This window comes from Rhinoderma darwinii, chromosome 6, assembly GCF_050947455.1.
Source record: "Rhinoderma darwinii isolate aRhiDar2 chromosome 6, aRhiDar2.hap1, whole genome shotgun sequence".
Lineage (NCBI taxonomy): Eukaryota > Metazoa > Chordata > Amphibia > Anura > Rhinodermatidae > Rhinoderma > Rhinoderma darwinii.
In genome coordinates this window covers 105795103-105857785 of record NC_134692.1, presented here as the reverse complement: position 1 = coordinate 105857785, position 62683 = coordinate 105795103, and the positions used below count along the sequence as shown (strand labels likewise).

The window sequence follows — 62683 nt, the reverse complement described above, 5'->3', positions numbered from 1 at the left end:
GGGATCTCTGCTTCAAGAGCAGATATTTTGGAAGTGTTATAGAAACTCTGTTGAGTTTTGTAAAACCAGCTTTGAAAAAAAGCGATTTGTGAAATAATCTTCTTCTATCGTCCGCCCTCCTACATCTCTATGTGATAAATAAGGCCACATATTTGGTATCCCCATGCACGGGAGAAGTGGCAGAATGTGAACGGAGATTAATTTTGACCGTGGTCTATACCGTGTGTGAAAAATGCTGGTATAAACTGACGCATTTGCTAAAAAATTGCTAATTTTATTTTGATCCATCTTATTCAAGAAACTTTCAGAAGAAAACGGGACTGTCTAAAAATATGATAAACCCCTTGAAGGAAACCTTGTGGGGTCTACTTGTGTGAATGAAGTCATTTATGGGGTGTTTCTAATGTTTCAGCAGCATTAGGCCCCCCAGAAAACAGTATGCTGCTATAAAATCAAGTGCAGAATTCCTGGACCGAAAAGGCCAAAAAGCCTCCTTTTATGCCAAGCCCTGGCACATGCCCGTGAATAAAGCACACATATTTGGTATCCCCATGCACGGGAGAAGTGGAAGAATGTGAAATGCGATGAATTTTGTCCGTGGTCCATTTTGTGTGTGAAAAAGCTAGCATAAACTGGCGCAATTGTTAAAAAAAAAAGGTAATTTTATTTTGTTCCATCTTATTCAAGAAACTTTCAGAAGAAAACTGGACTGTCTAAAAATATGATAAACCCCTTGAAGGAAACCTTGTGGGGTCTACTTGTGTGAATTAAGTCATTTATGGGGTGTTTCTAATGTTTCAGCAGCATTACACCCCCCAGAAAACAGTATGCTGCTATAAAATCAAATGCAAAATTCCTGGACCAAAAAGCCTCCTTTTATGCCAAGCCCTGGCACATGCCCGCACAGCGAATAAGGCACACATATTTGGTATCCCCATGCACGGGAGAAGTGGAAGAATGTGAAAGGAGATGAATTTTGGCCGTGGTCTATACCGTGTGTGAAAAATACTAGCCTAAACTGACGCATTTGCTAAAAAAGTGCTGATTTTATTTTGTTCCATCTTATTCAAGAAACTTTCAGAAGAAAACTGGACTTGCTAAAAATATGATAAACCCCTTGAAGGAAACCTTGTGGGGTCTACTTGTGCGAATGAAGTCATTTATGGGGTGATTCTAATGTTTCAGCAGCATTAGGCCCCCCAGAAAACAGTATGCGGCTCTAAAATCAAATGCAAAATTCCTAGACCGAAAAGGCCAAAAAGCCTCCTTTTATGCCAAGCCCTGGCACATGCCCCCCCATTGAATAAGGCACACATATTTGGTATCCCCATGCACGGGAGAAGTGGAAGAACGTGAAAGGAGATGAATTTTGGCCGTGGTCTATACCGTGTGTGAAAAATACTAGCCTAAACTGACGCATTTGCTAAAAAAGTGCTGATTTTATTTTGTTCCATCTTATTCAAGAAACTTTCAGAAGAAAACTGGACTTGCTAAAAATATGATAAACCCCTTGAAGGAAACCTTGTGGGGTCTACTTGTGCGAATGAAGTCATTTATGGGGTGATTCTAATGTTTCAGCAGCATTAGGCCCCCCAGAAAACAGTATGCGGCTCTAAAATCAAATGCAAAATTCCTGGACCGAAAAGGCCAAAAAGCCTCCTTTTATGCCAAGCCCTGGCACATGCCCGCACAGTGAATAAGGCACACATATTTGGTATCCCCATGCACGGGAGAAGTGGAAGAACGTGAAAGGAGATGAATTTTGTCCGTGGTCTATACCGTGTGTGAAAAATACTAGCCTAAACTGACGCATTTGCTAAAAAAGTGCTGATTTTATTTTGTTCCATCTTATTCAAGAAACTTTCAGAAGATAACTGGACTTGCTAAAAATATGATAAACCCCTTGAAGGAAACCTTGTGGGGTCTACTTGTGTGAATGAAGTCATTTATGGGGTGTTTCTAATGTTTCAGCAGCATTAGGCCCCCCAGAAAACAGTATGCGGCTCTAAAATCAAATGCAAAATTCCTGGACCGAAAATGCCAAAAAGCCTCCTTTTATGCCAAGCCCTGGCACATGCCCGCACAGCGAATAAGGCACACATATTTGGTATCCCCATGCACGGGAGAAGTGGAAGAACGTGAAAGGAGATGAATTTTGGCCGTGGTCTATACCGTGTGTGAAAAATACTAGCCTAAACTGACGCATTTGCTAAAAAAGTGCTGATTTTATTTTGTTCCATCTTATTCAAGAAACTTTCAGAAGAAAACTGGACTTGCTAAAAATATGATAAACCCCTTGAAGGAAACCTTGTGGGGTCTACTTGTGCGAATGAAGTCATTTATGGGGTGATTCTAATGTTTCAGCAGCATTACACCCCCCAGAAAACAGTATGCGGCTCTAAAATCAAATGCAAAATTCCTGGACCGAAAAGGCCAAAAAGCCTCCTTTTATGCCAAGCCCTGGCACATGCCCGCACAGTGAATAAGGCACACATATTTGGTATCCCCATGCACGGGAGAAGTGGAAGAACGTGAAAGGAGATGAATTTTGTCCGTGGTCTATACCGTGTGTGAAAAATACTAGCCTAAACTGACGCATTTGCTAAAAAAGTGCTGATTTTATTTTGTTCCATCTTATTCAAGAAACTTTCAGAAGAAAACTGGACTTGCTAAAAATATGATAAACCCCTTGAAGGAAACCTTGTGGGGTCTACTTGTGTGAATGAAGTCATTTATGGGGTGTTTCTAATGTTTCAGCAGCATTAGGCCCCCCAGAAAACAGTATGCGGCTATAAAATCAAATGCAAAATTCCTGGACCGAAAAGGCCAAAAAGCCTCCTTTTATGCCAAGCCCTGGCACATGCCCGCACAGTGAATAAGGCTCACATATTTGGTATCCCCATGCACGGGAGAAGTGGAAGAATGTGAAAGGAGATTAATTTTGGCCGTGGTTCATACCGTGTGTGAAAAATGCTAGCATAAACCGACGCAATTGTTAAATTCTTGCATTTTTTTCCAATTTTGCCCACTTTAGTGAAAAAAAAAAAAATGATATATACTGACAAATGCCACTAAAACAAAGCCCTATCTGTCCTTTAAAAAGAGTGTAAAATTCAAAGATGAACTTTATTCACCTGCTGAGTTATAGTCATGTAAAGAAGCGCATAGCAAAATTGTGAAATTTGCTCTGGTCATTTAGCTGTAAAACAGCCTAGTCCTTAACCGGTTAATATGTTTGAGCCTGCGTGCTCTTATTTGTTGTATGGTTTTGTATAAATTGCAGAAAATAAAAAACTTTTAAAAAAGAAAAAGAAAGCCGTGCGAGGACTTGTTTTTTGCGTAACGAACTGTAGTTTCGATCTGTACTATTTTTAGGTACATCCGACTTTTTGATCTCCTTTTATTCCATTTTTTGGGAGGTGAAGTAACCAAACAATTGTGATTCTGGTATGGTTTATTAATTTCTTTTATGGCGTTCATGCGGGATAAATAACAAAATAATTTTGTAGTTCAGGCCGTTACGGACGCGGCGATACCAATTATGTATAGTTTATTTGTTTATATTAATAATAAAAAAGGACTGATCAGGGGAAAATGGGTATTTTTACGTTTTATTTATTTTTTTCTTAATTTTTACTTTACTACTTTGTCCCACTAGGGGACTTGAGGGCAGGAGGCCCTGATCGCAATTCTAATACACTGCTCTACATGCGTAGTGCAGTGTATTAGAGCTGTCAGCTACTCACTGACAGCAAGAATAGTGGGTCCTGACTTTGGCATAGCAGGACGCCATTGTTAGCCGTCCGGTTGCCACAGCAACCATCGCTGCCCGCTAGTCATGTAGCGAGCCATCGATGGTGGTTTAACCCCCAAGAAGCCGCGATCGCTATTGAACGCGGCTTTTAATGGGTTAATCAGTGGGGACACAGCGATTGGTCCCCGCTATAGGAGCTGCGGCAACTGATGTACGAGACAACAGCTGTCACAGCTCCTGCATGTGTTGGGAAGATGGCTGAAATGGCCGTTCCTCCTGTGACGTACTAGGTCATGGAGCGCGAACGATAGTTACCATGACCTAATAGTACGTCCAGGAGCAGGAAGGGGTTAACGACCAAGCTGAGCAGTATTTAAACAAGGGTCGGGGGCGTGCCAAAGTCACATGTCCTACAGTGTTGCTATGGGTCTTTAACCCCTTAGCGCACCAGGACGCACCGGTACGTCCTGCATTGAAGTGCTTTAAGGCACAGGGACGTACCGGTGTGTCCTGGCTAATTTCGGTCACCCTGTCAAAAGACAGCGTTACAGAACTGTGCCGTCAACTGTTTATGACAGTTGATCGACACACTAACACGGCAGGGGACCAATAATAGCGGTCCCCTTATGACGATCGCTGTAATTGGTCAGTCTTCTGTGACTGACCAATTACAGCGCATGACAACAGTAACTGGGCTGTCAGCGTCTGATCTCTTCAGTCCGAGAGTGAAGATTATAGAGATCAGACGTGCCAGACGTGTTCACCTGTCAGACCAGCGATAACCCCACTTTAACCCCTCCACTGCCGCTGTTTACCTGCTCCTGCTTCTACTTGTGGGAGCTTCTCTTTTAAAAAAAAAAAATAATAATAATAATAATGATATTGAATCCGCTAGTGACGGATCTGAATTTATTCTTTCATCTTCCAGCGATGATGAGGAAATTCCTCAGAGTCACGAAGTGGGCCGCCATCAAGTCTACCCTGATAATAGCGAACATTTCTGGGCTCCGCCCGTTAATTATACCCCCCAAGTTCTAGAATTTAACGCTACTTCAGGGATTCATGTAGACACAGTGGGTCTTGATGATATAAGTTTTTTTCAAACTCTTATTTCAAATGAGTTTGTTAATTTTATTGTTATGCAAAATAACTTATGCGGAGCAATTTATTGCCGCTAATCCACAGTCATTTTATGCCAAGCCAAACAGGTGGCATCCTGTTAATGCATTGGAAATGCATAAATTCTGGGGGTTGCTGTTAAATATAGGCATCACAAAAAAACCCTCTGTGAGATCATATTGGTCAACAGACGTGTTGCATCATACTCCCATGTACCGCAATACAATGTACAGGGGAAGGTTTGACGCAATAATAAAATTTCTGCACTATAATGATAACCTGCAGTGCCCACCCCCAAGTGACCCCAATTCTGACCGCCTTTATAAAATCCGGCCTGTGATCACACATTTTACTAACAAATTCAGTGAAATATACACCCCTGGAAAAGAGATCGCAATTGATGAATCACTCGTTCATTTTAAGGGCCGGCTAAAATTCAAGCAGTACCTCCCCAATAAAAGAGCCAGATACGGCATCAAAATTTACAAATTATGTGAGTCTGAAACTGGCTACACATACACATTCAGGATTTATGAGGGCAAAGGCACAAAGATTCAGCCCCCAGACTGCCCTCTTGTCCTAGGTACAAGTGGTAAAATTGTCTGGGATCTCTTGCACCCCCTGCTAGACCACGGCTACCACTTGTACCTAGACAATTTTTACACCAGCGTTTCACTACTTAAATGCCTGATTGTAAAAAAAAAAAACGTAGCCTGTGGAACAGTACGGAAAAATCAGAGAGGCCTCCCAAAGGCCCTCCTAGGCCAAAGACTACAAATTGGCGAAAGCAGGGCAATGTGCAGTGATGGGGTGCTCTTCTTAAAATATAGGGACAAGAAAGACGTCCATATGCTCACAAGTATACATAATGACGCAAGCACTCTCGTCCCTGTGCGAGGCAGATCTGATGAGACCCCAAAGCCAGTTTGTATACAGGCGTATAATAAATATATGGGGGGGGGGGGGGGGTCGATCTCGCCGACCAAATTATTAAGCCATATGATGCTATGAGGAAATCCAGGACCTGGTATAAAAAAATTGTCATGCATCTTGTCCAGGTAGCGATGTACAACTCGTACATTTTGTACAGATCTGCCGGCCATCGCGAAAAATACCTGGAATACCAGGAAAACATCATCCGAAAGTGAATTTTTGAAGGCAGTGAGGAGGAAGGAGAACCTTCAACATCAGCCAGTGAAGCCTCAAGAGTAGTTCGAGGGCAACATTTTCCTTCAGAGGTGCCTCCCACAGAAAAAAAGTTACGGGCACAAAAAAAATGTCGTGTGTGCTACAAACGAGGAATCCGAAAAGATTCTCGCTATCAATTCGAAACATGCCCCTCCAAACCTGGCCTTTGTATAATAGATTGCTTTAAAACCTTCCACTCTTTAGATTATTAATTTTGTTAATTTTATTTCCATCTTTCACATTTATTCACTGCCACTTTTGCCCCTTTTAATTTTATAAATTTATCCTTATTCCACTTGCTTTAGTGCCCATTACAAACTTGAACACAAAATAACTAAACAAAACTAAAAATTCTCATTACACCCCTAGATGAATAAAACATACGGAATATTTCTGTACTACAGAAAAAAGCAGAACAGACATTTGTTTCTCTATTGTTACCAACTGCAAAAAAATGTAACTAACTGACACATCTGAAAAAAATAACAATTGTTACTCTCTACAACCTCAAACATTTCTGACAACCCCTTGTGCTTTAAAAATTCTTATTACACCACTAGATGAACACCTTAAGAAGTGAATAATTATCATCTCTTTTGAAAAACCTGAGGTTTTTATATTTTTGCTGGTCTTTGCCTGTTATTATGATCATATTCTGCCAAATTCAGCTGTTATATTTATTCTCATAACTGGTGATATGGGCATCTTGCATTTTTTTTGGGGAGGATATCAAGCTGTTCATGATCAATACAGTATGGACTCTAGATAGTTCTATTCTGTTTCTTCACTGACCTCTTAAAACCGACAAAACTTCTAGTAAAGCTTACAATACTTTGGGGACTGGTGGTCCATTACTATCCATATAGGGGGTAAAGTTTTCAAAATTGAGTAACTTCTGGGGATGATGTATATTTTGGGGCGCTGTCGTGTGGCTAGGCAGCAGACTATGGCCAAAGTAGAGATATTACTGAACACAGAAGAAACGGTGCAATAAATATTGGGGTTAATTCCTTCAGTATCATAAATTTTGCATGACAAAAATACCCTTAAAATGAAACTTTGTATAAGTTCTGGACCAAAATGTGGGCTCAAAATGCGCACTACACCCCCTAGATGAATACCTTAGGGGGTTTAATTTTGAAAATGGTCCCTCCAGGACTTTGCAAACACGACATGGCACTGAAAACCATTCCAGCAAAATTTGCATTCCAAAATCCAAATGGCGCTCGTTCCCTTCTGAGCCCTGCCGTGGGTCCAAACAGCAGTTTATTGCCACATATGGGGTATTGCTGTAATCGGGAGACATTGCTTTACAAATGTTGGGGTGCTTTTTTCTCCTTTATTCCTTGTAAAAACTAAAACATTGTATGTTATTTCAGAAAAAAAGTAGATTTTCATATTCACAGACCAGTTCCAATAAATTTAGCAAAAAACCTGTGGGCTCAAAATGCTAACTATACCCCTAGAAAAATTCCTTGAGGGGTGTAGTTTCCAAAATGGGGTCACTTTTGGGAAGTTTCCACTGTTTTGGCAGCACAAGACCTCTTCAAACCCCACTAGGTGCTCCTTTGCTTCTGAGGCCGGTGCTGCAGTCCATTACCACTCTAGGGCCACATGTGGGATATTTCTAAAAACTGCAGAATCTGGGCAATAAGTATTGAGTTGCATTTCTCTGGTAAAACCTTTGTTGTTAAAGAAAAAACTGTATTACAAATGAATTTCGTAAAAAAAAAAAAAAAAAAAAATTGGTAAATTTCACCTCTACTTTGCTTTATTTCCTGTGAAACGCCTAAAGGGTTCAAATAATTTCTGAATGCTGTTTTGAATACTTTGAGGGGTGCAGTTTTTAAAATGGGATGATTTATGGGGACTTTCTAATATATAAGGCCCTCAAAGCCACTTCAGAACTGAACTGGTCCCTGAAAAATAGCCTTTTGAAATTTTCTTGAAAATGTGAGAAATTGATGCTAAAGTTCTAAGCCTTGTAACGTCCTAGAAAAATAAAAGGACGTTCAAAAAAGTAGACTTATGGGAAATGTAAACTAGTAACTATTTTGTGTGGTACTACTATCTGTTTTACAAGCAGACACATTAAAATTTTGAAAAATGCAGATTTTTCCAAATTTTGGTGTTTTTTACAAATAAATATTGAATTTAACGACAATTTTTTTTCAGTATCATAAAGTACAACATGTCACGAGAAAACAATCTCAGAATCGCTTGGATAGGCAAAAGCTTTCTGGAGTTATTACCACATAAAGTAACACGTCAGATTTGCAAAAATCGGCTGTGTCCACAAGGCCAAAATAGGCTGTGTCCTTAAGGGGTTAAGAGGCTTCCCTCTACCACAGTCTGCCCTGCCAATACTCAAAGTGTGGGGTTGTAGTAGTGCGCTAATTGCTCTGCACCTATGTGGGTTACGGTGGCCACTACTTTTCATGGATCTCGACTTCCCCCAATGTGCACGTTGCGTATTTCTCTGCGCAGCAACAAAAAAAAAACCTCCTAGGCAAAACACAGTACCAGTCCAAGTTCTTAGTAATGGGGTACTGTCTCTTTAAAGGTTCGCTTAATAAATGCCAGCATTGTGAGAAAATAGACATGGACCGCACAATCCACAGTATATACGTTGATCTGAGCCGCTAGGCATAATTTATAAACATGAACATGAGGTTCTTTGTTAACATTTTGATCAAACTGTATAAACCCACTTGCCACTTCACGGCGACCTCTTAATAATAAATGCAGTATAACAGAAACTTCCAATAACAAGGTGAATATTTGAAGAATAAAATGTTAACTCCTCATAAACTTGTCACAGTTATTCAGGGGGAGAAAAGGGGTTTGGATAACCAAACAGTAGGCCTAACGCCACTTATATATCAGGACCCAGGAGGAAGGGGAAGACGAGCCAAACTAAATTCAAACAGGGAGGCAGGGTTAGCCCTCTTACACTATATAACCGAAAAAGATGTACAAAAAATTGCTCAGTCATGTAAAAAAAAATAATGTGGCTTCTTTCTTGTTCTTGCCCCGCAGAAACTCTGCATACGGCTCCTCCAATGAGTCTTTTATTACATGGATGTGGACTAATGCTCTGTACAAAAGATTATGAATATACTATATATGCTCAAGACACACCATATATTAGATTTTACATTTATTATGATCTTGGTAAAATTTATGTTGCACGGATAATTTAGCCTGAACCATCAAATCTAAATCTACAATAAGGAAAGCCCTGGGTAAAGTCACTACAATATAGTTCTAATATAAATGGTGAAGTCTCCCTGGTCCTCCCACAATAGCGCAAGAATGTACAGAATCGCCGTGGTCCAATGATATTATTCATGTGACTGAGCACGGGCCGCTGCTTTGTCTTATTGCCACTACACACCAGCGGAATGTGCAAAGGCTGAAGAACATCTAGTTTAGACCATTAGAAATATCAACCACCGTATCAGGGTGCATTCACGTTACGGTCATAGCGTTTTTGATCATGACGTGGCAAAAACAAATGACCGCAATGTGTAGATACACCCAATCGGTACAATATGCTATCGAGGGCAGCTTTCTAATCTGTTTTGTATGTGCTCAGACTAATATATACCGTATACACAAACATTTGGCTTTCTTCTAGGATGGGAAAATGTTTGGAAATAATACCTCACTATGTAAAAATAACTGGATCTAGTGAAAATCTAAAATTTGTTATGAAGTCATCTTTGAACTAACGTTCTCTTGGTTCCTTTTTAGATAAATATGACTTTAAACAAATATTCAGAATAAATTGTTACTAAACATCAAAAACACTTGTAAAATGAGAAGGCAATCCCTTACAAAATATTTTATTCACATTATTTGACCTTTCCTGAAAAGGAATATGTATCCACCTTTTATCACAGATTATATATAAATACAATCTATCTAGAATATTGAGTAACCCTGTATACTGCATTACTTATCGTGTACTCATCCGGAGTTACATCCTCTATTAGCGGTACTTTTACACAGCGTACCAGACCCATGGAATTTATATATATATATATATATCTTATAATAGAGAGCTGCATTTCAAGTTTTGTTGAATTCTGCTGGAAACTGTCAACATGCTTGGCTACGGCCACAGCTTAGCTGTATAATGTGGTTAGACCGGTTTTATACTATGTCCGATTACAGTAAAGTGCATGGTGTAAAGACTACGCTTCCCAGAAAGTACATCACCATGTTAAACCAGCAAGGAATGCAGTTCTGGACTATAAAGTCATGTTCACACAGGGTGGATACGCTGCGTAAAAGTACACCGCATATCCATCCTGGAACGTGCAGGCAATTCAGTCTGAAAAACCGCACCAAATTGCGGTGCAGTTTTGAGTGGAATGTCTGCAGTGGCAGAAAAAGTTTATACTTACCCTGGTCTCCGTTGTCATGGCGACACATTCCTCTGTCTGTGCTGTCCGGCCTCCTGGGATGATGCTGCAGCCCATGTGACTGCTGCAATAGTCACATGGGAGGAAACCTCATCCCAGGAGGCCGGCCTGCATGGAGAACAGAAGCGTCGCTATGACAACACCCGGGTGGTAAATGTAAACTTTACTCATTTTTTTTTTCCTTCTCTTAGTTGCGATTTTTGCAGCGGAGTCGCAGCTTTTCCGCTGCAAAAATCGCAACTAAGAAGGGAAAAAAAAAAGCGCTTTTTTTCTGATTAAATTGAGTAAAGTTTACACGCTCATGTAAATCCGCCCTAAGGGTATTTGCACACGCTGCAGTAATGGTGCTACAGCGAAACTCACCATTACGGCAGCAGTTTTGCCTTCAACAGTCGTGACTAGGAAGCTTTCTAGGAAAGCGTTTCTAGAACAGTCTCTGGAAAACCACAGTTCTGGTTTTTACATTAAATTTTAACGCTGTGGAGTTCCCCATTAAGGTCAATGGTGAAACCACTGGCATAACCACAACCAATAGAGTACGTTGCAGCTGGTCCTCAAAAAACAAGGTATTTCTAGCTGTATGATGTAAAAGATTACACAAAATCCATTCACTACAATAGAACATCTGGTCTATGCAGTAAATTACCACAATGTGAGCAGGTACATATATTTCCAGTTATAGGTCCGAAATGTCTAGTAGAAATGTGGCTTTAACATTTTACAGCTATTTAATCACCGGCTTAATAAATATTAAGCGTAAGATGAGGACCTGATCTCCCTCTCACTGCAGACGTTCCACCCGAAAAACTGCACCGTAATTTGGTGCGTTTTTTCAGACTGAAATCCCTGTGCGTTCCAGGATGGATATGCGGTGTACTTTTACGCAGCGTATCCACCCTGTGTGAACATGACTTTATAGTCCAGTACTGCGTTCCTTGCTGGTTTAACATGGTGATGTACTTTCTGGGAAGCGTAGTCTTTACACCAGGCACTTTACTGTAATCGGACATTGCTATAATGTGGTTAGACCGTGAATTGTTGTGGCCTTTCCTACTTCAGAGTAGGAGTGTCGGACCCCTTTAAGATTTTTAGAAGACACATGGTTGCAGCTATAGGAGTATAGAACACAAACACAGAGAAGAGATCAGGAAGAACTCGGAATACCAGACCAGATACACACATGGCTGACTAGGACTAACTCCCTGTCTCCAATTATATTAGGAAAAACAAAAAAGTGTGCAGACTAAAATAACTGGAAAATTTGTTTTTCCATTTGGGGGGGGGGGTGCGCTTTTAGGGAGTGGTGTGCTAGTGGTGTATTAAAATGTATTAAGTGGAGTAAAATTTGTATCGGTACCTTGGATGTGTTCAGTCATTTGTGTATGGTACCATCAGATACTCAATTCTTTGGCACAGACGTATGAATGGAAGGAAGGCAGTAAAATACACATTTGTAATAACTTAGATTTAGACAACTGGCTCAAAAAATATAGAAGCCTTTCCCGAATTCCAGTAATCATGAGTATCAGTCACTAAAATACATAGATGATCCATATTACCTAGTGAATATTGACTCCATCACCCTTCATATTAAACCCATTAAGGGACAATTTCCACTCAAAATTCCCAGTATAGTATTACGAGACATTGACTGAAATCCATTCAAGTAGAAGAGTTTACTGCAGGAATAATTCTATGCAAATTGTCTGTGTGTCTTCAGGCGACGTTACAGAATGACCAATTGTTCTTGGATCGGTGTAGATTTCATAGTCATTACCGCCCTGAGGAGAAAGCCAGAGAGAGAAGATAAGCGCGACCACAAGTCACGGCATGGATCAGGTTTCCTGCCACCGGCTAATCATTGTATTGTATTTGGAAGAAATATTTCATAACAGGCTCATAAACAGAATAATCATTGCTATACAATAATTGATTATTTTACTGTAATGATTATGCATAATTACAAGCAAGAGGCTGCAGGGAAGGAAATTACAAATATTTATAGAATTAATATCAATAGAATTATTTTAAAATCTAGTTCACTCAAATATTACGCAACCCGCACCTATGAATAAATATCACATCAAGGACAAGATTTAGGATTTAGTTCATACGGGGCGTCTTTTTACGCCTCTGTTTTAAAAAACGGAGTGTAAAAAGACGCTCCGTAAAAAGAAGTAGCATGTCACTTCTTGAGGTGTTTTTTGGAGCGGATTTTCCATTGAACACTATGAAAAACGCCTCACAAAATGCCTGAAAAGAAGCTCCAAATTAAAAGAAGCTTCATTTTCAGCTTCAAAATGCCTGAAAATCAGAGGCGGTTTTCCCTTGAAAAAGAGCTCCGTATTTTCAGACGTTTTTGAGTTTGCGTGTGAACACACCCTCACAGCGCAGAGTGCATGTGAGGAGGAGGAGTTGATGCCATTCGGACGAATGGCTACGCTGGTGATACTGTGTGGCAGGGCCAGTGTGTACAGCAGGTGGAAGGGAGCGCTGCGCTGGCTCCCTTCCCCTGCTTGTTACGGTTCCCGACCGCTGGCTGTGTTTTTACGGCCAGCGGTCAAGGTCCTTAAAACCCGAGCCATAGACTTTTTACGGCTCGGGTTTTAACTTGCTGCCCGCGCGATCGGGCAGCTGAATGTCGGGTCTCCGGCTGTCAGAGACCGCCGGGGATCCTGAGGAGAGGATAGAAGCAGCTTTCGCTGCTTCTGTCTTCTCCGATGTCTTTTTACACCGCGCTCAATGAGCCTTGTGTATATGAATAGAGGCAGCGGCGCGGTCTCTATTCCTCCCGGTGATCATGTGACTGGTCACATGATCGCCGGGTGCCGTTAGTGACAGACTGCTGCTGGGTCTAACAAGACCCAGCACAGCCCAGTTAGTGACAATCGTCACTGTCAGAGGGCTGATTTCCCCTGTAACAGGGGAAAAGCCTGGTGTAAAAGAAAGAAAAAAAATATTAAAAGTTCCAAAAAGGTCTTTTTTGACCTTTGAGGGACAGACCATAATAATAAAAAAATAATTAAAGTGCAAAAAATTAATCCGATTAAAAAACGGTCAGGGAAAAAACCGGATGCAAATCGGCCGGTAAAAACGGCAACAGGGCCCGGAACGGAATCGGAACGGATGCAAACCGGATGCACACCGGCCGTTTTTGGCAGATTTTCCCGGCCGACAGGACCCTGTCGTGTGAATGAGGCCTAATGGAGCTGTGGGAGTGCAAGCTTCTACTCTACTCATTTTAAGTTTGTTGTTAGAAATGGTTACATGATAACATTAGTATAATATTTAACTGTTATTTCTTTCGAATAAGATGATCTATGGATCAAGTTTATAAAAGCACCCAAAGGAAAACCCCACAATGAAATGCTGCGCAGAACTAGTGCGACACGTACAGAACAGAGCGTATTCCTGTCTCCATCTGGTGGCCATTATCATAATTTACTTTAAGCAGAATGTTAACCTGACAGACAACATGTTCTTAATTTAGCATTACCACTTATACAATAATATTTAGCCATATTTCTAGAGCTCCAACATATTGCAGCTGCTTCTCAAGATAACAAAAACTGCAAGTCCACGGAAGTTCACATCTCACCAGATCTTTTTGTCTTCAAGCGTATATAGTGTATGACTTTCATGCATAGTGAACCTAATGGGGTTCCTGAATGGGGACCCCCCTCTATGACATCCATATACTCTGATAAGACATATGGACAGGGGGTTGTCTGGGTGAGGCAACCTCTTAAAGCATTATCATGTAACTGTACGTGATAAGGGTTAAGGGGAAGTATAGAGCGAGCTTGCGGGCTGAGCTGGCTCCATACACAGCGGGTGACGGCTGTGTTACACAGCAGAAACCTCCCTGCAATGGGCGTTTAACACCTTAAAGAGGCTCTGTCACCACATTATAAGTGTCCTATCTCCTACATAGTCTGATCTTCTTAACCCCTTAACGCTCCATGACCTACTATTAGATCATGCTAACTGTAGCGTTCGCGCTCAGTGACCTAATAGTAGGTCATGGAGTAAACACGGCGCCGTTCGCGCGGGGTGCGTTCATGAGCTGTGATAGCTGCTGTTTCCGACAGCAGACTATCACTGCTCAATGTGCCGGGACCGATCGCGGAGCTCCCACGTCGATTAACCCCTCAGAAGCCGCGTTCAATAGCGATCGCGGCTTCTTAGGGGTTAATCCGCCATCGCCGGCCTGCTACGCGATAGCGGCCGGCGATGGTGACTATGGCAACCGGACACCAAACAATGGCGTCCGGCTATGCCATAGACGGAAGCCTAGTGGGTCCTGACAACGTCAGGACCCACTATGCTTGCTGTCAGTGAGTAGCTGACAGTTCTAATACACTGCACTACGCATGTAGTGCAGTGTATTAGAATAGCGATCAGGGCCTCCTGCCCTCAAGTCCCCTAGTGGGACAAAGTAATAAAGTAAAAAAAAAGATGTGTAAAAATAAGAAAATAAAAGTTTTAAAAGTAATAAAAGTAAAAATCCCCCTTTTCCCTTATCAGTCCTTTATTATTAATAAAAATATATAAACAAACAAATAAACTGTACATAATTGGTATCGCCGCGTCCGTAACGGCCTGAACTACAAAATTATTTTGTTATTTATCCCGCACGGTGAACGCCGTAAAAAAAAAATATTAATAAACCGAACCAGAATCACAATTGTTTAGTCACTTCACCTCGCAAAAAATGGAATAAAAAGAGATCAAAAAGTCGCATGTACCGAAAAATGGTACTGATTGAAACTACAGTTCGTTACGCAAAAAATAAGTCCTCGCACGGCTTTATTGATTGAAAAATAAAAACGTTATGGCTATTAGAATAAGGTAACACAAAAAGTGAATGATTGTTTACAAAACGTATTTTATTGTGCAAACACCATAAGACATAAAAAAAACTATAAACATCTGGTATCGCCGTAATCGTATCGCCCCGCAGAATAAAGTGAATATGTCATTTATAGCGCACGGTGCACGCTGTAAAAAAAAAAGTATACAAAAACAATAGTAGAATTGCTGTTTATTAGTCACCACGCCACCTAAAAATGGAATAAAAACTGATCAAAAAGCCGCATGCACCCCAAGAAAACTACAATGGATTCCTCAAGGGGTCTAGTTTCCAAATTGGGGTCACTTTTGGGCGGTTTCCAATGTTTTGGCACCACAAGACCTCTTCAAACCGGACATGGTGCCTAATAAAAAAAGAGGGCTCAAAATCCGCTAGGTGCTCCTTTGCTTCGGAGGCCGGTGCTTCAGTAAATTACCGCACTAGGGCCACATGTGGGATATTTCTTTAAACTGCAGAATCTGGGCAATAAGTATTAATTTGTGTTTCTCTGATAAATCCTTTTGTGTTATAAAAAAAATGGTATAAAAAGAGTAAATTTCACCTCTACTTTGCTCTAAATTTCTGTGAAACACCTAAAGGGTTCATAAACTTTCTAAATGCTGTTGTGAATACTTTGAGGGGTCTAGTTTCTAAAATGGGGTGTTTGATAGGGGTTTCTAATATATGGGCCCCTCAAAGCAACTTCAGAAATGAACTGGAACCTAAAAAAATAAATAAATGAGGCAATACTTCGCTTCTTACATTATACTGATAATGAGCCGTGCCCACCCCGAGATTACCCCAGTTTTGACCGTTTGTATAAACGGAGACCCCTATTAGACCGTTTCAGTGTCCGGTTTTCCCAGCATACACCCCCGAGAAGTGTTTTTCTATTGATGAGTCCCTGGTACATTTTAAAGGGAGGGTTCAATTCCGCCAGTACCTGCCAGGTAAGAGGGCAAGGTATGGCGTGAAGATGTATAAGCTGTGAGAGTGCATCAGGGTATACCTACAGGTTTAGGATATATGAAGGAAAGGCCAGCCCCAAACCAGACTGCATCCTGGACTACAATAGGTACATGGGAGGGATGGACTTGTCAAATCAAGTTCTGAAGCCCTACAGCGCCATGCGGTGTGGTATAAGAAGCTGGCCGGGCACATCATACAGATGGCTTTGTACAATGCGTACCTGCTACGTCGATGTGCAGGCCAGAGGGGAACTATCCTGGAATTTCAAGATCTAATCTTTAGGGACCAGGAAGGGGGGGCACCCAGTACTTCTGGAAGCGAGGCCACACGCATCGTACCAGGGCAACACTTTCCAGGAGAAGTTCCCCAAACCAGTGGAAAGGGAAAGAGTCAAAAGAGGTGCAGAGTCTGCTATAAGAGGGGGATAAGGAAGAACACAATATATCAATGTGACACGTGTCCCGAAAAACCAGGGCTCTGTATAAAAGATTGTTTTAAAATGTATCATACATCCCTTGATTTTTAATTTACCCTGATGCACTCCGCACAGCTTACCCCCCTCATCTTTCCCTTCTGAGCCCTGCCGTATGCCCAGGCAGCTGATAACAGCCACATGTAGGGTATTGCCGTACCCAGGAGAACCCACATTACAATTTAAGGGGTGTATATCTCCGGTGGCGCATGCTGGGCACACTATATTGGACACTGAAATGGCATATATATATATAAAATTGCAAATCTCACACTGCACCATCTGCTGCGCATTATCTTTTACACAGTACCTGTGGGGTCAAAATTCTCACTACACCTCTAGATGAATGTCTTAAGGGGTGTAGTTTTTAAAATGGGGTCACTTCTCGGGGGTTTCAACTGTACTGGTACCTCAGGGGCTTCTGCATACATGACTTAGCACCAGAAAAGCTCCAGTAGGCAAATGGTGGTCCTTTTCTTCTGAGCCCTCCCATGGGCCCAAACGGCAGTTTATCACCACAAATGGGGTATTGCCGCACTAAGGACAAATTGGGCAACAAAATGGGGTATGTTGTTCCTTGTGAAAATAAGAAATTTTGATCAAAAATGACATCTTATTGGAAAAAATATCATTTTTTTTCATTTCACAGCCCAATTCAAATAGGTGCTGTGAAAAAACTGTGCGGTCAAAATGATAACAAAAACCATAAATGAATTCCTTGAGGGGTGTAGTTTCCAAAATGGGGTCACTTCTGGTGGGTTTCCATTGCTTTGATACCTCTGGGCCTCTGCAAATGCGACATGGCACCCGAAAACCAATCCAGCAAAATCTGGACTCCAACAAACACATAGCGCTCCTTTCCGTCTGAGCCCTCCCATGGGCCCAAACGGCAGTTTATCACCACAAATGGGGTATTGCCGCACTAAGGACAAATTGGGCAACAAAATGTGGTATGTTGTTCCCTGTGAAAATAAGAAATTTTGATCAAAAATGACATCTTATTGGAAAAAATATCATTTTTTTCATTTCACAGCCCAATTCAAATAGGTGCTGTGAAAAAACTGTGTGGTCAAAATGATAACAAAAACCATAAATGAATTCCTTGAGGGGTGTAATTTCCAAAATAGGGTCACTTCTGGTGGGTTTCCATTGTTTTGATACCTCAACACCTCTTCAAACCTGGCATGCTGCCTAAAATATATTCTAATAAAAAAGAGGCCTCAAAATGCACTAGGTGCTTCTTTGCTTCTAGGGATTGTGTTTTAGTCCACGAGCGCAGTAGAGGCACATGTGGGACATTTCTAAAAACTGCAGAATCTGGACAATACATATTTAGTAGTATTTCTCTGGTAAAACCTTCTCTGTTACTAAAAATAAATTGAATAAAATTGAAATTCAGCAGAAAAAATGAAATTTGCAAATTTCATTTCCACTTTGCTTTAATTCCTGTGAAATGCCTGAAGGGTTAAAAAACTTTCTATATGCTGTTTTGAATACTTTGAGGGGTCTAGTTTTTAAAATGGGGTGTTTTATGGGGGTTTCTAATACATAGGCCCCTCAAATCCACTTCAGAACTGAACTGGCACCTTCAAAAAAAGGCTTTTGAAATTTTCTTAAGAATTTGAGAAATTGCTGTTTATGTTCTAAGCCTTGTAACGTCCAAGAAAAATAAAATAATGTTCAAAAAACGATGCCAATCTAAAGTAGACATATGGGAAATGTGAACTAGTAACTATTTTGGGTGGTATAACCGTCTGTTTTTCAAGCAGATGCATTTAAATTCTGAAAAATGCTATTTTTTGTAAATTTTCTCTAAATTTTGCAATTTTTCACAAATAAAGACTGAATATATCGACCAAATTTTACCACGAACATGAAGCCCAAAGTGTCACGAGAAAACAATCTCAGAATCGCTTGGATAGGTTTAAGCATTCCGACGTTATTACCACATAAAGTGAAATATGTCAGATTTGAAAAATGGGCTCTGAGCCTTAAGGCCCAAACTAGGCTGCGTCCTTAAGGGGTTAAAGACCAACTGGGCATGTTTTTACTTTTGACCAAGTGGGTGTTGTAAAGAAGTGTATGAGGCTGACCAATCAGCGTCATACACTTCTCATTGTTCCAGCCCAGCTTCTTTTACTGCACAATCACACTGTGCTGTGGATCACGCTGGGCTGGAACAATGAGAAGTGTATGACGCTGATTGGTCAGCCTCATACACTCCTCTGTACTTTTGACCAACTGGGTGTTGTACAAACATGCCCAGTTGGTCTTTAAAGGAACAGTGTCATCACAATTTTTTTTTTAATATGTCAAAGATGTTAGTGCTTTATTAAAAACGTTTGGATTAATTTGTGTGTTTGTGTGTTACTTTTTCTTATTTTTACACTTTTTCTTCCCTATGGGGGCTGCCATTTTTTTTTCCATTTCTGTATGTGTTGATTAACGACACATACAGACATGGAATACGGCAGCCACAGTCCCATAGGGACTGCGAACGGGTCCCGTCCCATCCACTTCTGTGTACGCCGTCTGTGTGGGAACGGCGCATGCGCCGCTCCCACACAGTCCAATTTGAAATGCGCGCCGTCCGGCGCCATTTTCCTGTGGACCGGAAGTCGCGGCCGGACAGTAAGATTACTACTTCCGGTCGCGGCTTCCGGACTTGTGCACTTGGACCAGCGGCAGCAGACGGAGCGGACGGGCTGGAGGGAGCCGCGGCGGCAGGAGCAGGTAAGAGATTTCTATGTATGTTCGTGTCTGTGTGTGTTTACTACTGTATGTAAACCTACTACACTGTGTGTTAGCTCAAAAAGTGGCGACACACAGTGTAGGAGGTTAGACCGTTCAATCCCCTCATTTATCCCGGCACTAGCCAGGATAAAGGAGGGGGGGATTCTCAGAGCTCACTAGAGCGAGTGCTTTTTTCCAAATTTTGCAGCAAAAAGCAATGTGGTTGCTTTACCACATGCAATGCTGCAATTTTGGGAATAGCTCCATCTAGTGACCAGCACTGGGAAATATTATAAATTAGAATCTAATTTATAATATTTCCTGACTCGTGAAAAAAATAAAAAAAAATGTGAACAATGTTTAATCACCTACACACTAAATGTTTAACTAAAAAAAAAAAAAATACAGGTTTTGCTGGCAACACATTCCCTTTAAAGGACGAGTGTCGCGAAAATATATTTTTTTTATATGTTATTGGTTTTAGTTTGATATTTAAATAAATGTTATTTATTTCTGTTGCTGTGTTGTACTTTTTACGTTTTTATTTATTTTACTTCTCTATGGGGGCTGCCATTTTTTTTTTCCATCTCTGTGTGTGTCGATTAACGACACATACAGTGATGGAATACGGCACACACATCCCCATAGAGAATGCGAACGGGAGCCGTTCCATCCACTATAGCGTACGCGATCTGTGTGGGAACGGCTCATGCGCCGCTCCCACACAGTCCAAATGTAAGGTCTTCGGCCAAGCGACGTCCGGCGCCATTTTGTTGTGGACCGGAAGCCGCGGCCGGACAGAGATTACTACTGTCGGTCGCGACTTCTGGACATGTGTTCTGAAGCAAGCACTAGGAGCGGAGGGAACAGACGGACCGGAGGGAGCGGCGACAGGAGCAGGTAAGTTATGTCTGTTTTTGTTTGTGTTTTACTGTGCGATTACTACTGTATGTAAACCTACTACACTGTGTGTTAGCTCAAAAAATGGCGACACACAGTGTAGGAGGTTTGACCGTTCAATCCCCTCCTTTCTCCCGGCACTAGCCAGGATAAGGAAGGGGGGATTCTGTGAGCTCACTAGAGCGAGTGTGTATTCTCAAATTTTGCAGCATAAAGCAATGTGGCTGCTTTACCACATGCCAATGCTGCAATTTTGGGAATTGCTCCATCTAGTGACCAGCGCTGGGAAATGTTATAAATTAGAATTTAATTTATAATATTTCCTGACTTCAGAAAAAATTAAAACAATGTGCAATCAATCACGTATACACTAACTGCTTAACAAAAACAAAAAAAATTCTAGCGACACATTCCCTTTAATTGCTCATAACTTGCTCAAAAATTATAGTTTTTCAAAATAAAAACCACTGTTAGCTACACTGTTATGTAGGAAACAGGGCACTTATAATCTGCTGACAGAGCCTCTTTAAATGCCACAGTCAATCGCGACCGTGGCATCTAAAGTGTTACAAATTAGGGGGGCGCCCCCTCATACAAGCTATCGCGCCCCCCCCCCCCGCGGCACGATCGGCCGGTAACAACAGTTGTTATGGCAGCCTGGGGGCCTAACAAAGGCCCCCAGGTCTTCCATCTTTGTACTCCTTTGAAGCTCTGCCTCCGACAGAGCTTCAAGCAGACTGTCAGAATCTGTCATTAGTATTGCAGTATATCATGCAAGCGATCCAACGATCGCTGCTTTAAGTCCCCTAGGGGGACGAATAAAAAAAAAAAGTAAAAAACAGTTAAAGTTTTTTTTTATGTTCCAAAAAAATAAAAGTAAAAAAAAACCCTTTTCAAATTTTTTCCCTAAATCAATGTTCAAAAAAAAAAAAAAAAAAAAAAAGTTAACATACCTGGTATCCCCGCATACGTAAAAGTCCGAACTATCACAATATAGCGTTGTTAACCTGCTTGTTGAATGCCGTAAAAGAAATATATATGTGTAAAACACTGTTGCTGTTTTTTGGTCACCTTGGTGCTCCAAAAAAAAAATGAAATAAAAAGTAATCAAAAAGTCGCATAAAAATGAAAATTTTGAAAAGTTATGGCTCAGAATATGGCGACACAAAAGATTTTTTTTAATTCAAATAGGTTTTTTTTTTTGTTTTTTTTTTAAAAGTAGTAAAACATAAAATCAAAACATATAAATTTTGTATCGCCGTAATCGTATCAACCTGTAGAATAAGGTGAATATGTAGTTTTTACCGCCTGATGGATGCCGTAAAAACAAGACCTCCCAAATTAATGACGTAATCACTGTTTTTTGCCCATTTCACCCAACAAATAATTTTGTTTCAGCTTCCCAGTACATTATGGGGTACAATAAATTTTGCCATGAAAAACTACAACTTGTCCTGCAAAAAACAAGCCCTCATATGGCGATATAGACGGAAAAAATAATATATATATATATATATATATATATATATATATATATATCTCATTTGGAAGGTGGGGAGGAAAAAACAAAAGTGAAAATCCAAAAAATTGCTGATGAGGGAAGGGGTTAAGGAAGTTAGTGATAAGCAGATGTACCTGACTTATCTATGGAGGGAGGTGAAATGCATGAAAATCTAACTGAATAGGTGAAGTTAACCTGAAATAACTCAATGCAGACCATGAGAAACATATACGGAATACTCACCGGCATGGTTTTATCTCCAAAGAAGTAGATTTGGGAGAACGTCTCCTTTTCAAGAATTCCTAGGCAGTACGTCTTATCCCAGCCATTGGGAAACACATCAAAGCTGATCTGACCACCTATCGATAGGGAACAACTGGTTTTATTAAAGTTGTCAAAATCTAAACTCCAGGGCTGGAAAGAACTTCAATGTATTACCTATTGAAAATGTAAGGCCTTTGCCATCAAACTCCTTCCGCAAGTCTGCAACAAACTTGTCTCGAAAATGTTCTTTCTAAGAGAAAAAATAAAAATAAAAGAACTTGATAAGATTTATAAATATTTAATATAGAAATTAAATTTCTACCTTCTGAGGCCTCATGCACACGACCGTAAAAACTCCCGTTATTACGGGTCGTAATTACGACCCGTAATAACGGGCTCATAGACTTCTATTGGCCACGGGTACCTCCCCGTATGCTTACGGGAAGGTGCCCGTGCCGTTGAAAAAGATAGAACATGTCCTATTTCAGGCCGTAATAACGGCACGGACAGTCCATAGAAGTCTATGGAGCTCTCGTAATGACGGGTGGCTACATGTGTGCACCCGTCATTACGGCAGCGTTGCTAAGCGACGTCAGTAAATAGTCACTGTCCAGGGAGCTGAAAGAGTTAACTGATCGGCAGTAACTCTTTCAGCACCCTGGACAGTGACTACCGATCAGTATAAACCTGTAAAAAATAAAAATAAAAGACGTTCATACTTACCGACAACTTCCTGCTTCCTCCAGTCCGGTCTCCCGCCCGTTGCCTTGGTGACGCGTCCCTCTCGACATCCGGCCCGACGTCCTGGATGACGTTTCAGGCCATGTGACCGCTGCAGCCAATCACAGGTCAATCACAGGCTGCAGCGGTCACATGGACTGCCGCGTCATCCAGGGATGTCGGGCTGGATGTGAAGAGAGGGACGCGTCACCAAGACAACGGCCGGGTAAGTATGAATTTCTTTAACTTTTATTACAGAAAAGGCTGTCCCTTCTCTCTATCCTGCACTGATAGAGAGAAGGGGCTGCCGATTAGTGCAGTGCTATTTTGCCGCCAAAAACGTGCTCGTAAATACGGGTGGAATACGTGTGACACCGGACCCATATTTACGGGCACGGGTTCGTAAATACTGGTGCAAAACGGGTGGAATACGTGTGACACCGGACCCGTATTTACGGCTGGGAAAAAATACGGTCGTGTGCATGAGGCCTGACAGATGAACCGATTGATCAGCCAACTGTATTTTTGACAAACACAACATTTATGACTATGTACAGACAAAGCTCACTAGATGCAGCAAGATTGAACAAAACAAAATCTGATCAGCCAATCAGCATCAACTTCAGGTTATGGTATACTTGCCTACTCTCCCAAACTCCCAGCACAGCCACCACCACTAGGGGGAGTTTGAAGTAGATGTACTTATATTTCCAACATTGATTTCAAGGCAGCTGTATGAATATGTATACAGTGAGCACTATGGGGGGGGGGGGGGGGGCACTCTGCTGGCACTATGGATGGGGGGGGGGGCACTCTGCTGGCACAGTTTTTCAGGCAATGACTGATGTTTTGGGAGCTTGGAATGTACTTATGAAAGTAGAAAAAAATTCTACTCAAGCCTCCCTGAAAATGATTATTGAAAGTAGAAAAGTATGGGATTATGGACAACTACCAGATACAGTGGGCCTCATTTATCAAAATTGGTCTGGTCTTACAAAAAAAAAAAAAAAAAAAAAAAGACCTTTTTGCCAACAGTGACCGATCACAATGCAGTTGGTATTCCAGAGTAGTTAAAAAAATTAAAGCAGAAAAAAATCTCTGGCAGACTGGACATGCTGTGGATTTTATCAAATCCGCTCAGATTTTTTCCACAGCGTGTGCATAGGATTTTCTTAAAACATATGAATTGTACTGTACTTTACTTGTGAATGCTGCACTGAAAAACCACAGCTAATCCGCTGCATGTGAACGGATCGGCTGATCACCAACTTTTATCCTATTCATAGGGCTAGCTTTCTAACTTAGGCTGGGTTCACACGACGTATTTTCAGACGTAATGGAGGCGTTTTACACCTCGAATTACGTCTGAAAAAACGGCTCCAATACGTCGGCAAATATCTGCCCATTACTTTCAATGGGTCTTACGATGTTCTGTGCAGACGACCTGTCATTTTACGCCTCGCTGTCAAAAGATGGCTCGTAAAATTACAGCCTCCAAAAGAAGTGCAGGACACTTCTTGGGACGTTTTTTGGAGCTGTTTTCTCATAGATTTCAATGAAAACAGCTCCAAAAACGGCCGTAAAAAACACTGTGAAAACGCCGCGAAAAACGCGAGTTGCTCAAAAAAACGTCTGAAAATCAGGGGCTGTTTTCCCTTGAAAACAGCTCCGTATTTTGAGAAGTTTTTGACTCTACGTGTGCACATACCCTTATAGTCGTAAACAAGATCTGGAATGCATCTTATAGTCTGGACATAAGGGGGTTTTACACTGGGCGATTATCGGGCTGACGAGCGTTCATAGAACCTAATTGCCCTGTGTAAACAGGGCAGCGATCAGAAGATGAACGAGCAAACGCGCGATCATCTGCTGGTCGTATCGTTTTTAAAAAGGAAAATATTATCGTCCTCGGCAGCACATCTCCCTGTGTAAACGGAGATGCGCTGCCGACATGATCATAATGTATGGGGTCGTTACTCCGATCACTCGTCCCCATCCATAGCTCCTTGTGACAGCAGAAAACGAGTGCCAATCAACGATGTCTGGTTGATCAGCGCTCGCTGCACCGATGGGTTTAAAAGGGCCTTTAGCTCTCTGCCAGATCATAGGGAGAGCTGTGCGGCTCTATGATGAGGGAAGCAGCGCTGAACGTGCACATGGCTGAAGCCTGCACACCACATAATACCCTACCTTCCATCTTAGACCACCAGGAATGAAGACATTAACCCCCCCACTCCCATTTCCCTAAATGACCATGGAAGCAAACATTAACCCCTTCACTGCCTTAGACCGCCAAGGCAGTAGGCATTAACCCCTGCAGTATCCTAATCCATCAGAAAAACTAGTATTAAGTCCACTACTACCCTGGACAATCAAGGAAACTGGCATTAACCCTCCACTACACTAGACTAGACTAGACTACCAGTTAAGTCTGGTGCATCTTAAAATAAATATCCCATATTTTTCAGACTATTTGGAATGTTTCACCTACTTTATCCAATTCATAGAACTCAATACGTTCCTCTTGGGTGCAGTTCCTTCCAATAGGGGAGACATTAAGCATTCCATTACGAAATTCAACAAATGTTCCCCTGAAATTACAAAACAGGCAGATTTGAGGCATTTGTTACAAATATTTTGAATTCATATATTTTTATTTGTCCTATTTGGGAATATGGACATCATAGAGGAGGTTCTCCTGCTTGGGACTTCCAGAGTTGGAACTATTCTGGCTAATAGAAGGAAGACTTGGCACAGCCATGGATTAAATGTCACCCATTTAATCTGTCCCTAATATTTTAATTCTTAGGCCAAGTTCACATTTGCATTGTACAATCCGTTACTCTGACCTGTTTTTAGAGCAGAATAAAAAAACGGATCCGTTAAAAATCCCATTAAAATCAATGGAATTTTAATTGCATCAGTTAGCATCCGTTCTGTGAGTCATCAGTTTTTTAGAGGAGATAAAAGCGCAGAGTACAGGACTTTTTATCCGTTCCAAAAAACTGATGGATGGGTTATTTTTATCATTGGTGTCAACGTAAAACGGATACAAAATTATTGTAATCCGTTTGCATCTGTTATTTTGATTGCAATGGGATTTTCAACAGATCCATTTTTATCCTTATTGTGATCTAAAAAGGGATCAGAGTAACGGATTATACAACGCAACCGTGAAATTTATACTTTTAAAGAAGAATTCTGCCAAAGACTACCACTCTTTTTCATTAAAGTTTCCTTGCTCATTCACAAATAAAAAAAATAATTTAACGGTCCTAACTGAACAATCGCTTTTTACCAAGTAAAACATGGAAATGGTATTTTTAAAAAACAAAAACATGTGACATCTTGCAGTGCCTTTCTTCCTAATAGACCACAAGTATAGCAGGTCTTCACAGAAGGGGAGCGGCATGAAGCGGAGCATCACTAATGCAGTAATCCCGCTACATGTATTGGGGTGATCCAATTCTACAAGGATTAAAATACAAAACAAATATTTCCTTTTACAAACCTTTTCTTTGGTAGTTTGAGTTTGGCAATATATGCCAGGCAGTAATTGATTATTTCTTGTAATAAGTCCTCTCCCAAGTGGGCATGGATGCTCTGTAACAGTAAAAGCATACGGTATCCATATAATAACATGCAGAACGTTGCCAAATGATACAATATTGCTATTGTTGCCAAGAAAGGACTGTAAAATGTAGCAGATTTGGACGCATCATGTACTGCAGGGGTCTCCAACCTGTGGCTGACCGGCATGCTCGGAATTGTAGTATTGCAACAGCTGTGGAGCCATAGGTTGGAGACCACTGAGGTAATGGTATATCCAGTAAGAATTAATTAGTTTAGAAGAATAGAAAAACAATCATAACAATACTTGAAATAAAGTAACTTTGTGATGAGAACACGGATAGAATTTATATTTGGAGATATAAAATCCATTCCGGCATTCTACTTGATAGTTACATTCATGACGGCTAGCAGAGATACTGCCAGGAAAAATATTTGCCTGTACTTGACTCATCAGAATAAAATGGGATCCCCCCCAACGAAAGATGTAGCGTTTATGTTATGCAGTTATGTTAGTAAAATCTCATGAAATACCATGAATTTCGCATTAATCAGGGTAAAAAAAAACAACACGATTTTACCGCACCGTGTTAACATACCCTTAAAGTTATAACATCAAGGGATTCATGAGAAACATATTGTGCCTAATTAACACGCTCGGTTTCTATGAGGAGGTGCAAATCTGGATGTTGGTCATGCGGCTCATGTGATTTATTTGGATTTTGCAAAAGCATTTAATACTGTTCCAAACAACAGTCTTGTTCTGAAGCTACAGACACAAGGACTGGGGCATCGTGTATGCAAGTGGGTAAAGAATTGGTTAAGGGACAGAAAACAAAGAGTCGTTATAAATGGAATTTACTCAAAATGGGCTGAAGTCAGCAGCGGGGTACCACAAGGATCGGTGTTAGGCCCAATTCTTTTAAATCTCTTTATTGAATGATCTTGTGGATGGGATTGCTAGTAAAGTGTCAGTTTTTGCTGATGATAAACTTTGTAGGATAATTTACCAGTTCTCGTTACCGGGCGTACTATTACATCCTAACGGTGGTCGATTAACCGCAATAGGACATAATTGTACGCCCAGTGGATGCTCCCTCTTTCACACCATCGGTGCCCCACAACATTATCCAGGGGTGCCAAGTGGTTGTTCTCACTTGGCCTTGCTATGGCTATATGCCTCGATTGCATGTCAGTCTTACACGGACAGGTAATAATGCTTTAATATACTAAAGCATTATATGAGCTATTAGAAGATCGCATTTTGAAATCCCCTAGTGGGACTAAAAGAAAATTTAGTTTAAAGTAATTAAAGCTTATTATAGGGATGGGGTGTTCACAGTAACACTAAAAAAAATAGTTTTATTTAGCAGAAGTATTAAAAAAATTAAATACATACGATATTGCCACGATCGTATTTTCCCATGTAATAAAGTTAACACATTGTTTAACCCCCTTCCCGCTCCTGCACGTCCTATTAGGTCAAGATAAGCGTATTGTTCGCGCTCCATGACCTAATAGCACATCACGGGTCTAAAGGCCATTCCGGCCCCCCCCTCCCCTCACATACAGGAGCTGTGACAACTGCGGTCTCATACAGTAGCTTCTTCAGCAGGGACCGATCGTGGTGGTCCACGCTGATTAACCGCTTAGAAGCCGAGTTCAATAGCCATCACAGCTTCTTAGGGGTTAAAACACCATCGACGTCCCGCAACATCACGGGCGCCGATGGTTGCTATGGCAACCAGAGGCCTAACAATGGCCTCCGGCTATGCCATCTATGGAAGCCTAGTGGGTCCTGACAAAGTCAGGATCCACTATGCTTGCTGTCAGCGAATAGCTGACAGCTCTCATACACTGCACTACGCACGTTAGAATTGTGATAAGGGCCTCCTGCCTTCAAGTCCCCTAATGGGACCAAAAAAACTAATAAAATGTAAAATTTGTATACAAAAAATAAAAAAAAATAAAAAAGTAATAAAAGTAAAAATCCCCCTTTTTCCCTCATCAGTCCTTTATTATTAAAGAAAAATTAAAATGAATAAATTAATGCATAATTGGTATTGCCGCGTCCGTAACGGCCTGAACTACAATAGTATTTATTTATTCCAAGCGGTGAACGCCGTAAAAGAAAATAATAACAAACCATACCAGAATCACATTTTTTGGTTGCTTCACCTCCCAAAAATTTTGAATAAAAATAGATCAAAAAAGTCGCATGTACCCAAAAATGGTACGGATTGAAGCCCTCACACGGCTTTCTTGATGGAAAAAAAAAACGAAAAAAAACCAGTTATGGCTCTTAGAATAAGGCAACACAAAAAGTAAATTATTTTTTATAATAAGTATTTTAAGTGTGCAACCGTCATAAGACAGAAAAAAAGCTATAAACATAGGGTATCGCCGTAATCGTATCACCTCGCAGAATAAAGTGAATATGTCATTTATAGTGCATGGTGAACGCTGTAAAAAAAAATTACTAAATAAATAAAAAAACGGAATAAAAAAACAATAGTAGTACTGTTGTTTTTTACGCCTCGTAAAAATTGTATAAGAACTTATCAAAAATTTGCATGCATCCCATGAAAACTACAAGGAATTCCTAAAGGGGGTCTAGCTTACAAAATGGGGGAAATTTTAAGGGGTTTCCCCTGTACTGATACCTCAGAAGCTCCTCAAATGTGACATGGCGCCCAGAAACAAATCCAGCAAACTCGACATGCCAAATAGCGCTCCTGCCTTTCTGAGCCCTGCCGTTTGTCCAACCAGCAGTTTATTACCACATATGGGATATTGCCGTAATCGGGAGAAATTGATTTTCAAATATTGGGGTGCTTTTTCTCCTTTATTCCTATGTAAAAATGTGCACGTTTTATCAGAAATATACGTGATTTTTAATTTCACAGCCTAATTCCACAAAATGCAGCTAACCACCAGATAGGTCATTAGTATATCATTGGTGAAATTCATGAATGTTCACTTGGTGGTACTTTAACCATGTGTCTACTTTTAGAAAGTATATGGATATGGCGGTATTATATGATTTTTTTCTGTCAAAAGTGTGAAAACGGTCCCGGCAGTAGAAGAGTGAAGTTAGGCAATAGTGGAACAGGGAAGGGAAAAGAGCGTTTTCCAGCATTCATCCCACAACTCCAGCAATGTCAATAGAGAGAAGGTATCAGACAACACAGACCTCGTGAGAGTTATATTGTCTTATAATAGTCAGTACTATCGCTACCAATGTAAACTAGACTTTATAGTTTCCTTTTCTACATGATACTTTATACATTTGTTTCTAAATATCGCATCATGGAAAATAATGTCCAGCCTTAAGGTGTAACACGAACCTGTTTGCAAAGAAACTTTCCATCCTTATACGCCACCATGCCATTCTCAGCAAACACGTAGTCAAACTTTTCAACCACTGAAATTACAGCATGGATTACAGAATAAATTACTATGGACAGAGGGCAAGGAAAAAAGCCTGTTTTATACATTCATACATAAACACTATGTGGCCAAAAGTATGTGGACACATGAACATCACACCTATATGAGCTTGTTGGATATACCATGCAGTCCAAACTCATTGACTTTGAAATGGAGTTGGTCCCCCCCTTTTGTGGCTACGATCGCCTCCACTCTTCTGAAAAGGCTGTGCACTAGATTTTGGAGTGTGTCCATGAGAATTTGTGCCCATTTACCCAAAAGAGAATTTGTGAGGTTGGATGAGAGGGCTTGGCTCAATATCAGTGGTTCAATCATCTTAAAGGTGTTGTTCAGCAAATAACCCAAGCACTCAAACGTATGAATGAATAAGATTTGTTTAATTCTTGTATTATTTAATTTTCAGTTTGTTCTTCACTGAAATAAATCTTCACAAAATTTCAGTAATTGCTAACAAGCGATTGTAAATCTCAGTGATTGCAGACAAGCGATTGTAAATGACGTTTCGGCCAACTCTGGCCTTTTTCAAAATCGCTTAAACTGAATGCATGTGTGTCTGCTCGTGTGAAGATTTATTTCAGTGAAGAACAAACTGAAAATTTAATAATACAAGAATTAAACGAATCTTATTCATTCATACGTTTGAGGCCCCATGCACAGGACCGTAAAAAACTGACCCATTCTCTTTCATTGAACGCGGAGACCTTTCCGTAGCACTACGGAAGGGTGTCCGTGCCGTGGAAATGTTCCCGGAATTATGGAACATGTCCGTTCTTTTGCATTTTGCGGGCCGCGCTCCCATACTTTGTATGGGAGCACGGCCCGAAAATGCTACTGTCAGTCGGCGGCCGGCCGTGCCCGCAATCACGGGCCGTGATTGCGGGCACGGTCGTGTGCATGGGGCCTGAGTGCTTGGGTTATTTGCTGAATGACTATTGTGGGTTTGCCAAACCCGAACCCTCACAGCACCTCAACATCTTTACCAGGAGTGCTATCCAATTTTTTTATATATTTTAAAGGTGTTGGATGGGGTTGAGGTCAGCACTCTGTGCGGGCCAACAGAGTTCCTCTACACCAAACTCGTCCCACACGGTCTTTATGGAGTCTTGCTGGAACAGGAAAGGACCTTCCTCAAACTGTTCCCACAAAGCTGGAAGCTACAATTGTGTACGTTTATTTACATGCTTTAGTATAAAAGGGGTTATGTGGGGACCAAAAAGTATTAGCAACGTACTTACTGCAGTATGCGAGTACACTCGCTAATATACAGTCCGGTCCCCTGTCGCGCTGATTCCGAGATTTTCATAGCGCTGCCAGGGGACCGGAAGTCTAGTTACACAGCCTTCTTTTAGGAGGATGATACGACCCTTCGTCGCGTGACCGACCCCGCTGTACTGTATGTGCTCCATACGTTCAGTAACAGATAGAAACACCAGGTGACTGAATGCATGAAGGGCAGGAGGCAAAACTCAGTAGGCAGTACCTATTCTCTAGTCACCATGGCAACCAGGTATTCTCAAGCCTTGAGATATAGAGATATGTGTATGTATGTATACATACATACATACATACATACATAGTATATATGGGATATACGCCACCCAACCATAACTTTAACACCACTGACTGGTAAGGGTACTTTTACACGGCCTGATATGGGCTGTGAAAACGGGCGCCGTTTAACAAGACAGCTCTTTGATCGGCGCACGTTTACTTCTTTCTCAAGGAGCGGACATGCATGGGGATAATCAACCGTTACTACATCAGCTGATCGATGTATATTAGAAAGATATCGGGAGTACAAGTCCACTGCAGTCACATCTATTTTACCATCTTCTCCCAGCTGTTCTTTAATTTTCTCGAAATCAGAACCTCCGACAACTCCAACTTTCACTTTTTTCCTCAAATTCTGCAAAAATTCTGCAATTTCTCTAGTGACTTTCTAAAATACAAAAGATAAAAATTCTCTAAATTTACAGTCCCAAAAATGTACATTATATAGCTCTACCGCACTGTAAATACCCTCACAATTCGCTCCTGTCACCTGTACAGTAGCGGTGTAGAAAATTCACATCAATACGAACTTAAAGAGGCTCTGTCACCAGATTATAAATTGTCTATATTGTACATGATGATCGGCGCTGTAATGTAGATTACAGCAGTGTTTTTTTATTTAGAAAAACTATCATTTTTGACGGAGTTATGACCTATTTTAGCTTTATGCTAATGAGTTTCTTAATGGACAACTGGGCGTGTTTTACTATTTGACCAAGTGGGTGTTGTACAGAGGAGTGCATGACGCTGACCAATCAGCGTCATACACTTCTCTCCATTCATTTACACTGCAGATAGTGATCTAGCTATATCGCTATGTGCAGCCACATACACAAACACTAACATTACTGCAGTGTCCTGACAATGAATAGACATTACCTCCAGCCAGGACGTGATGTCTACTCAGAATCCTGACACTTCTGTAGCGTTTCTGTGAGATTTACAGCAAATGACAGTTGATCAGTATTTAATGGACATTTTTTTTGACTGTCGTGTGAAACAGTCTACTGCACTGGTCTGCTACCTACAGTTGTTGTGAAACTACAAGTTCCAGCATGCTGACAGGCTGCAGCTTATATGGCATGCTGTGACTTGTAGTTTCAGAACACCTAGTAAGTCACAGGTTGCAGTCCCTTGGCCTCCTAGCTGTATAAACCTAAAAAAGAGACTGTACATAAAAGTAATAAATGTGTTCCCAATGACACGATGCTGAAGTTGGTTTCTTATTCGTCCAGTTTCTTATTCAGAGCTGAAGTTGGTTTCTTATTCAGCAGTTACCGAAGTGTCGGGATTGTGAATAGACATCGCGTCCTGGCTGGAGGTGATGTCTATTCACTCTCAAGACACTTTAGTAACGTTAAAGAGGCTCTGTCACCAGATTATCAAATCCCTATCTCCTATTGCATGTGATCGGCGCTGCAATGTAGATAACAGTAACGTGTGTTTTTTGGTTTTTTTAAACGATAATTTTTGGCCAAGTTATGAGCAATTTTATATTTATGCAAATGAGCCTTTCTAATGGACAACTGGGCGTGTTTTCTCTTATTTCCAACTGGGCGTGTATTGTGTTTGTAACATCTGGGCGTGTTTACTTGTTTTACTAGCTGGGCGTTGTGAATAGAAATGTATGATGCTGACATATGATGCTGACAAACACTTCTATTCACAACGCCCAGCTAATAAAACAAGTAAACACACCCAGATGTTACAAACACAATACACGCCCAGTTGGAAATAAGAGAAAACACGCCCAGTTGTCCATTAGAAAGGCTCATTTGCATAAATATAAAATTGCTCATAACTTGGCCAAAAATAACTATCATTATTAAAAAAAAAACAACACGTTACTGTTATCTACATTGCAGCGCCGATTACATGTAATAGGAGATAGGGATTTGATAATCTGGTGACAGAGCCTCTTTAATGTGTGAGTGACAGCACATTGTGATCTCGCAAGATAACTATGTGCGGAGTACATGAATGGAGAGAAGTGTTTGACGCTGATTGGTCAGCGTCACACTTCTCTTTACAACGCCCACTTGGTCAAAAGCTAAAAAATGCCCAGTTATTAAGAAAGTCATTAGCATAAATCTAAAATTGCTCATAACTTCCTCAAACATGATCGTTTTTCTAAATAAAAACCACTGTTATCTACATTACAGCGCCGATCACATTATGTAGGAGATAGGGCACTTATAATCTGGTGATAGAGTCTCTTTAAAGGAGATGGGCGCTATAATGTAGGTGACAGCAGTGCTTTTTATTTTAAAAAAAAAATCTATTTTCACCACTTTATTAGCGATTTTAGATTTATGCTAATGAGTGTCTCAATGGACAACTGGGCGTGTTTTACTATTGACCAAGTGGGCGTTGTACAGGGGAGTGTATAACGCTGACCAATCAGTGACCAATCAGCGTCATGCACTTCTCTCCATTCATTTAGTCAGCGCATAGGGATCCTTTTAGATCGCTATGCGCTGTCTTATACTAACACATTAACGACACTGAAGTGTTTAGACAGTGAATAGATATTCCACGGGATGTCTATTCACAATCCCTGCACTTCGTTACTGTTTTTGTGGTAGTTAGAGCAGAGCAAAGCGTAATCTCGCTGTAACCTGTCATTTACAGCGTTATCTCGCGGGATTACGCTTTCTCTGCTGTAACTACCATAGAAACAGTAACGAAGTGCAGAGATTGTGAATAGACATCCCGTGGAATATCTATTCACTGTCTAAACACTTCAGTATTGTTAATGTGTTAGTATAAGTCAGCACATAGCGATCTAAAAGATCCCTATGCGCTGACTAAATGAATGGAGAGGAGTGCATGACGCTGATTGGTCAGCGTCATACACTCCCCTGTACAACGCCCACTTGGTCAATAGTAAAACACGCCCAGTTGTCCATTGAGAAACTCATTAGCATAAATCTAAAATCGCTAATAAAGTGGTGAACATAGATCGTTTTTTTTTTAAATAAAAAGCACTGCTGTTACCTACATTATAGCGCCGATCTCCTTATGTAGGAGATAGGGCACTTATAATGTGGTGACAGAGCCTCTTTAAATAAATATGCTACTTTCTCCATTTATCAGGCTGCTTTGCTTTTTCCTGCTTTTAAAATTGAAGTCTATAGAGAGGGGAGAGTGGAGGAGACACACATAGTGCAGCTGCTGAGATCTCTACTACACACCATGTAAGGCCTCGTGCACACTTCCGACAGTTATCACGGCCGTTTGTGACGGGTCCGTGTGCCCATTTTAGCGGCCGTGTGCACTCCGTGTTTCCGAGCGCCGAGTATGGTACTGTCCAGGGTGCTGAAAGAGTTAATGGGCTGCACTGATCGGCGGTAACTCTTTCAGCACACTGGACAGTACCATGCTCGGCAAATACAATTTTAATGTAATAATAAAAAAAAAATAATAATAAGTTCATACTTACATTCCTCCTGTCCGGCCTCCAGGGATGACATTTCATCCATGTCGCCGCTGCAGCCGATCACAGGCTGTAGTGGCGGTCACGCACGTCAGAAGGCCGGCCTCCAGGGATGACACTTCATCCCACGTGACCGCGTTGCAGCCAATCACAGGCTGCAGCGGCCTCTGAAGCCAATCACAGGCTGCCGTGTCAGAAAGGAAGGTCGGACTGGAGGAAGAAGAGGGACTCGTCACCAAGACAACGACCGGGTACGTATGAACTGCTTTTTATTTGATTTTTAATCAGCAGCCTCTTTTTTCTATCAGTGATTGATAGAGACAAGTGGCTGCCGATTAGTGTAATATTTTTCTAATGTTTTTCTGCCCGCCCGGCGGTTGCTAAGCAACGGCTCCGTCACACACGGACGGCACACAGATGCCTTCCGTGTGCCTTCAGGTTTTTTTTGACGGCCCCATTGACTTGCATGGGCCTCACGGTCACGGAATCTCGGACCAAAGTAGGACATGCTCTACTTTGGATCGGAACGATGCAACGGGACCGTCAAAAAAACTGACGTGTGCATGGCCCCATTGAAATGAATGGGTCAGGGTGCTAGCCGTCAGAAAAGCGGCTAGCACCCTGAAGGAAAAAACTGAAGTGGGCATGGGGCCTAAGATAGCCCTCCTAGTATTACTATGCCAGATAAGACAAGACTCTACCACAGTTCAGAGTGAGGCAATAAATCAATTAGCAGCCTCCCCCTCCCCTCTCCATAGACTTCTGTGTGTGAGGCTGGAGACAGATTACTTAGAGATAAGAAACTGAGTGATGGGAAGGAGGAGGAAAGCAGCCTCATAAGTAGAGAAGAAAGAATAATTCTTTAATAACATATATGACAGTTTTTTTTATATTCCCTGGTTTATTGCGTGTACACAGAGCTGAATTCCTATTCAGAACTGACATTAATTACAGCCGTTTATAAAGCTAATATGACGTATATGTGACGTGCACCAGGAGACAAAGAGAATTACCATATAATAGTAAATGTTTACATTACACAATGTGGTCACGATAATTTACCACATACAATGTTCATGTTTACATAATGTGATAAAGAGAAGGTTATGTGAACAGATGGAATTCCTGTTTGTTAACTGACACAACAGAATAAATAAATGGTTACCATTCTCCATATCGATACGTTAGCAAAAAGTTTAATTGCTTAATTTTTCCCCATCATTTCTCAAAATGATTTTTGACATCAAACACTGAGACGTTAACACCAGTGTGTGTTGGACCCAATTTACTTCAGGGTTGGCAGTTCAGTCATCGTCACAGGTAAAATAACGCTGCCTACATCATTATCTGTTTAATAATTGTGACTGGAAGTTTTGACGGCGCCTCTAACCCAAATGTTACCTGGGTCTTACCCATTCATAACTAAAACTCTGTTCACATGTGTATCGGACACTCATTGAAGAGCATCTGACACTAGTTCTAAGTACCCAAATGCGATATCTTATCTGACGTCACCCTAAGTCTTTGTTCACTTCTGCGTCAGGGATCCGTTCAGGCGTTCCATCGGAGCCGTCTGTCAGAACAAAAGCCTGACTGAAACAAACGGAAGCCGTAGGTTTCCATTTGCATCACCATTGATTTCAATGGTGACGGGTCTGGTGCAAATGGTTTCTGCTTCTCTCTGTTGTGCAAGGGTTCAGTCGTTTTGATGGAAGCAATACCGTAGTCGACTGCGCTATTCATTCTGTCAAAATGACGGAACCCTTGCACAACAGACACAGACGGAAACCATTGACACCGGATCTGTCACCGCTGAAATCAATGGTGATGCAAACGGAAACCCATGGTTTCTGTTTGTTTCAGTCAGGGTTCTGTTCACGGGGTTCCCCTGACAGAAAGGTCTGACGGAACGCCTGAACGGAGCTCTGACGCAGATGTGAACGAAGCCTTAGCATTTTGGTGTTGGTTTTGTCAAAATCAGTTCAGCCGTTCCAGAGATATAAGCCATATATATATGCCACGGGGGCGGTAAGAATAGTCTTTCTCCTGGGGTGGTGTTTCTGTGTGCAGAGAGAGAATATTGCCTGGCACCAAAATCAGAGCTATATATATATATATATATACACACACATATATATACACACACACACCAAATATGAGATATGGCGTTTGGTTACTTAAAACTAGGGATAGTCTCTATTGTAGGATTTATGTCATAAATGGTAGAAATAAAGCTCAATATGCCGCACTAATCCAGTAAAATATTGGACACAACAAAGAAAGTATGATAGTCTCCATTATAGTAAATATCACGCATCTGGCACAGGTCGTGTCCTTCATGTGACAAATTTGGAACCACTGTCATTTTAACTAATCTGTGCCTATGGGGAGAAAAAAAAAAAAAGTAAAACGAGAAGACAGACGAGACCCAATCAAACTTATTCAAATTAACGAAAAAAGTGTCCATCTTCACAATTTGTTACCAGCCTTGGTGCCGACAACATGTTCAGGTCAGTCTGAACGATACTGAATATGATGCGGGGCATTTCTCTCTGTATATTCGCAGTGTGAGATCAGTGACCCGAAGTCATTTAACCCTTTAAAAATACCAGTTACTTATTCCAATCTGGAAAAAGTGTCCAGAACCTGTTCGAGCCAGGCTGATATCGACTGATTTTGATGCGGAGGATCCCTCTCTGTATGTGGGCAGTGTGAGATCAGTGGCCCAAAGTCATTTAACCCTATAAATCACACTTTGCATTGCCAACTTTGATGCCCATCTTTGTGCCAGCTCTTTCTGTTTTTAGGTTGTTTTAAAGTGTTTTCACTTCTGGGCAGCTTGGTGCAACGTATTTTATTATTAACATAAGTTATATGTTCATAAAGAAACAAAAATACTGAAAACGCGAATAAGAAACTGGACAAATAAGAAACCAACTTCAGCATCGTCCCAATGACACACATGGGAATAGTGATACTATAAAGCTAAGAGCAAGGGCAGAGAGAATAAACATATGTGAGGTCAAGGCAAGAAATAAACCACACCGTACAGCATATACAATACAAAGACAACTCCCAAGCTGTTCTTCCGCACTTTCACTGTCAGGGAATGATGAGAGTTGTAGTTCCACAATCGGCTCTGCAGCCCTAGGCAAGAGAGTGGACACAATTACCTGCCTAGCAGCGGTCAATGTACCGTCCACATCAAATAAGCAGAGCACATCTTCTCTTCCAGCCATAGCAGCACTCAGAAGCGGTAACTTGTTTCCTTATGAATGAAGTGTCTGCTCTCAGCTTCCGTGGTCCGGCCACATCACTACTTCCTGATCACATAGGCAGCGCTGTAAATGACAGGAAAGGAGAAACTACAACTCCCACAAGCGCTATTCGTGTCTAGACGTAACGTGACTGTACCGCGTTGCATGATGGGATGTATAGTTTGTGATAGCGTGTGTGCCCTGTGACAGGTACGTCCTGTGTACGGTTCTTATGTGTTATGACACCGGGACTATGTGTGTAACCTAACCTGATAGTCTGTGTTGTAGAGCGGGAGCAGAGGCCAGGAGGGGGTCAAGTACCTGCCTGTAGGATGCCATACCCTCCAACATTTCACAATGGTAAAGTGCGCTGCCCCTCGGGGGTGACAAAAAGGGTATGGAGCATGCCGGGAAATTTTAAACCAACCTCTTAGGCCTCATGCACACGACCGTATTTTTTCCCACCCGTAAATACTGGCGTAAATACGGGTCCGGTGTCACACGTATTCCACCCGTTTTGCACCAGTATTTACGAACCCGTGCTCGTAAATATGGGTCCGGTGTCACACGTATTCCACCCGTATTTACGAGCACGTTTTTGGCGGCAAAATAGCACTGCACTAATCGGCAGCCCCTTCTCTCTATCAGTGTAGGATAGAGAGAAGGGACAGCCTTTTCTGTAATAAAAGTTAAAGAAATTCATACTTACCCGGCCGTTGTCTTGGTGACGCGTCCCTCTCTTCACATCCAGCCCGACATCCCTGGATGACGCGGCAGTCCATGTGACCGCTGCAGCCTGTGATTGACCTGTGATTGGCTGCAGCGGTCACATGGCCTGAAACGTCATCCAGGACGTCGGGCCGGATGTCGAGAAGGACGCGTCACCAAGGCAACGGGCGGGAGACCGGACTGGAGGAAGCAGGAAGTTGCCGGTAAGTATGAACATCTTTTATTTTTATTTTTTACAGGTTTATACTGATCGGTAGTCACTGTCCAGGGTGCTGAAAGAGTTACTGCCGATCAGTTAACTCTTTCAGCTCCCTGGACAGTGACTATTTACTGACGTCGCTTAGCAACGCTGCCGTAATGACGGGTGCACACATGTAGCCACCCGTTATTACGAGAGCGCCATAGACTTCTATGGACTGTCCGTGCCGTTATTACGGCCAGAAATAGGACATGTTCTATCTTTTTTAACGGAACGGGCACCTTCCCGTGAGAAAACGGGAAGGCACCCGTCGCCAATAGAAGTCTATCAGCCCGTTATTACGGGTCGTGATTACGACCCGTAATAACGGGAGTTTTTACGGTCGTGTGCATGAGGCCTTATGCTGTGACCATTTTTAACCCTTTTGCTGCCGGGGGTTCTCTGGTAGTCAGGGTAATTGTCAAACCTCCGACAACTACAAATACAACCTGAATTCTAGAATCAAAATTCCACATTATACCCCCAAACTAAAGGCTGGGTTCACACGACCATGTTACGTCCGTAATGTACGGAACGTATTTCGGCCGGAAGAACCGGACCGAACACAGTGCAGGGAGCCGGGCTCCTAGCATCATAGTTATGTACGATGCTAGGAGTCCCTGCCTCTGCGTGGAACTACTGTCCCGTACTGAAAACATGATTACAGTACGGGACAGTTGTCCTGCAGCGAGGCAGGGACTCCTAGCGTCGTACATCACTATGATGTTAGGAGCCCGGCTCCCTGCATTGTGTTCGGTCCGGGTCTTCCGGCCGAAATACGTTCCGTACATTACGGACGTAACATGGTCGTGTGAACCCAGCCTCAGTCTTGGCAGCTCCTGAGCGGGGCAGTTAGGGAGCAGGGCAAGTCTCCATCAATGGTGGGCGATCTGATGACCAAATGTAATACCCACAGTAAACGCTAATATAGCGACTAAATAAGAGAATAAGAAAACTTATTTTAAATTAGTTTTAATTACTTTTTTAAATACTATAATATTACAAGTCCAGCAGTAAAATAGACATTTATAAACACCAATTATAGGCATCAATGAAAGAATCCTTCATTACACCACTGCCCCTATAGATAGGGCCACACAGACCCCCCTGTAGATATCGCCACACAGACCCCCCTGTAGATATCGCCACACAGACCCCCCTGTAGATATCGCCACACAGACCCCCCTGTAGATAGTGCCACACAGACCCCCCCTGTAGATAGCGTCACACACAGACCCCTGTAGATAGCGTCACATACAGACCCCCTGGAGATAGCGTCACACACAGACCCCCTGTAGATGGCGTCACAAACATTCCCCTGTAGATAATGCCACACAGACCCCATGTAGATAGCGTCACACACATTCCCCTGTAGATAATGCTACACAGACCCCGTGTAGATAGCGTCACACACATTACCCTGTAGATAATGCCACACAGACCCCGTGAAGATAGCGCCACACACATTCCCCTGTAGATAATCCCACACAGACCCCGTGTAGATAGCGTCACACACATTCCCCTGTAGATAATGCCACACAGACCCCGTGTAGATAGCGCCACACACATTCCACTGTAGATAATGCCACACAGACCCCGTGTAGATAGCGTCACACACATTCCTCTGTAGATAATGCCACACAGACCCCGTGTAGATAGTGCCACACACATTCCACTGTAGATAATGCCACACAGACCCCGTGTAGATAGCGTCACACACATTCCCCTGTAGATAATGTCACACAGACCCCGTGTAGATAGCGTCACACACATTCCCCTGTAGATAATGCCACACAGACCCCGTGTAGATAGCGTCACACACATTCCCCTGTAGATAATGCCACACAGACCCCGTGTAGATAGCGCCACACACATTCCCCTGTAGATAATGCCACATAGACCCCGTGTAGATAGCGCCACACACATTCCCCTGTAGATAATGCCACACAGACCCCGTGTAGATAGCGCCACACACATTCCACTGTAGATAATGCCACACAGACCCCGTGTAGATAGCGCCACACACATTCCCCTGTAGATAATGCCACATAGACCCCGTGTAGATAGCGCCACACACATTCCCTTGTAGATAATGCCACACAGACCCCGTGTAGATAGCGCCACACACATTCCCCTGTAGATAATGCCACACAGACCCCGTGTAGATAGCGCCACACACATTCCACTGTAGATAATGCCACACAGACCCCGTGTAGATAGCGTCACACACATTCCCCTGTAGATAATGCCACACAGACCCCGTGTAGATAGCGCCACACACATTCCCCTGTAGATAATGCCACACAGACCCCGTGTAGATAGCGCCACACACATTCCCCTGTAGATAATGCCACACAGACCCCATGTAGATAGCGTCACACACATTCCCCTGTAGATAATGCCACACAGACCCCGTGTAGATAGCGTCACACACATTCCCCTGTAGATAATGCCACACAGACCCCGTGTAGATAGCGTCACACACATTCCCCTGTAGATAATGCCACACAGACCCCGTGTAGATAGCGTCACACACATTCCCCTGTAGATAATGCCACACAGACCCCGTGTAGATAGCGCCACACACATTCCACTGTAAATGCCACACAGACCCTGTGTAGATAGCGCCACACACATTCCCCTGTAGATAATGCCACATAGACCCCGTGTAGATAGCGCAACACACATTCCCTTGTAGATAATGCCACACAGACCCCGTGTAGATAGCGCCACACACATTCCACTGTAGATAATGCCACACAGACCCCGTGTAGATAGCGTCACACACATTCCCCTGTAGATAATGCCACACAGACCCCGTGTAGATAATGCCACACAGACCCCATGTAGATAGTGCCACACAGACCCCGTGTAGATAGCGCCCCACAGACCCCGTGTAGATAGCGCCACACAGAACCCCCTGTAGATAATGCCACACAGACCCCGTGTAGATAGTGCCACACACATTCCCCTGTAGATAATGCCACACAGACCCCGTGTAGATAGTGCCACACACATTCCCCTGTAGATAATGCCACACAGACCCCGTGAAGATAGCGCCACACACATTCCCCTGTAGATAATGCCACACAGACCCCGTGTAGATAGCGTCACACACATTCCCCTGTAGATAATGCCACACAGACCCCGTGAAGATAGCGCCACACACATTCCTCTGTAGATAATGCCACACAGACCCCGTGTAGATAGCGTCACACACATTCCCCTGTAGATAATCCCACACAGACCCCGTGTAGATAGCGTCACACACATTCCCCTGTAGATAATGCCACACATTCCCCTGTAGATAATGCCACACAGACCCCGTGTAGATAGCGTCACACACATTCCTCTGTAGATAATGCCACACAGACCCCGTGTAGATAGCGTCACACACATTCCCCTGTAGATAATGTCACACAGACCCCGTGTAGATAGCGTCACACACATTCCCCTGTAGATAATGCCACACAGACCCCGTGTAGATAGCGTCACACACATTCCACTGTAGATAATGCCACACAGACCCCGTGTAGATAGCGTCACACACATTACCCTGTAGATAATGCCACACAGACCCCGTGAAGATAGCGCCACACACATTCCCTTGTAGATAATGCCACACAGACCCCGTGTAGATAGCGCCACACACATTCCACTGTAGATAATGCCACACAGACCCCGTGTAGATAGCGTCACACACATTCCCCTGTAGATAATGCCACACAGACCCCGTGTAGATAATGCCACACAGACCCCATGTAGATAGCGCCACACAGACCCCGTGTAGATAGCGCCCCACAGACCCCGTGTAGATAGCGCCACACAGAACCCCCTGTAGATAATGCCACACAGACCCCGTGTAGATAGTGCCACACACATTCCCCTGTAGATAATGCCACACAGACCCCGTGAAGATAGCGCCACACACATTCCCCTGTAGATAATGCCACACAGACCCCGTGTAGATAGCGTCACACACATTCCCCTGTAGATAATGCCACACAGACCCCGTGAAGATAGCGCCACACACATTCCTCTGTAGATAATGCCACACAGACCCCGTGTAGATAGCGTCACACACATTCCCCTGTAGATAATCCCACACAGACCCCGTGTAGATAGCGTCACACACATTCCCCTGTAGATAATGTCACACAGACCCCGTGTAGATAGCGTCACACACATTCCCCTGTAGATAATGCCACACAGACCCCGTGTAGATAGCGTCACACACATTCCACTGTAGATAATGCCACACAGACCCCGTGTAGATAGCGTCACACACATTACCCTGTAGATAATGCCACACAGACCCCGTGAAGATAGCGCCACACACATTCCCTTGTAGATAATGCCACACAGACCCCGTGTAGATAGCGCCACACACATTCCACTGTAGATAATGCCACACAGACCCCGTGTAGATAGCGTCACACACATTCCCCTGTAGATAATGCCACACAGACCCCGTGTAGATAATGCCACACAGACCCCATGTAGATAGCGCCCCACAGACCCCGTGTAGATAGCGCCACACAGAACCCCCTGTAGATAATGCCACACAGACCCCGTGTAGATAGTGCCACACACATTCCCCTGTAGATAATGCCACACAGACCCCGTGAAGATAGCGCCACACACATTCCCCTGAAAGATAATGCCACACAGACCCCGTGTAGATAGCGTCACACACATTCCCCTGTAGATAATGCCACACAGACCCCGTGAAGATAGCGCCACACACATTCCTCTGTAGATAATGCCACACAGACCCCGTGTAGATAGCGTCACACACATTCCCCTGTAGATAATCCCACACAGACCCCGTGTAGATAGCGTCACACACATTCCCCTGTAGATAATGCCACACATTCCCCTGTAGATAATGCCACACAGACCCCGTGTAGATAGCGTCACACACATTCCCCTGTAGATAATGTCACACAGACCCCGTGTAGATAGCGTCACACACATTCCCCTGTAGATAATGCCACACAGACCCCGTGTAGATAGCGTCACACACATTCCCCTGTAGATAATGCCACACAGACCCCGTGTAGATAGTGCCACACACATTCCCCTGTAGATAATGCCACACAGACCCCGTGTAGATAGCGCCACACACATTCCCCTGTAGATAATGCCACACAGACCCCGTGTAGATAGTGCCACACACATTCCCCTGTAGATAATGCCACACAGACCCCGTGTAGATAGCGCCACACACATTCCCCTGTAGATAATGCCACACAGACCCCGTGTAGATAGTGTCACACACATTCCCCTGTAGATAATGCCACACAGACCCCGTGTAGATAGCGCCACACACATTCCACTGTAGATAATGCCACACAGACCCCGTGTAGATAGCGTCACACACATTCCCCTGTAGATAATGCCACACAGACCCCGTGTAGATAGCGCCACACACATTCCCCCGTAGATAATGCCACACAGACCCCGTGTAGATAGCGCCACACACTCCACTGTAGATCATGCCACACAGACCCCATGTAGATAGCGTCACACACATTCCCCTGTAGATAATGCCACACAGACCCCGTGTAGATAGCGTCACACACATTCCCCTGTAGATAATGCCACACAGACCCCGTGTAGATAGCGTCACACACATTCCCCTGTAGATAATGCCACACAGACCCCGTGTAGATAGCGCCACACACATTCCACTGTAGATAATGCCACACAGACCCCGTGTAGATAGCGCCACACACATTCCCCTGTAGATAATGCCACACAGACCCCGTGTAGATAGCGTCACACACATTCCTCTGTAGATAATGCCACACAGACCCCGTGTAGATAGCGTCACACACATTCCCCTGTAGATAATGTCACACAGACCCCGTGTAGATAGCGTCACACACATTCCCCTGTAGATAATGCCACACAGACCCCGTGTAGATAGCGTCACACACATTCCCCTGTAGATAATGCCACACAGACCCCGTGTAGATAGTGCCACACACATTCCCCTGTAGATAATGCCACACAGACCCCGTGTAGATAGCGCCACACACATTCCCCTGTAGATAATGCCACACAGACCCCGTGTAGATAGTGCCACACACATTCCCCTGTAGATAATGCCACACAGACCCCGTGTAGATAGCGCCACACACATTCCCCTGTAGATAATGCCACACAGACCCCGTGTAGATAGTGTCACACACATTCCCCTGTAGATAATGCCACACAGACCCCGTGTAGATAGCGCCACACACATTCCACTGTAGATAATGCCACACAGACCCCGTGTAGATAGCGTCACACACATTCCCCTGTAGATAATGCCACACAGACCCCGTGTAGATAGCGCCACACACATTCCCCTGTAGATAATGCCACACAGACCCCGTGTAGATAGCGCCACACACTCCACTGTAGATCATGCCACACAGACCCCATGTAGATAGCGTCACACACATTCCCCTGTAGATAATGCCACACAGACCCCGTGTAGATAGCGTCACACACATTCCCCTGTAGATAATGCCACACAGACCCCGTGTAGATAGCGTCACACACATTCCCCTGTAGATAATGCCACACAGACCCCGTGTAGATAGCGCCACACACATTCCACTGTAGATAATGCCACACAGACCCCGTGTAGATAGCGCCACACACATTCCCCTGTAGATAATGCCACATAGACCCCGTATAGATAGCGCCACACACATTCCCTTGTAGATAATGCCACACAGACCCCGTGTAGATAGCGCCACACACATTCCACTGTAGATAATGCCACACAGACCCCGTGTAGATAGCGTCACACACATTCCCCTGTAGATAATGCCACACAGACCCCGTGTAGATAATGCCACACAGACCCCATGTAGATAGCGCCACACAGACCCCGTGTAGATAGCGCCCCACAGACCCCGTGTACATAGCGCCACACAGAACCCCCTGTAGATAGCGCCCCACAGACCGCCCCCTGTAGATAGTGCCACACAGACGCCCTGTAGATAGTGCCACACAGTCCCCTTGTGTGTGTGTGTGTGTATATATATATATTAGTGCCACATGTATATAGTTCTACACAGCAATTCCCCCCTGTATATAGCGCTACACAGCCCCCCTCCCACACAGCTCCTTAAAAAAAAAAAAGATTGTACTTACCTTGCCCCGTTCCCGCGACAGTCAGAGCGCTACACTGCCTCACCGGCGGAACGAATGTGAAGACCGGCGTGATGTGACGTCATCACACAGGCCAGCACGACTCCCAGCGCCTTATAGGCTGCATGCTTAATGTGGCCTGCAGCGTATACAGGGGCGTAGCTAAAGCCTTATGGGCCCCGATGCAAAGGTTGTTCTTGACCCCCGCCCCCCCCCCCCCAAAATTTCTCATGGCAGATAGCTTTCAGCTGCATCGCTGGGTCTCCTAAGTGATCCAACAATGCAGCACTAGCAGCCGGGGGCGTCACTAAGGACTTAAAACATCAGGGGGAATAGCCCCAATACATATCTGCCCCCCCAACAAAATGTGTGTGTGTGTATATATATATATATATATATATATATATATATATATATGAGATAGCATATCTATAGCAATATGACCCTATAGCTACGGATAGGATTAGATACAGCGGCTCAGCAGACCGTATCACACATTATAGGATTAGATACAGTGGCGCAGCAGACTGTATCACACATGATAGGATTAGATATAGGGCCCAGCAGACTGTATCACACATGATAGAATTAAAGAGGCTCTGTCGCCAGATTATCAAACCCCTATCTCCTATTGAATGTGATCGGCGCTGCAATGTAGATAACAGTAACGTTTGTTTTTTTTTAAAACGATCATTTTTGCCCAAGTTATGAGCAATTTTATGTTTATGCAAATGAGCTTTTCAATGGACAACTGGGCGTGTTTTCTCGTTTTACCAACTGGGCGTGTTTTCTCATTTTACCAACTGGGCGTGTATTGTGTTTTTACCAATTGGGCATTGTGAATAGAAGTGTATGACGCTGACAAATCAGCATCATACACTTCTCATCGTTCCCACCCAGCTTCTTTCACTGCAGACACACAGCGTGACGTCACCCACAGGTCCTTCAACCTTGTCGTCAGACAGAGCAGATACATCGGCTCCAGGCGTCCAAAAGGTTAATATGCTCGTCTCTAGGGAGTTTACTATGCTTACCTGCACATGGTGATGCTGCTGCAAATTCAACTGTATGCCTGGAGCTGATGTGTCTTCTCTCTTCCGACGCCAAGGTTGAAGGATCTGTGGGTGACGTCATCATTCCCAGCCAGCTTCTTTCACTGCAGACACAGTGCATGTGTGATACTGTTTGTTGGACCATGTATCTAAGCCTAAGGTAGGCTTAGATACGGGTTCCAGCAGACAGTAATCTGATACAGTATAAGATTACTTATACTCTGCTAGGGCCCTGTATCTAAGCCTAACACACGTTAAAGGGGTTGTCCAATAGCTGATGGGTTGGGGTCCGACTCCCGGGACCCCCACCAATCAGCTGTTTTGAAGGGGGTTCAGAGCTCATGACTGCAGTTTCCGAGACGTTAAAACGAGGGGGGTGGCCCCCTCTGACAGCTCATCGGTGCCCCCACAACGCAATCGTGGGGTGCCGATAGTTGTCATGGCAGCCCAGGGGCCTAATGAAGGCCCCCAGGACTGCCTTCATGCTGCCTCTGTTAAGCCCAGCCTGTAAAAATTACTATATAGTGCAATACATTAGTATTATAGTATAGTAGCGAGTGTTACAATATAGCATTATTGAACGCGCCAAAAAATGTAAACCACCAAAATCGCAGTTTTTTTTGTCAACTTCGCTCTAAGAAATTTTTTAACAAAAAGTGATCAAAAAGCTGTTTGTACCAATAAAAACTTCAGCTCATCCCGCAAAAAATAAGACCTCACACTGCTCAATCCACAGAAAAATAAAAAAGTTATGGCTCTCAGAATGTGGTGAAATAAAGCAAATTTTTGTTTTAACAAAAAGTTTTTTTTATTTAAAGTAGTAAAATATAAAAAAACCTATATAAATTTGGTATCACCGTAACCCTATTGAGCCACAGAATAAAGATAAGTTGTTGTTTTTACTGCACGGTAGAAGCCGTAAAAACGAAACCCAAAAAGCAATGGAGGAATTGCAGTTTTTTTCCAATTTCAGCCTGCAAAGAATTTTTTTGCAGTACATTTTATGGTACTTTAAATGGTACCAATAGAAACTACAGCTCCTCCCGCAAAAAAATAAGCCCTCACACCAGTCTAATGACGGAAAAATAAAAAAGTTATGGCTCTTGGAAAACGGGGAGTGAAAAACGAAAATCAAAAAATTATTAAGGATTAAGGGTTAATTTACCACTCAATGGTCCACGTGTGTCATGTTACTTTTTTGGGACAAAGTACAGATACCAGGAATAAAGTCGGACATCTTTTTTTTTAAGGGATTTGAAGATGGAAATCGATCTGCACGTAAGATGTGTTGGGTGATATTCCGGAAGGAGAAATGGCCACCCCACCTGTTTACCATTTTAGACTAAAAGCTGATTGAGATGCCTCCTAGAAGAATATACAGAAGCTCTTTTGGCTTGTTGTAGTTGTATCGGTTGGGTTGTCTGGTTGCTCTGTTGGGGAGGTCGATCACTTACATGGTCTTGTCCTTCTCTATCAGGTTACATCACCATGGCACAGATCATCAGTAGGTCCCTGTGGATCAGACCACCGTTCTTAGTGCGGTTGTGGAAATCTAAAGTACCTTGCAGAACCTCCTATATTGGATGTGGGAGAATTACTCGCCCTTCACATGGAGATGTTTCCCAGTTATCTACAAATAAGATCCGGCATATAGGAACCACAAGCTCATTCTGCGCTTCTTCACCCCTCAGCACAAAGACTGAGGACTCCGTTAAGTTTAATTTGATCTACAAGTTTTCAGCAATAAGGTTCTGCAGGGTGGTTTCCAGACTGAAGCTTGTGCAGACCACGTTGACTGTGTTTATTCTCCCCCCTATGTATTATTACTATTTGCAAGGACAAGTCACAGAGTTTTCTGTTATTTATTGCACTGGAACCGCTCTTTTTGCTGGTGTCATGCTGTATGGTCTTAGCTATTACCTGCGCAGAATTATTGGGATGCTGTATGTGGATGACAACCTAACAACGTTGAAGGTTTCCTATTTGACGTTTTGGGGAAACAGAAAAGATATCTTTGTTCCAATTGACGATGTGAAACAGTTTTCAGAAACAGGAGATGGCGAGCAGGAGACTCTCCGTCAGTTTGCAAGATACAGCAAACCTGATCTTCTGTATTTCACCACTCGCTATGGTTATGTCCTGGATAGAGAGAAGTTTACTTCTGTTTTTGGAGAATTCAAATAAGTTAATATTGAAGAGGTTTTTTTTAACCTTTTAGTCTATTTTCAGACCTTGTCCTATATTTGGTCATCTACTCACAGTAAACTTACAGTAAAATGAGCTGATACTGGTTCATATTTCTTAAATTGTAATTCTTTAATTCTCCATATAATTTAAAATGGAGCTCAACATCATGCACATGGCCATATTATGGATCCATAATACAGTGCCAATGTCTGCTATAGACTATTTTATACAGAAGCCCATAGAGGTTATTGTTTTCCATATAAATGTGCGAGAAACAAAAAAATTCTGCCATAATCCATCGCATACCATATTATGTGGGTATTCTACTGTAGAAGCATTGCTGCCACGGAGGCACAGTATATGGCGTTCTTAAGGGTCTATAGTATGGACCCATAGAAACTCCTCCTGCCTCCGTACAGAGTCCCTGCATGTCACCAAGCCATGTGCGTCGGCCCTTTGGCCAGAGCCACATGGTGAATTTGGTTGCGCGACGCTGCACATAATGCTTATGAATGTGATTCTGTTAGGGTATGTTCACACGAGGTCATTACGTCCGTAATTGACGGACGTATTTCGGCCGCAAGTACTGGACCGAACACAGTGCAGGGAGCCGGGCTCCTAGCATCATAGTTATGTACGACGCTAGGAGTCCCTGCCTCGCTGCGGGACAACTGTCCCGTACTGTAATCATGTTTTCAGTACGAGACAGTTGTCCGGCAGAGAGGCAGGGACTCCCAGCGTCGTACATAACTATGATGCTAGGAGCCCGGCTCCCTGCACTGTGTTCGGTCCGGTACTTGCGGCCGAAATACTTCCGTCAATTACGGACGTATCGACCTCGTGTGAACATACCCTTACTGCACGTGATGCAACCGCAATGCTACAGTCGCAAAAAATCCACATCTGCAGAAGGCACGTGACATTTCCAACATAGATTACAATGTAGATCGCATGTAACTGTGAATCATTTGCAACACTTCAGAGATTCTTTTTTCGGGTGCCATTAAGCCAACGTCGCATGAATCTCATAACCAAATCACACCGAGTGTAGTGAGGCGACAGCAAGTTGCAAACACATCACAGACATTATTTTTGTAATGCGACATCTAACCCAATTCTGTCTCCATGAAGATAAAATGCAGCGTTTTTCCTAGGGAGAGTCCCAATCCTCTGCTTCCTGTCTCTGTATCCAGCCAAGAACTCCTTATTTTGCATCAGCTATTGACCTAAATACGTTTAACGTTGCAAATCAGCAGTAGGAACCCAAATGATATGTGGTACCTGCATAGCAGAGAGAGAATTATTTACGTGCGAATCATTGTTATTTTTATTTTTGGTTTTGCATAGAACTGCATTACTTGTCAATATTTATTGGGGTATTCCAGTTTCAGAAAGTAAATGTTATTCTTTGTATAAATAAAAGTTTTAACATTTTTCAATATACTTTTTGCATTATAGTTTTAAAGATCTCTGCTTGCTCTCATCGTTTACTTCAAATAGATGAAACTCTGTCCTGGTCATGTGATTGACACACTGCAGTTATCGAAGCATGTAATGAGCCGTGTACCTGCGTCCATCACATAACCCGGATAGATTTTGTTTATCCCCTGAAAATAAATAACGAATGATCCTTGTGAATGATTTCAAACAAAGATCTTGAAAACTGTGGGGAATTATCCAGAATGTATACCGGAAAACTGTAGAAAGTCCAAAATATAACATTGATTTTCTAAAACCAGTATACCCCTTTAACCAGTTGCGAACCGCCCATAGACTATAAATGTCTGCGGTTCACACTTAACCCTGCAAGGACATTCTAGAACGTCCTGCAGATTTAGGGCTTATTCACATGAACGATTAATACGTTCATGTGACGGCCGTTAAAACAACGGCAGTCAGACGGACGCATGTATTTCAATGGGGCTGTCCACACGGCCATTGTTTTAATGAACTTGTGTGAAGGGTCATTTGAAAAATAGAACATTTCCTATTTTCTTCTGTTTTCACGGATCTCTCCATAGACTCAAGTCTATGGAGAAACGTGAAAACGGGAACCGCACGAGTGAAACTCGGACATGAAAAATAGCCGTTTTTCACGTCCGAGTTGCCCCACATTCATGTGAATAAGCCCTTACACTGTTTGCCGCTCCGTGATGCAGCTGTCTCTAGACAGCTCATATTACGGAGCTTCACCCGGAGATCAAGCAGCATGTTCTCCGGTCATGTGATCTTTGTGACAGCCTATCACAATGGTCACAGAAAAGTTTGTTAGTAAATAACAAACTTTTCCATTAGTTAACCCCTTCCCTCTTTGGCAACTTTTGACCTTCCTGTCAGAGCCTCATTTTTCAAATCTGACATGTTTCACTTTATGTGGTAATCACTTCGGAATGCTTTTACCTATCCAAGCGATTCTGAGATAGTTTTCTCGTGACACATTGGACTTTATGTTACTGGCAAAATTTGCTCGATACATTCAGTATTTATTTGTGAAAAACACCAAAATTTAGCGAAACATTGCAAAAATTTGCATTTTTCTAAATTTAAATGTATCAGCTTGTAAGACAGGCAGTTATACCACACAAAATTGTTGCTAATTAACATTCCCCATATGTCTACTTTAGATTGGCACCGTTTATTGAACATCCTTTTATTTTTCTAGGACGTTACAAGGCTTAGAACTTTAGCAGCAATATCTCACATTTTCAAGAACATTTCAAAAGGCTATTTTTACAGGGACCAGTTTTGTTGTGAAGTGGCTTTGAGGGCCTTATATATTAGAAACTCCCAATAAGTCACTCCATTTTAAAAACTTCACCCCTCAAAGTATTCAAAACAGCATTTAGAAAGTTTTTTTTTAACCCTCTAGACGTTTCACAGGAGTTAAAGTAGAGGTGAAATTTACAATTTTTTTATTTTTTTGCAGAAATTCATTTTTAATCCATTTTTTTTGTGACACAAAAAGTTTTACCAGAGAAATGCAACTCAATATTTATTGCCCTGATTCTGCAGTTTTAGGAAATATCCCACATGTGGCACTAGCGTGCTAATGGACTGAAACACAGGCCTCAGAAGCGAAGGAGCACCTAGAGGATTTTGGGTCCTTCTTTTTATTAGAAAATACTTTAGGCACCATGTCAGGTTTGAAGGGCTCTTGTGGTGCCAAAACAGTGGAAAGCACCCAAAAGTGACCCCATTTGGGAAACTACACCCCTCAAGGAAATTATCTAGAGGTGTAGTGAGCATTTTCACCCCACAGGTTTATTGCAGAAATTATTGGAAGTAGGCAGTGAAAATTAAAATCTAAATTTTTTCAAAGAAAATGTAGATTTAGCTAATATTTTCTCATTTCCACAAGGACTAAAGAAGAAAAAGCACCACAAACTTTGTAAAGCAATTTCTCCCGAGTAAAACAATACCCCACATGTGGTTATAGACGGCTGTTTGGACACACGACAGGGCTTAGAAGGGAAAGAGCGCCATTTTGGCTTTTGCAGATCATATTTAGCAGGAATGCTTTACGGAGGCCATGTCGCATTAGCAAAGCCCCTGAGGTTCCAAAACCGTGAAAAAACCCAAAAAGTGACGCCATTTAGGAAACTACACCCCTTGAGGAATTCATCTAGGGGTGTAGTGAGCATTTTGATCCCACAAGTGTTTCATAGAATTTATTAGAATTGGGCAGTGAAAATAAGAAAACAATCCCTTTTCTTCAATAAGACGTAGCTTTAGCTCAACATTTTTCATTTTCTCAACAAATAACGGAAAAAAAGAACCCAACATTTGTAAAGCAATTTCTCCCGAGTACGGCAATACCCCATATGTGATATAAACTGCCGTTTGGGCACACGGTAGGGCTCAGAAGGGAAAGAGCGCCATTTGGAGTGTAGATTTTGCTCAATTGTTTTCCCTGTGGGAACAAAACAGTGGGAACCCCACAGAAGTGACCCCATTTTGGAAAATATACCCCTCAAGGTATTCACCTAGGGGTGTAGTGAGCATGTTAACCCTGCAGGTGTTTTGCAGAAATTAGTGTGCACTCGATGTTGCAGAGTGAATTATTATTTTTTTCCATAGATATGCCAATATGTGGTGCCCAGCTTGTGCCACCATAACAAGACAGCTCTCTTATTATTATGCCGTGCTTCCCGGTTTTAGAATCACTCTACATGTGGCCCTAATCTTTTGCCTGGGCATTCGACCAGGCTCAGGAGTGAAAGAGTACCATGCGAAATTGAGGCCTAATTTGGCGATTGACAAAGTATTGGTTCACAATTGCAGAGGCTCTGATGTGAAATAATAAAAGAAACCCCTGAGATGTGACCCTGTTTTGGAAACTGCACCCCTCAAGGCATTTATTAAGGAGTGTAGTGCATCTTCACCCCCCAGATCTTTTCCAAAAATGATTGCGCTGCAGATGGTGCACAGTAAAAATTTCCATTTTTCCCCAGGTATAACATTTCAGTGGCAAATATATAGTGCCCAGCTTGTGCCACTGGAGACTAGTGATGCACGATGCATCGAAATTTCGATATTTCGATACCGTGCACCCTCAAACGGTTCGATACCGTTAATTCATGTATTTTAATACTAAGCTGTGCGGCCGCACAGCTTAGCATTGTAACAGATGAATGTGAGAACGGGGCTGTAGCTGTGTGATAGTCATTACCCCACTCCTGAGTCCTGACAAGTGTGCGTGCGGTCAGCATGATGTGATGTGAACAGCGCTGCATTAATGAGCGGCGGCACTGCAAAACACCCCCCATGTTCTGTGCCTGCGCTCATTAGTGCAGCATCGGCCGCATCACCTCATGCTGACCACGCGTTCACTTGTTGTCAGGAGCGTGGCAATGGCTGTATCACACAGCCGCAGCCCCGCTGTAATGGCGGAGATGAGAGAAACCTCTCATCTCCGCCGTTATTCCCCTAAATGCTGCGATCATGGCTGACTGCAGCATTCAAGGGGTAAATGAGAAGGGGGGATGCCCCTTGGATCGCATCACATGGAATCCCTGTGACGCTTCCCTTTGACGCGATTGAGGGACATACCATATATGGGCAGACAACCCAGGGTCCATTGAAGGACCCCAGGGCTGTCTGATCATATTTCCTGTTGTTGGGGCATACTTAGGTATGTCCTAACAACTCCTGTGTATGATCAGTACACAGGCTAATGTACTGGCATGTGCCAGTACATTAAAGTTTAAAAATAAAAAAGTTAAAACCGTGATGTTAAATTAAAAAAAGTACACATGCACATTTTTTTACAATAAACATTCAAATAAGTCTCAATACATAAAATATACACATTCGGTATTGGTGCGGCCGTAATAACCTTCACAACAATTTTTTTTGCGTTGTTTATGATGTGTGCGCTGTAATAAAAAATAAAAACATATTTTTCACTTATTAATGTAAGGCACGAGGTGTGATGAATTTAACCTCCATGTGCCTCACATTAATAGTAATTAACCCCATCATGTACCTTACACATTAACCCAATGTTGTCCATTATGACTGAGAAACATGATGGGGTTAATTACTATTAATGTGAGGCACATTCAAAATTCATCTCACGTGCCTCATATCAGAAAATGGAAGAACTTTTTAATTTTTGTTATTACTGTTGGCAAAGTGTTGTTTTGGTATCGAAAATCGCAATACTACACAAAGTATCGGTATCGAAGTCCAAATTCTGGTATCGTGACATCCCTACTGGGGACACACACCCCAAATTTTTTTAAAAGGATTCTTCCGGGTAGGGTGATGGAAGTAAACAGCTGTTTGGGCACAGTGTAGGGCTCAGAAGGGAAAGAGCGCCATTTTGCTTTCGGAGCGTGGATTTTGCTTGGTAGTAGTTTTGCTTGAGTATTGCTGTTGTTTCAGTTTAGAACGGGGGGGGGGGGGCATGTGAGCTGTGAGGAGTACATCAGGGGCATAGTCAGGTGGTATAATAATGGGATAAATAATAAAATAATCCATAGATGTGTGTTATGCTGTAAAGCAATCCTTTTTGCACAGGCCGGTGACGCACTGATAAATGGCGTCCTTACTTATTCCCCTTTTGGTCCATAGTCCGCACCTTTGCAGTTTGGGGAATTTTGCCTGGATGTGTTACCCTGGTATAATACGGGCATCCTCGCTTCCAGCAGATATGTTTGGGCGCTCCGCTTCCTGGTTCCCTAATTTAGGGCCTTGATAACAGAAGAAATGTTCCCCTCGGGCCTGCACAACTCCATAGATTTATTTCCTGACTTATTGGAGCCTTAACTTATTTCATTTTTTCATAGATGTAGTGGAATGAGTTCTGTTTTTTTTTGCGGGACGAACTGTAGTTATTATTGGTACCATTTTGGGGTACATGCAACTTATAATAATTTTTTATCCTATTTTTTTGAGAGGCAAGGTGACCAAAAAACAGCAATTCTGGCATAGTTTTTAGGTTTGTATTATTTATACAGCGTCACCATGTGTTATAAATTACATGTTAACTTTATTCTGTGGGTCAGTACGATTCCGGCGATACCTAATTTATAGCACTTTTATGTTTTACATCTTTTTGCACAATAAAATTACTTTTGTAAAAGGAATGTATTTTTTCTGTCGTTGTGAGCACCATAACGTTTTAATTTTTTCGTCGACGGAGCTGTATGAGAGCTTGTTTTTTGCGAGATGAGCTATAGTTTTTATCGGTACAATTTTTGGATACATGCGACTTTTTGATCACTTTTTATTCCAATATTTGTAGGGCAACGTGACCAACAAACAGAAATCATGGTATAGATTTTAACTTCTTTTTTTTTTTTACGCCAATCACCGCATGGAATAAATAACATAATACTTTTATAGTTCAGGCCGTTACGGACGCGATACCAAATATGTGTGGTTTATTTATTTTTTTCAATAATAAAGGACTTGATAAGGGAAAAGGGCGATTGTGTTTTATTTTATTATTATTTGAAATGTTAAAATTTTATTTTATATATTATATATTTATATTTTATTTTATATTTTATTATTTGAAACTTTTATTATATTTTAAAACTTTTTTTTCACTTTCTTTACACTATTTTTTAAGTCCCACTAGGGGACTTGAAGGTCCAACTGTCTGATTTTTTTCTCTAATACATTTCACTACCTATGTAGTACAATGTATTAGATCTGTAAGTAATTCACTGACCGCAAGCCGATTAGGCGTCGTCTCTCAGTGGGGCCTATCGGCTTCCGTAATGGCAGAGCAGGAGGCCATTGTTCGGTCTCCTGTTGACATAGCAGCAGTCGGCAGCCCTCATTCCATGGCTGGGCTGCCCATCTGTGCGCAAACCTCTAAGATGCAGCGACCACTTTCGGTCGCTGGATCTAAGGGGTTAGGCCCCATGCACACACCAGTATTTTTCATCAGTAATTATGGATAGTAATTACTGACCCATTCATTGCTATTGGCCACGGACACCTTTCCGTATTTTTACTGATGGGTGTCCGTGCTGAAAAAATTATAGAACCTGTCCTATTCTTGTCAGTAAGGCCCCATGCACACGACAGTATTTTCAGCTATCTCGAAATACTGTCAGTAAATACGGATCAGGCCTCAGGCACATGACCGTAAAATCGGCAGTAATTACCAGCCCATTCATTTCTATGGCCAACGGAAACCTTCCCGTATGTCTACGGGAGGGTGTCCGTGTCCCCTAGAAACATCGCGAAAAAAATAGGACATGTCCTATTTTTTAATTTTACGGACCGTGCTCCTATTCTTTATAATGGGAGCACGGAACTCATGGTGTTCTTCTATGTCCTGTATATGCAATTTATCTGCTTTGGATTGATTCTTATTCACTGTACTAATGCCTTTCTGAATGTCTTGCTTGATATGTACTGTATATTGTACGTGTTTTGTACAACAAAAGTTTGAAAATAAAGCCTCTTAAAAAAAAAAAATGGGAGCACGGCCCGTAAAAACGGCTGGCTGCCTGCGGCTGGCCGTGCCCGTAATTATGGGTCGTAATTATGGACACGGTTGTGTGCATGGAGCCTCAATGGCAGGGATTAGAGCTAGCTCCAGTTCCTGCCGTTACAGGTGAATGTCAGCTGTAACATACAGCTGACATCCACCGCTGATTACGCAGGCTCAGCTCCTGAGCCGGCACCATCTTGCTGTCGGCTACAGAAGCCTTTCAAGCCCCGCCTTCGGGGCAGGTCTGCAGATCAGGAGGCCGGTATTAGGCCTCCGGTTGCCTTTGCAGCCAACGGAACCCCGGCTTTTGACCACTGCATTTAAGTGGTTAATGGCGGGGATCAAAACTAATTTCGGTCCACGCCATTACAGCCGGATTTCAGCTGTAATTAACTGCTGACATCCGGCGATGATGGCACTGACTCCGCTTGTGAGCCGGTGCCATGCATTTGTCGTATGGGTACGGCAAAATACGGGAAGCACTGGCTTTCCATGACATATCGATACTACAAATGTCGGGAAGGGATTAAAGAGGCTCTGTCACCACATTATAAGTGCCCTATCTCCTACATAAGGGGATCGGCGCTATAATGTAGGTGACAGTAACGAAATCTCGTTTAGCTCCGTAATCTAGCGAGATTTCGTTTCACTTGCTGGAATCTCACAGAAAAGATTCAGAAGTGTCAGGATTCTGAATACACATGACGTCCAGGCTGGATGGTCATGTGTATTCATTATCAGGACACTGTAGTAATGTTAGGGCTTGTGTATGAGGCTGCACATAGTGATATAACTATATCGCTAGTGCAGTGTAAATGAATGGAGAGGAGTGCATGATGCCGATTGGTCAGCGTCATGCACTCCTCTGTACAACGCCCACTTGGTCGAAAGTAAAAATACGCCCACTTGGGCATTAAGAAAGCTCATTAGCATAAACCAAAATCGCTCCTAACGTTGTAAAAATAGATCGTTTTTTTAAATAAAAAGCATTACTGTCACCTACATTACAGCGCCCATCTCCTTATGTAGGAGACAGGGCACTTATAATGTGGTGACAGAGCCTCTTTAAGTAAAGTAAAAAAAACACACACACTCTTTATTTTTCAATAAATATATATTTTTAATTTATTTTTTCGATCTATCTGCTACACAGTGACTTTGGCTGCAACACAGATCTTCCGGCCAAAGATCGCTATGTCCCGTAGCCTACATTGCAAGTAATAAAAGTCAATGTGGTGGTTTCACGACGCACAAGTTGCAGAGACATGACAGTTACAAGAAATCCAAACTGCGGTTACTTGCAGGTAGCAACGTGACCACATTGACTTTCATTTCTTGCTGTGTAGGCTGTGGGACATAGTGGTCTTTGGCCGTGTGACCTTTGTCGCGGCCAAAGTCACCATGTAGCCCCAGCCTTAGAGTGATTTTACATGTGGAGGATTCGCTGCAGATTGTACCTGTGGATTTGCACAAGTAAAGTCTGCAGTGGATTACAGTACAAGGCAAGTAGATGAGTTTTAACAAATCTCATCCACATGCTGCAGACATTTTACACTGCAGATTTTCAAATAGTTGATATATCCTTAAATTAATACGTGGGGGGGTCTAATTTCCTAAAAAGTCATTTTATGGTGTTATGGCACTTCACAACATCTGTAATTGCTCTCCAAAAGTCAGTTTGCGCACCATTCATTGTAAGCTCCGCCTGGCGCACAGCGTGTAAGAAATGCACACATATTTGGTATCGCTGGGGTTTGCAGAAGTTGCCAAATATGTGTTCAGGTTTGTTTACCCAGTGGCATGCATCAGATGTAAAAAAACAAAGCCTAAGTTCACATTTACATTTTTTTCCAACATATAAAAAAAATAAAATAATAGATATATTATGTTTTTTACACAATATGGATGCCCAATATGCCCTGAGAAAAAAAACAACTAAATACATATAGGTTGGAAGAGTAATAGTACATTAATTTGCTTTTAAATTGGCACATGGCTAAAACGTTAAAATGTGCCTGGTCAGGAAGGGGGTGGGGGTAAAGCTTTTGGTCAGGAAGTGGTTAAAGGCATATTCGAGGCAAAAACAAGGAGAAGGCCTACCTAATCTCTACTCCCTTTTTTTGTCAGTTGCACTATTTTTTTTGTTAGGCCATAGTATTAACTAATTCTTACAACTCTTTTCTTGGTATGCTGGTCATGCTCTACCCCTTTTTGTCCCCAGTATTGTACATAACCTGCTGTACTCCTCCCTACTCCCTTTTTACTCATGTTGGATCAGCCCATTGTAATGCCACTTTAATGAAGTGCCTGTTACAGGATCTGCAGGGTTTATAACCTGATTCACCCAGGCAGTGCTCCATTCACCCGCTAGAGAGAATATACAGAGACGAGTCACATTATTATGACCACCAGTTAATATCCAGAGTAACCGCCGTGTGCAGCACGGACAGCAGCTAGACAGGCTGGGAGTGACTCAATAGGTGCTGGTATATTGTCTCAGGTATCTGGAACCATGCTGACGGCAGTACATCCCATATTTGCTGGAGGGTTCATGGGGGAGGATCCATAGAGCGAACAAGACAATCAAGGTGGTCCCACAGATGTTGAATTTGGTTCAAGTCTGGCGAATTAGGGGGCCAGGGAAGTACTTGGAAGTCTTGGGCATGCTCTCCCAATCACTTTTGGACATTTCTAGTGGTGTGAAATGTCGCATTGTCTTGCTGGAAGATTCCATCTGCCCCAGGGAAGATAAAGGATGTACGGGTGGACGTGATCTGCAACGATGGATTCATACCCAAATCGGTTCAGAGTGCCTTCCACATGGATGAGTGGGCTCAGAGAATGCCTAGACCATAACGCTGCCACCACCAGCTTGTGTCCTTCCAGCAATGGTTGCAGGGTGTTTGTTCTCTGATATTTCTCGCCTGACACGCCAACGTCCATTCGTTCAATGAAACAGAAAATGTGATTAATCTGAGAAGACAACCCTTTGCCAATCATCGGTGGTCCAATTCCGATACTGTCATGCAAAGTGAAGCCTTTTTTCCTGATGCACCTTTGTTAGCGTAGGAGCAGTGACCATCCATCTGCTTCAGAGCCTCATACGTATTAGAGTTCGCCGAACTATTGTGTTAGACACACGTCTGGTAGCGCCCCCTGGTTGATCTTCACGGTGAGCTGCTCCACTGCAGCGTGCCGTTCGGCCCTCGCACACATTCGTATCCAACGTTCACTTCTCACATCAATGGCACGTGGTGCTCCGCAGTTTCCACGTCCGTTATTCTCAATGGTGCCATTTGTCCACTTACAATACACTTTCACCACAGCAGCACGCAAACAGTTCGCAAACTGCGCTGTTTGAGAATACCGCCACCCTTGGCCAGAAAGCCAATAGTCATCCCTTTTTGCAACTCTGATAAATTGCCCCTTTTACCCATGGCAACAATGAGTAATATGTGTTCAGATAGTCTATCGCACACCTTATATACCCACCAAGCCAGCCCACGACATATCACTTCCTTCATGGGCTACGCACTGCCGACTGCCGGTTCATACGGAATCAGACATAAAAAGGCGGCTTTATAAAACTGAGGCATAGGGAGATACGGAAGAGGCCTCATGCAACCCTGTAAACTAGTAGCATCAGAATTTAATACCTTATCTATCGCCACCAAACAATAAGTACCTAGTTTTTGAGCAGCAGATAATATGGAGGTGACAGTTATAGAAAATTATAAAGAATGGCAGAAAGAAGTAATAAATCTACTGTTGGATATCAGCTATTATAACATTATTGTAGATTACCCCTTTTCCTCTATGGAACAGAGCAAACAATTATTTATAACAAAAGCAATATCAGAAAATAACCTAAGAATTTAAGAAAAAGCTTCCTTATCATTCACCATCCCTGCAAACCCTATTTCCATCACCTCCATAAAATACCTAAACTACTGGATAAGCCGTAATGAATGTCTAATCATCTAATCACATTACCTGGATGTGTTCACCCTAACCAGTTATCTCAGATTCCAGACCAGCTAATCAGAAAATAACAGTCCATCCCAAAAAATTACTTACTGTTAAAGAGGCTCTGTCAGATGATCAAAGCCCTATCTCCTATTGCTTGTGATCGGCGCTGCAATGTAGATAACAGTAAAGTTTTTTTGTTTTTTTTAAAAACGATCATTTTTGGCCAAGTTATGAGCAATTTTATATTTATGCAAATGAGCCTTTCTAATGGACAACTGGGCGTGTTTTCTCTTATTTCCAACTGGGCGTGTATTGTGTTTGTAACATCTGGGCGTGTTTACTTGTTTTACTAGCTGGGCGTTGTGAATAGAAGTGTATGATGCTGACGAATCAGCATCATTCACTTCTCATCGTTACCACCCAGCTTCTGGCAGTGCACAGACACACAGCGTGATCTCGCGAGATCACGCTGTGACGTCACTCACTTCCTCCCACAGGAACTTCATTGCGTCGGACGAGCGAGGACACGCTGTGTGTCTGTGCACTGCCAGAAGCTGGGTGGTAACGATGAGAAGTGAATGATGCTGATTCGTCAGCATCATACACTTCCATTCACAATGCCCGGCTAGTAAAGCAAGTAAACACACCCAGATGTACACACACAATACACGCCCAGTTGGAAATAAGAGAAAACGCTCACAGTGGTCCATTAGAAAGACTCATTTGCATAAATATAAAATTGCTCATAACTTGGCCAAAAATGATAATTTTTTTAAAAAAAAAACGCGTTACTGTTATCTACATTGCAGCGCCGATCACATGCAATAGGAGATAGGGATTTGATCATCTGGTGACAGAGCCTCTTTAACCATGAATGTAACATTGTTATACTCCAACATTCAACATACAATAGGCCTTCACATGTATCAACCAATACCTAAAAGATGATCCTGAAAATCCAGACAGTCTGGAATTCATTCTCATGAATAACTACTTCCAATATAACGGCCGAACGTACCATCAGCGCCTCGGTACCTCGATGGGTAGGGAGGTAGCACCTTCGTATGCAAACCTGTTTACAGGGGTTTTTGAGGATCGATATTGTTCTATGTAGGAGATACCATATATTTCGGACTATGGGACGCACTGGAACATAAGACGCACCCATAATTTGTAGCATAAAAGAGGAGAAGAAAACCTTTTGCCTTTAACTTTACATTTCCTGGGTAATATTCAGAC

At 42.6% G+C, this 62683-nt stretch overlaps 2 protein-coding genes across 6 annotated transcripts; one reads left to right on the top strand and one right to left on the bottom strand.

The window, feature by feature from the left end:
* Positions 1–11462: 11462 nt before the first annotated feature.
* On the bottom strand, positions 11463–38894 carry PMM2 (phosphomannomutase 2). Of its 2 annotated transcripts, XM_075831316.1 has the most exons (9): positions 38876–38894; positions 38083–38250; positions 31750–31861; positions 29820–29896; positions 26414–26505; positions 25394–25493; positions 22357–22432; positions 22162–22277; positions 11463–12272 (listed from the first exon to the last, which is right to left on the bottom strand). In XM_075831316.1, exons 2-9 carry the CDS (start codon positions 38146–38148, stop codon positions 12168–12170), a joined length of 744 nt encoding a protein of 247 aa, XP_075687431.1. In that variant the 5' UTR covers positions 38149–38250; positions 38876–38894; the 3' UTR covers positions 11463–12167. The 2 variants fall into 2 exon arrangements, with proteins under 2 accessions (XP_075687431.1, XP_075687430.1); XM_075831315.1 differs by lacking the exon at positions 38876–38894 and having other exon boundaries at positions 38083–38333.
* TMEM186 (transmembrane protein 186) lies at positions 38250–49627 on the top strand. 4 transcript variants are annotated; one of them, XM_075831320.1, is made up of 3 exons: positions 38250–38376; positions 38455–38526; positions 48812–49627. In XM_075831320.1, the coding sequence occupies exons 2-3, from the start codon at positions 38499–38501 to the stop codon at positions 49516–49518; spliced, it is 735 nt and encodes a 244-aa protein (XP_075687435.1). In that variant the 5' UTR covers positions 38250–38376; positions 38455–38498; the 3' UTR covers positions 49519–49627. The 4 variants fall into 4 exon arrangements, with proteins under 4 accessions (XP_075687435.1, XP_075687433.1, XP_075687432.1 ...); XM_075831318.1 differs by lacking the exon at positions 38455–38526 and adding an exon at positions 48585–48612 and having other exon boundaries at positions 38251–38376; XM_075831319.1 differs by lacking the exon at positions 38250–38376 and adding an exon at positions 48585–48612 and having other exon boundaries at positions 38387–38526.
* The last annotated feature ends 13056 nt before the right edge of the window (positions 49628–62683 follow it).

Coding starts and splice junctions, on each gene's coding strand:
- PMM2 (XM_075831316.1), bottom strand. CDS start 38,148: ATGGCTGGAAGAGAAGATGTGCTCTGCTTATTTGATGTGGACGGTACA. Junction 31,862..38,082: donor CATTGACCGCTGCTAGGCAG/GTAATTGTGTCC, acceptor TTTGTATTTTAG/AAAGTCACTAGAGAAATTGC. Junction 26,506..29,819: donor GAAAGTTTCTTTGCAAACAG/GTTCGTGTTACA, acceptor TTACTGTTACAG/AGCATCCATGCCCACTTGGG.
- TMEM186 (XM_075831319.1), top strand. Junction 48,613..48,811: donor AGATGGAAATCGATCTGCAC/GTAAGATGTGTT, acceptor CTTCTCTATCAG/GTTACATCACCATGGCACAG.